The 72089-nt window shown below is 37.9% G+C and overlaps 1 protein-coding gene and 1 pseudogene across 1 annotated transcript; both read right to left on the bottom strand.

Moving 5' to 3' along the window:
- Window positions 1-14909: 14909 nt before the first annotated feature.
- On the bottom strand, window positions 14910-16461 carry LOC131856759 (disease resistance protein TAO1-like; annotated as a pseudogene).
- On the bottom strand, window positions 15854-49989 carry LOC131856758 (disease resistance protein L6-like). Its single transcript, XM_059208680.1, has 4 exons — window positions 49800-49989; window positions 49655-49743; window positions 49487-49539; window positions 15854-17653 (listed from the first exon to the last, which is right to left on the bottom strand). The coding sequence occupies exons 1-4, from the start codon at window positions 49987-49989 to the stop codon at window positions 16465-16467; spliced, it is 1521 nt and encodes a 506-aa protein (XP_059064663.1). The 3' UTR covers window positions 15854-16464.
- Between the last annotated feature and the right edge of the window lie 22100 nt (window positions 49990-72089).

Here is a 72089-nt window from a genome sequence, read left to right as displayed (position 1 = left end):
CTCCATCCTTGAGCTCTTACACATATCCCCCACACATAAAGCTATTCTCGACAAAATTTTGAGACACTGTCATTCCTACTGAATTGAACGTGGACCAGTTTCAAGCCATGGTGGGATACCTTTCCATTCCACACTCTCTTACATTCACAGAAGCTGATGACGCCTCCATAAGTCAACCACATAATGCACCATTACACATTGAAGCCTTCATACACAAACATAGAATCAAATGAGTCTTGATAGATGGAGGAGCAGGTCTAAACATTTGTACATTGAGCACTATTAAACAATTGGGATATTCCGACAAAGCTGTGAATTCTACAAACAAAATTACCATCAAAGCATATGATGATGAAGAGCGTTCATCCAAGGGCACAATCACCTTACCTCTCAAACTTGGGCCAGTTACAAAGGATGTGGTTTGTCAAGTACTAGATCTTGATCTCACATACAACATATTGCTAGGACGTCCTTGGATTCATGAAATGAGGGCGGTCCCATCTACATATCACCAATGTATCAAGTTTCCTCACAATGGAGTTGAAATAACAGTTAATGGAGATCCTAATCCATTCATATATTGCAATAACTTGAGACCAAAAACCGAGACCATCATTCCCAATAATCGCGAAGCTGTCCCTTCTTCTACATACATTGATTCTGAGTCATTAAAACCTTCGACATCAAAACAAGGTGAACTTAAGGGAAAATTCCAGGACAAGGGCATGGGTGAATACACTTTGAATCAGACCATGTACTTACAACAAGTCATGAGTTCACCAAAAGAATATGGAAGACCACATCCTAATAAGCAGGTATCTATCATTATACTCAAATGGGACCCTACTATCTTTCAAAGATGGGGTGAATTGGAAGAGGAAGACTTATACAAAATGCTTTACAAAGACCTTGAACATGATACACAAGATCACATCAGTATACCATGTGAGAAGTATGGAAAAGGGTTCAAGATTCTACAAAAATTTGGGTATGATGGCAAAAGCCCTCTTGGGTTAAGAAAGGAAGGCATCATTGAACCTTTACAACTTGAATTGACATTCAAAAAGGAATGCTCGAAAGGACTTGGCTTCATGACTTCCAAGGTCCACACTCAAAGGACAGAAGAAGCATTACAAATCAAAGCTGCCAAAATTCAAAAAGAGAATCGCTATTCCACAGACTCCAATGAATGGGAATGGGGTTCAGACAAATCCTCTAGTGACTATGAGCTCACCAAGACATTCAGAGAACCAAGTGAACCAACAGAAGAAGAGGAATTTAATAGGAAATTCAAAGTTGGTCAAGAAATAACCCCAGAGGATCCCATACAGTCTTTGTCTCTAGGTCTTGGGTTGAAATCACATAGAATGCAAACACTTGTCCTGGAATGCGCTACTAGTGATGATAATTTGGATTCCTTCATGATCGAGACTGATGAGGAGAGTGCCAACAATGACCTCGATAACTACTTCGACATACCTAAATATAATTGCATCTTCACTCTTAACCCTGCTAACTTCGAAGACATCAAAGGCCTTCCCCTTGTTCACCACCAACTCATTGACTGGGACCATGAAGGACCTGCACAGTTTGACACATTCCAAAATGATGAAGCTTTTATTTACTATCTTGGCATACGAGATGATCTTCTCCCTGGGGACCATAAAGCAGGATACACTATAGAACTCAATAGCGTGGCATATTTCGGTGAGGGTGTCGGGCCTTCTAGTCACAAAAATATAAAAATAAAAACAAACCAAGGGTCTTATGGCGAAAACCACACTGTGGTGCTATCTGACCCCAAAAAAGTAAAAAGAAAGGATGTATCTAAGGGCGAAAACCTCTCTGAGGCACCCAAAGATGGAAGGCTCGACATTCTCCCAGCATCATATGAGGAAAAGTCATCCATGTTGGTAGAGGAGACTATCAAAACAAACATTGGTACAGAAGAAGTTCCACACAACATATTCCTGTCTCAATCTTTAATAGAGTCAGAAAGGTCAAAATTCATAAGTTTCTTCACGAAATGACAAATCAACTTTGCATGGTCATATGATGATATGCCTGGATTGGATCCAGATTTTGTAATGCACCATTTGACAGTTAAACCGGGGGCAAAACCAGTGAAACAGAAATTAAGAAAGATGCATCCACAAGTGGCATTACTAGTCAAAGTAGAACTTGAGAAATTATTGGATGTCGGATTCATACGCCCAATTGATTATCCTGAATGGATCTCCAACTTAGTTCCTGTCAGTAAACTAGATCGTAGCATCAAAATATGTACAGATTTCAGAGACATCAACAAAGCTTGTCCTAAGGATGATTTTCCATTACCAAATATTGACTTGATTGTCGACCTCACAGCAGGTCATGCGATGTTATCTTTGATGGATGGATTCTCTGGTTACAATCAAATAAAAATTGCATCCGAGGATCAGCACAAAATGACATTTACTTGTCCTTGGGGAACCTTCTGTTGGAATGTCATGCCCTTTGGGCTAAAAAATGCAGGCGCTACATATCAAAGAGCCATGACTACTATCTTTCATGATCTCATGCACGTTACTGTGGAAGATTATGTTGACGACCTCTTGGGCAAATCAATAGATAGAAATACACATTTGGACATACTTTCAGTCATCTTTGATCGGTTGGAAAAATATAAAGTAAGATTAAACCCCAAGAAATGTGTCTTTGGAGTAACCTCTGGGAAGCTCCTGGGATTCATTGTGTCAAAAAGAGGAATTGAAGCTAATCTAGCAAAATTCAAAGCCATCTTAGAGATGCAACCACCACGAAACATCAATCAGCTTTGATCTTTGCAAGGGAGACTCCAGTCCATACGAAGATTCATAGCACAACTTGCAGATAAGTGTAATCCTTTTCAACACTTGCTACATAAAAACATCAAATTCAAATGGGATGATAACTGTCAACAGGCTTTCCAAATATTCAAAGATTATCTTCTGAATCCGCCAGTTTTGATGCCACCAGTTCTAGATCAACCTTTATTACTATACATATCAACTAATTCAACAACACTGGGGGCACTCTTAGCACAAGAAGTTGCTGAGGGCAAAGAAAAGGCAGTATACTATATCAGTTGCACATTGGTGGGATATGAGCTAAACTACACATCAATTGAGCGTGTAGGTCTTGCTGTGGTCTTTGCTTCGTAGAAATTACGACATTACATGCTAACTCATAAGACTAAGTTGGTTGCAAGGATCGATCCATTGAAATACCTTCTCAATAAAGAAATGCTTACTGGGTGACTAGCCAAATGGGTAATGATCCTGAGTGAATTTGACATCGAGTATGTGGACAGAAAAGTAATAAAAGGACAAGCTATCGTAGATCAGTTAGTAGATGCCCCCATGATAGATGGCGTTCCTCTAATTTCTGAATTTCCAGATGAATCCATTTTAACAATGTCATATGCAAAACCATGGCAATTATACTTTGACGGCTCATACACATAGCATGGGGTAGGAGCTGGTATCCTCTTCATCACTCCTCAAGGGGATTCTATACCAAAATCATATCAATTATCATTTCCTTGCACTAATAATATAACAGAATATGAGGCATTAACAACTAGATTGTGGATTGCAGTTCGGTGGAAGATCCAGGAACTTCGTGTCTTTGGAGACTCTCAACTTGTAATTCGTCAAGCAACTGATGGTTACCAAACAAAGGATGAGAAATTAATGCCTTACAAAAGAATGGTGGATGACCTGAAACAACATTTCACAAAGATAGACTTTGAGTAGATACCAAGAGAGCAGAATCGAGCCGCAGATGCCATGGCTACAATTGCTTCACTAATCGATCTACCTCCGAATGAGACCCGCTATGAGTTCTTGGTGGATAACATTTTGGTTCCTTCATATGAAATCATTCGTACTGAGATGATATGTGTCATCGGTCCTGAGTCCCAGTTATATGGTTCCATCTTCACATACCTTCGTGATAATACCTTTCCTCCAGACCTATCCAATAACCAACGTCGCACCTTCATTAGCCAATCTTCTCGATACGTCATTTTAGCCGATGTCCTATACCGTCAAGGTCTAGATGGCACTCTTCTTAGATGTTTGGAAAGCAACAAAGCTCAAATTGCGTTATGTGAAGTACATGAAGGAATATGTGGTCCACATTCTAGTGGTCCTACCTTAGCCAAGAAACTCATCAGGACTCGATATTACTGGCCCAATATGGAAAAAGACTCATATCAATTTGTCAGGAAATGTAAGCAATGTCAACTTCATGGAGACCTCATCCATGTGCCAGCACAAGAACTTCAACCAATTGTGACTCCTTGGCCCTTTTGTTAGTGGGGACTCGATCTCATAGGCAAGATTCACCCTCCTTCTTCCAACGGTCATAAATTCATTATCATTGCCACAGAGTATTTCACAAAATGGATCAAAGCCATGCCTCTCATGCAAGTCACTGGAAAACAAATTGCTACATTCATTCTCAACTATATCATTTGTCGATACGGTATTCTTGTTTCCATTATCACTGATAACAGGCGTCCCTTCAAAAATCAGGATGTTCATGAACTCTGTGACCACTTCCATATTTCCCATCATTTCTCCACACCATATTACCCCCAAGGTAACGGTCAAGTTGAGGCGTCTAATAAAACAATCCTTAAAATCTTAAAAAAGACAGTCGACGACACTGGCCGTAATTGGCATATCCAACTTAATCCCGCACTTTGGGCCTACCGTACAAGTGTCCGCACGCCTATAGGAGCTACACCCTATTCACATGTTTACAGAACTGAAGCTATCTTGCCTATTGAGGTCAAGCTACCCTCTTTATGAGTTTCTTTCCAAAACATTATCAGTGATGAAGACTATAGGGTCTCTCGCTTACAAGAACTTGAACTATTGGATGAACGAAGACAAATTGCTTTTAATCATCTCAAGGCTTATCAACAATGAATGAGTCATAGCTACAATCACAAAGTCAAGCCTCGCACATTTGAGGTAGGTGATTTGGTTCTCAGAGAAAACCCCAAAAATCAGCAAGACAGAGAGAAGAAGGGCAAGTTCGAACCAAACTAGCTTGGTCCTTACATCATTGCAGCAACATATGGATCTAGGGCATATCAGTTCTCAACCACAGAGGGTGAACATTTAGAGGATCCTATCAACAACATGCACCTTCGCAGGTTTTACACATAGCTCTTCGGAGTATCCCAATTCAGAAATACAAAAAAATAACAAAATAATCAAAAATACAAAAAAAAAAATCAAAAAAGTAAACAAAAAAGCATTTCGTCCAACAGTGAAAACCACTTTGGTGGTGCTCTAGGCAAGTACCATGGTGAAAATTGGGTCACCGGCACCATGTGTAGAGACATTGCTCCTTCCTCCTTCAGGATTCACTTCCATCCTTTCACTTTGCACACACTCACAACCTCTCCATTCATAATAAACTTACCCATTCCCATCATGGCTTGTTATTGATCTACCCAAGATTGGTTAGCCATTCATAATAAACCTCCCTTTTCACCTTTCTCCATCCATAATAAATCAGCTCCTATCTATGGCTAAGGCAAATCCTACGTCTAGTGATGGGTGTGGAATTGAGAGCGTCACATGTTCTGAGGAGTACAGTTTCTTCCAGTTTTCTTCAGTCTATCCGTGCACAATCTACAATAAAGCAACACTTGCATCGCCAATCCGCCATAAAGTTCCATCTTCTCCGCAATAAAGTATCAGTTTCATGGATTCAGTCAGTTTCAGATGAGGTACAACAACAACAATGGGCTTCAACAAATCAAATCTTTCAACAGACTCAGACAACATTATGGTTCAGTGCTATCTATCCATTTTGTGAAAGTAAACATTGTGACCACAATCAAATAAGACTTATACAAGTGACAAGAGACACTAAACTTGAGGACTATAGTGGATGTTGGTGTCGAGTCTTGGTTTTGTTTTGATTTCATCTTTTTGGTGACATGTCTTTTAGCTTTTCCCAGATGTCTCTAACTAGAGATTCTATCTCCAGGATGTCTTTGACTAGAAAGGCGAGGATGGGGCATCGTCACCTATTTTTCTTTACTGTTTGTGGATTGTCTCTTAGTAATGCTATGACTTGTCCAAGGATATGAGGAAACTGAGAGTCTAGTATGAACTAGGGCATTCCTTGTTTGCAACTATCTTATCTCCATGCAAATGGGTACAATGACTTTTTGGGTCGAACATATGCCTTGATTGTCATAACCTACTTGCCATAATAAAGCTCAATGATGATAATGCACAAGAAGCTCTTTCACTTTCATATTTTCTACCTTCCATCCCCCTTTCTTGATTGACCTCCATCATCCTTTTTGAGTTTGTGTAGCCTGCTATCACACGACTAAGTATAATGACACACCAAAAACATTTACATTTCATGTAGTTGCACCTGCATTACCACATATTAAGCATTTCATACATACACATATAGATATCACAATTGCATCTCATCCTGCACACAACACATGTTAGCACATTTTACATTCTCATCATGTATATAGACATTTGCATTACCATATTCATCCGCATTTCATACATTCACATTTGCATTGGCATAACATATAAAACATAAAAGAACAAAAATATTGCATTTCATTATGTAATATTTGCATCCATATCATAACCATCACATATCAACATACATCATGAAACATCTCATCACATAGGTACACATGCATATAGCTGGTGCAAAGATGAATCATCTCATATGGCTACAAAATCACCCGAAGGTGTCTACATCATAATACAAAATGGTACAACACACTGATACATAGGGAGCCCTCTACGGTTATGATGAACTCCCTCCCTCGGAGCCACCTGGCCTCGACAGAGTCTGAGCCCTAGAAGGACCCACCCCAAGATCATCCCTCCTGTCCCCTCTATCTGGTGGTGGTGGAAGACCCATAACCCCACCGTTGGACGCCTGTCTCCTCTGGCTCCCTCCCATAGTTGTCGTTGTCCGTGATGGTGTGCAGAAGCTCCTCGCTCGCTGCTCTGGTGCCACTGCCCCGTAATATAGGTCTCGCCAGTAACCTATCTCCTCCCCTGCCCATAGAACATAGGCATATCTAGCCCCTGTATCCTCTACCGCCTGCCTCCCAGCCCTCAGTGCTATCTTAGCCTCAGTATAGCGCTGGGTAGCCTGATCCCGCTCATGCTCTATCTCCCTCAATCGCCTCCTGAGCCTAGCTATCTCTCTCTCTCTAGGTCCTGAATCTCATCTGCCTGTCCCTAGCAGATCTCCCTCAGCTCAAGCAGCTCATCCTCCTCCTCCTCCTCAGCCCCCTATGCCTTTGCCTGTGGCTCCCCCTATACTGGTGCCTGTGCATGTATCTATACCTGCCTCTGCCCCTGTCCTTGCACCTGTCTAGAACCCTGTGCTGCTGGGACTTGTAGTAGCAATCCACCGCGACCCCTCACCACTTGAGCCTGTCTCTCCTCCCCACCCTCTCTCTGTGGAGCCACCCTCCTCTCTCCAACTGCACCCCGCCTCCTCCATCGGCCTCTCCCCCCACCATCTCCATCATCATCTCTATCCCCCCCACCATCTCCATCTATCGCCTCCCCTCGGTCAGTCAGTCGTGGAAATGGATGCTCAGCCCAATACGCCATGTACTCTGCATCCATGCCTGCATCCTCAATATCTGACCACATATCCCATGGCATTGGCACCATCTCCACTAGCTGCATCACAGCCTGATCATACGATAATAATGGCCCAAAGTGTGCCTGATCCCTGACTATCCGAGCATACATCCCAGAACCCCATGGCATCCACTGAATACGGCCAAACTGCCTGCATACCTTGTCAATCAGCTATCTCTCCAATACATAGGGTGTCCGCCCAATCAGATATCTACTCTGGAATGTATAAGGTAGATCCATTGCATCCTCCTCCCACTGCTCGCACCCAAGGTACGACCTTCATATCACAGTGTCAATCTCATCCAAGACTCGACACCAATGCTCCAACCTACCAATCCGTGGCTGTGATGTAATCATATCATATAAATATACAAAACTGTATCCATGACCCCTGCCCCTGGAGTGTATCAGTCGGGTAACCGGCAGATGCTCATAGGCCCATACCTGTAGCAATGTAACTCCGCAGCCCAATCCTACAGATCCATGATACACAAACTGATGCAGCTCATAATACAAGTGTGCCAACACACACGGTCCCCAGGCATATCTGGTGTGCTGTGTAACCAGTGTCTCCAAGGTGCTCCCCCAACCCACAGTCAACCCTCATGTCACCCTGTCTGAACACAGGAACCCACTAATCACTCCTCCTAGCACTGCTAGTAGTGTCAGTCCTGTCGCTGTCATAGTGTCCCATGCCACGTGTCCAGCTCTCATCTCTAGGCCGGGATCTTGAAACACTTGTCTCAGGGCCTCCCTATCTCCCTCTCAATCATAAGGAATCAGCTCCCCATTGATCGGTACTTGTAGTATCTTGTAAACATCCTCCAAGGTGACTGTCATCTCACCCATCGACAAATGGAATGTACAAGTCTCTGAGTGCCATCTCTCAACCAGCGCAGTCAGCAACCCCATGTTTGCTCGAAACTCAGGCACATACATAATATATCGCAGGCCCATACCTTCAATGGCAGCTCTGTCCTTGAACGTCAACTCTGGTCGCAACCTCTGAGTCGACGGGAATCTCTCTCGCGACTCCAGCATAGGCAAATACTCCTGCAGTCAAGAAAATCAATTATGTCAGTCATAGTGGCATTCACTGTTCATCACAAAATGCTACTTTTTATCTAAGTGCATATGGTACTCTATCCTAGTAACACTCACTGTTCATCACAAAGTGTTGCTTCTATTCTAGTGACACTCACTGTTCATCACAAAGTGTTGCTGATTATCCTAGTGGTACTCCCTATTCATCACAAAGTACTACGTGTTTTGCACTCCCTGTTCATCACAAAGTGCTGCTCACATTTGGACTCCCTGTTCATCACAAAGTGCTGCTCATATTTTAGTACTCCCTGTTCATCACAAAGTACTATGTCTTGGTACTCATTGTTCATCACAAAGTGCCTTGATCTATCCTATCCTAGGGCCTCTGCTTGAGTGTATCCTCTTGAGTAGTTTCCTAATTGGCAACGTATGTTCTATCACAGAATTGTCAATCCTAGCCCTCTTTGCTACCCTCATCTTCCCTAGAGGACCTGCTTGAGTGTATCCTCTCAGCAGCTTATCCAATTGACAGCGTATGTTCATCACAGAACTGCCGATTTGACCTTGAAGACATAAACGTGCCTTCGTGACATAAACGCGCTTAAAGACTGCATAAACACGCCTACTTTGCACAGACGCGCCTGAAATACACAGACGTGCTTATGCTCTGCACAAATGCGCTTGTCCTGTACAAACATGCCCATATTTCACAAACGCGCCTGAACAACGCAGACGCGTTTGCATTTGGCACATACGCTTTTTCTAGCATAGACGCGCCTGACACAAACATAGACACGCTTGGCACTAGCACAGACGCGCCTCGATGTTTTGACATTTTTTGGACATTATTCTAACATGCATTAAATGCGATACCTAGTATGCATTAATGACAACATTTATTGCAACAAAGTACAAGGAGGTTTTGCGATACTTACCGACTCTCCTACATCTGCTAGTCTCTGAAATTGGTGAACGCGATCGAATCTGTGAACCAATGTCATCGTTGCTAACTATTGTTGCTCTATTTTCGCTCTGCACTCTAATTTCTTGGATGTGTGGATGACAATGAGGATGTCAACGCCTCGTGGTCTATCTTATAGACTACCTTAGCCCTAGCCCTCGTTTCCCGAGTCAGTGTTCTTTATCCTGTGACTCTATCACTCTATCCAGTCAGTTCATTCTAGCCTTTTTTTCTTATCGAGAGTTTGTCTGTGATCTTTCCAGACATTTTTATCTAATCTCTCGAGGGGGCATATCATTCCCATCTTGGGGCAACTTTGTATCAGTTCATATTATCTTCTTTGAAACAACGCAACAAGCTGCATTGTCTCAAAGAGGGGCAAAATGTAGACACCTAAAATTGTCCAGTCTAATTAAATAAATATTTTATTTATTTAATTATCTTAGCCTAATTCTTCTATTAATTAAATAAATCTTTATTTAGTTAATTAATTCATTTATCCTCTTCTAGCCTTATTTCTCATTTAAATAAATACATTTATTTATTTAAATTACTCTTTTCCTAAATTAAATAAATATTTTATTTATTTAATTGATCCCACTTCTTCTATTAATTAAATAAATATTTATTTATTTAATTAATTCATTAACCTTTTCTACTTATGACACATGTCATTCATCTCTTAATGCATGCACTACCTACCCTCTCATTATTTTATTATTTTCTTTACCTACCCTCTAATCATAGCCGACCTCTTTTACACCTCTCAATCTTATCCCTCCATTTCTTATAGTGTCTTCTATATAAGGAGATGCTTCCTTCACTATCAAACCCGAACTGGCTAATCAATTATGCATTTGACTACACTACGCTTTTCATATGAGATCCTACTTGCAACCACATTCCGTTCTTCGTTGAGCCCTTGTGCACATAAAATCTGAGAGCAAATATATCAAACAAGATCAATGGAGATAGGAAGAATGGAGATTCAAACCCTATTGGACATGTGATGGCATAATCTTTGTGATTTCATTTGATTTGCATTGTCTTAGGTAATCTTCATATGTTATGGTGGATCTTTGTTGTTGTCAGGCTAGGGTTTTGAGGTTGAATTCATTTAGTCTTTCAACATTGTTGTATCCATTTTCACCATATACAATAAGTATTGAAGGTTAAAAGCAATTAATTTTACATATCAAACAAAAGTGTACCGGATCCTGAGATGCTTCTCTAGTGCAAGGAGGAGGGTTCACCATTGATGAAATAGATATGGATATTTCTTGTATGAAAAAATTATAAGATTATAATATATCACAAGTTCACATGTACGCGTGCATATAATCATGAAATCAAGAAAATAAAGTAGAGATACATACCTCCGCCCTCTCTTGATCCGTGGGTGAATCAAGTGCATTCAACATATCCACAAAGCTCAATGGTTGTTGTACATGTAAAATAGACAAAAAACACTAATCAGTCTACAAACCCCAACTAATACTTGATTTCAACATTTTCAAACAATTGTACAACTAAAAATGTGTTCAATTACCTTCTTCACACGTTTTGGCGTCTTCGAGGAATTCTTTTTCTTATGACAAGCCCTAGACGCGGAGGGGGTACCCTAAAAACACAAAATTAATATGAGATATTAGTATAGATAATAAATTAAACATAATTTTAAAAATCTAAAATGAAATGACTTGCATATTCCATCAAAAAATACATAAAAAGAGTTGTACAAAATATGATACTGTATAGCCTTGTAGGCCAAAATCAATCGCTGAGAGCATGATGTCATCAATCTGGGACATTTCGTCCCCTGTCAACACCTACAAACCAGAAATTGGACCCAGCATTAAAGATAGTTAGTATATCTTGTATTTTTTTGAATTCAAAGTGTACTATTCTATTTTAACATGTTACAAAATTTATACCTCAGGCATCGAAGTTGCAGGTATGGTAACTGGGGAGGTGTATGGGATACCGCTGCTGCATCCTGAAATGCATATTATTTGTCTCAATTTAAATTGATGTATAAATGAAAATTCATTTATGTAATTACAAATTTAAAGTGTCCGATAAATAAAATGTTATGAATTCAAATCAACACACCTGTGTCTGTGGCTCATGGGCAAACACCATGTCCATCAACTCATCTATCAGCATGGCATCCTCAACCGTGTGAGCCTGACATCTACAACCGCAAATCGTGCACAGATGATATGAGTATCCATCTGCACCGACTGCATCATCTCTCCCCGAGCATATCCCCGAGAACTGACACACATATGTTCGATGGGCTCTCTGTCACCCTCTAACGGTTCATCATCCAATACAATAGGGTGTGCTAATGACGTCCCATGCTGGATGATGGCACCAGTCAATGCTGTGGCCGCCTGAAGAGTCTATAGCTCCATCGACACTTTCAGCTCTAATGGGACAACCTGATGCACCTTGGGTTTGGGTGCTAGGGGGCGGCAACTCTCCGCGGCTAATCGCCTACGGGCTCCAAGTCTATCTTGGGCAGAGTCTCCACCTCTACCATGAAACTCTCTCATGCCAAAATAGTTTGGCCGCACATTGAGCACAAACTCACAATATATTTTTCTCAAAAAATATAATGGCACCTCATAATTATTACAAGGTGGATCATCAAAGACCATCCACCACCTCTACCAAAAAAGATTCTTCATTTGCACATCGGTACACCAATGTATGGGAAACCTCTTTGCATTAAGAGGTAATGACTGACCAGTTTTGGGATCAACAAAAAGGGTACATATCTGTTGTTTAAAAATATTTTTGTTTTTTACTCCATCGTATGATAGCCCATTGGCATAGAATTGACGACACCTATCCCTAAAGCTTCCCCTTTTGGTAATTTATGTGGAAACAGCTATGGCACCACTAGCTAATGTTTCTAGGCTAGTGGCGAGGGATTGATGATGGTCAAATTCAAAAGTTTTGAATTTTACAATCAGTCTATTGATTTTAGACATATTTTGTCCTAACTGATTAATTAATTATTCCCGTGTTTCGGCTATGCGGTCAAAAGGAGGAATTGGGGGTTGTTCTTGTGTGTTTTCAGGAGGTGCATTTGGTTGTTCTTATGGGTTTTCAGGAGGTGCATTTGGTAGTTCTTGTTCTGGATTAGAAGAATCTGGTTTTTGAAACAAAAAAATGAAAAAACCTAATCAAAATTAATGAAATTAAATTCAAAATGTAAAACAAATTGCATAAACCAAAAAGAAAGACAAAAATAAACAAAAACTAACCTTGATCCATAGCCTGGAGGACAAATTTAGCACCCTGTTCGTGATTTAGGTGAGAAAATGGGGAAAAAATGAAGTAAAAAATGTGCTTTATGGGTAAATAAGACCCAGTTTTTTTAAAAAAACTTTTTTTACCAGGCACCGCGTACGCGGTTTTATTTGTATTATTAGTGCATACGCGCTCATTTTCCTATAAGAAGCGCGTACGTGCTAATTTTCCTAGGCGTAGCGCGTACGTGCTCATTTTCCTAAAAGCAATGCGTACGTGCTACCTTTTCTAGTCTCGGGAAGAACAAACCTAAGCGCGTATGCGAGAATTTGAAATTTTAAAACCGCGTATGCTCTGCCTATTTTTCCAAGTTTTTATTGGGTGGTGTCCACTTTTCTGACCACCATCTTTGTGCACACGCCCAAAACTCCCACTCAAACTTGATCAGTACAAAAAAACTTAACAGTCCCCAAAACTGAGATCAAAGGTGATTAGGCTCTGATACCAACTAAAAGGAAACCAAGTAGCGGAATACAACTTCCTATAATGAACTATCAGGAGAGTGAATGCAAAAAATTTTAAACCCTTTAACAATTACATATTTAGATGCACATCTAATTAAGCATTAACAGATATTCAAAACAAAATAAACACATAACGCAATACATACGTGGGAAAACCCTTTCGAGAAAAAACCCACACTCTAGAATCCAGTTATAATACTATGCACAAAGCCAATGCTCTTCAAAAGTCTTCACACTATTACAGGATTCAAGAGTAATTCTGGGAACATAACTATGTCTATCAAAATCTTCAACCTCACTTAAAAAATAAGCCAATACATCACATATTTATAAAGCTCAACACAAAGTAGTAGGCTTCCATGGTTTCCAAAACCAACTTCAAAGTCTTAAGAGGTAAGTCATGTCATAAATAATATAATTACCATTATCATGACATGTTGCACATAGCAACCTTCCAAAGCACTAACACCTATCTCACCCAACATGGACATCTTGGCCAATGTAATGCAAGTTCAACATAGCAACTCCCATAACTAGGAATAGGCAATTTCCTTACCTCACACTTGTCAAAAGTGAAATCCACCATAAATATTAACTGCTCAAATACAACTCCAATCCATATAGAAAACACAAGCCGAGACTCTTTAGTCAACATAGGAAATTGCCAAATCAATTTCCACTCCAAACTAGAAATATATGACAGCACCTTCCCAAAATGTAGAATCTTCCAAGTAGACACCAATTTCATAAAAAAAACAAGATTATGCCATCTCATCATTGCCATGTAGGATGCCACCTCACCAAGAGGACCCACAAAGTGAATGACAACTTAGGAAATTAATAAATTAGAATAAACAATTATTGAATAACCAATGTTAGGACTCCAAGGTTAAGACACCTAATCCCAACACATTTCATATTTAGCAATAATAAAATCCTATAACAAACAGAAGTAGCATAATTGCAGTGAAGGAGAATATGACCCATAGTTTCAAACTTCTATTTATAGAGAGGACAATTGGATCATACTAAATTCTTTTCATCACATTGTACTAGGCTAATGATTTGCATTTGTGAGGAGCTGGATTCCTCCAAATCGCCTTTCTCAGAAAATCTAATATCTTGATGAGATGCAACAAATTTATACTTTGTCACCAAATTTCACATTATATGTTCCAGTCCCAATACAACTTATAGAGTCCTCAGAATCAAAGGCAAGGGGCGAATGCGATTAAGATTTTCAACGAGAGTTTCACCTTGCTATGCTGGAAATAAAACTTCTCAAACAAAATTTGTATGAAAACTAAATAATTAGGAAAACTAAATTCACATGCCGATAAATCGTAATAGAACATTTCATATCATATGCAGATTCATTCTAGAGAGCTTGCAATGCATCCCCTATTCTGTACAGTGGGTGACAGAAAATTTAAGCCGTTTTAGGAAATTATATTTAATAATCCCTCAACACTCAAATTTGGAGAGCAAAAAAAAAATAAAAAATTCTTCCCATTTAAAAATCATTGCAAGATTGGAAACTACTCAACGCTGTAGCTGGCAAAGAGCAATGTTTACTGAGCATACTAGATGACATTTTATGAAGTAAAACTTTATTTTGATTATTATTATTTCAATCAAAGTGCACCCAGTTTTCTGGATAGACACTGGTGTGAGGAAGCATTTCAAAGTCAAAGTACTGCAGCTGTGACAGATTGGCAATGGTACTGGGGAGGTTATTTAAACTTGCACACCCATTCAAGTCCAAGATCTGCAGCTGTGACATGTTGCCAATGGTATGAGGTAGATTATTCAAAGTTCTACACTCCTTCAAATTCAAGTACTAGAGCTCTGACAGGTTGCCAATGGTAGCGGGGAGGCTATTTAATCTATCACATCCTTCCAAGTCCAATTGTTTCAGCTGTGTCAGATTGCCAATGCTATCAGGAAGGGTATTTAACCTATCACATCCTTCCAAGTTCAAGTGCTGTAGTCGTGACAGGTTGCCAATGGTTTCAGGGAGATTATTTAACTTATCACACCATCTCAAATTCAAGTGTTGCAACTGGGACAAATTGCCAATGGTATGAGGGAGGTTGTTTAATCTTTCACACCTTCCCAAGTCCAAAAGTTGTAACTGTGATAAATTGCCAATAGCATCAGGGAGATTCTTTAGCCTATCACACCCTTCCAAATACAAGCATTGCAGCTGTGAGAGATTGTCGATGCTATCAGGAAGGTTATTTAAGCTTTCACATCTCCCCAAATCTAAGAGCTGCAGCTCTAACAAGTTGCCAATGGCATAAGGGAGGTTCTTTAAGCTTTTACAGCCTATCAAATTCAAGTGTTTCAGCTGTGATAAGTTGCCAATGGTGCAAGGAAGATTTAAGCTTTCACACCTTCCCAAATCTAAATGTTGCAGTTGTGATAAATTACCAATAGTACCAGGAAGATAATTTAATCTATCACACCATCTCAAGTTCAAGTGTTGAAGCTGTGACAGGTTACCAATGGTATGAGGGAGATTATTTAACCTATCACACCCTTCCAAGTACAAGCTCTGCAGTTGTGATAGGTTGCCAATGGTGTGAAGAAGGTTATTTAAACCTTCACAATAATACCATTCCAAGTGATGCAGTTGTGACGGGTTGCCAATAGTGTCAGGGAAGTTATTTAAGCCTTCACACCCTTTCAAGTACAAATGCTGTAGCAATTGTATATTAAGAAGTGAAAATATGGAGGAGACAGAAAGGCTGTCGAAGAAATGGCAGTCATTTAGTTGCATAATCTTCAATTGCCTAATATTGCCAACAATTATGCAGTGACGCAGTTTCCTTAGTGCTCTATCTATCTTTCTTATTGCTGTAAGGATCTCCTTCAGTGCTCTATTCTTCCCAACTGCAAAGGTACAATCTTCTAACTTTAACCATATCAAACTCTTAGGAAGCATAGCCAACGTGTCTTCTGTCAGGACATCGATGGGCATATTCTACAAATGAAGATAGCAAAGTCCAGGTCTGCACATCATTTTAAGCCTTTGTAGATTGCCTCCACTGAGCCGAAGGCGAGAGAAATTGATGTTGGATACGGTGCTTGAATGGGCAGCCTTCTCTAGTCGGGTACCCTCTTTCTCCCATAGTCGGGTACCCCTTTTTTCTTTTTCAGCAATCAACCGCCCCATGTCTTGCAAATGGTCATGCATATCAAATATACCTCTGTCGTCAATCTTTATTAGTAATTTCATCGAAAGATTACATACAACACTGTCTACCATCCTGTACAAGGATTTCCAGAGAACAATAGGAAATCTTTTGTTTTCCCCAATAAAGAAGCAGGCAATGTCGACAAACATTTCTTTTTCATCATCACTAAGAGCGCTATAACTGATGTAGAGTCTTTCATGAATCTCTGGGTTGAGAATAATGTTTCGAAGAGCATCGGTCCAACAACCTATGTTATCCTGCTTATCATATAAGTAGGATCCAATGACTTCCAAAGAAAGAGGATGCCCCTTACAGGCTTTCACTATTCTTTTAGTCAGATCTTCATAACTAGGACTTGGAGATGTTCTAAGAAAGGCATGCCAACTAAATAATTGGAGACCTTCATTTATCTCCAATCCATTCATCTCATGGATGCATGAGGATGGAATCCCAGCAACATTGAGAATGTGTTTGTCTCTGGATGTTATAATAATTCTGCTGCCAGGAACTAGCCAATCCCCAACCAAAGAATTGAATTGTACAATAGTATCCACATCATCCAAAATAAGTAGGAGACGTTTTCCTCTCAAACGATCTCTAAACAAAGATATGCCCTTGTCAACATTGTGCACTTTTCCATCATATCTAGTTAGCTCTTCCAGAAGTTGTTTCTGTACATTTGTGAGGCCTATGGAATCTGCAGCATTGGTACAGACATTAAATACGAAGGAGGCAGCTTCAAAATCAGAATAAATTTGATTGTAGACAGCCTTTGCAACTGTTGTCTTGCCAATACCACCAACACCCCATATTCCAATTTTAACCACATCATCCACTGAATTTAGATTTAATTTTTGAATGAACACATTCTTCACATTGTCCAATTCTACTGGATACTTGGCAACTTGTAACGGCACTCTATCCAATGTCCTAATTATGTCATTCACCAGAGTCTTTACTAGCCGAGCTTCATAGCTGCAATGGCAAGGTAGGTCATTAGAAATCACAACCTATAATTATTATCATTCCACTGCTTTACAAAAAGTAGCAAGAAAGCTGGAAAATAAAACTTCAAAAAAACAAACGTGGAAAATCCACTTTCTTTTGTACATAGTTATGAAAGGAAGTGTCCAAAAAAATTTTAGTGTTATCTTTAAGTTTGAAAGTTTATTAGTGTTTTAAAAAATTTTGAGTAAAAAAAAAATGATTTATCATAGATTTTTAATTTAAATTGTGTGTAATTTTTCATCATTATTATTTAAGATCATATTACATGATACATTTCTATATATGGATGACTCCATTCTATATTGCTTTCTATGTTTCATTCTCATACATTATAATCTTTATATTGATTTCTATGCTTCTTAGTGATGATGGATCATGCAGTACATAATTTGAAACTACATATCTCCATGAAATGTGGAAACTAAACCACTTAAAAAAATGATTGATTTGTCTATTTGAAATAAATTAAATATTAAAAGAAATATAGACAAAAAAAAGGTTGAGTAATGACATAAAAGATGTTAACCAGCTTATATATATTCAATAACATATATAGAATAAGCCAAGAGATGTCCTTTTCCAAGACCCTTATTGCAGTTTAATGTGATAAATTGATTAAAAAATAGGCACACCAAAAAGGCTTATTCATATATATATATATATAATTAGTAGTCCTTGTACAAATTGGAAGGTATTAAATAAAATTAATATATGATTGAACCCTAATTGAACCATAACTCAAGAATTACTATAATGGCTATAATTAGGGTTAGGGTTAGTGTTAGTTTTAAGGTTTGGGTTATGGTTAGGATTAGAGTTAGGGATTAGGTTTAGGCTAGGGTTAGAGACAATTATGATTAGACTTAGGATTAGAGTTGAGGTTACAATTAAAGTTGAGGTTGGGATTAGGGTTGGAATTGGGATGGTGGTTATAATTAGAGTTAATATTAAGGTTATAATTGGATCAGATACATAGTTCAATCAATTTTATTAAATATATAAAAGTGATTATTGAACCAATTCTCATGCAACAATTAATTTACATGGCTTTCAGTGATTACAATATTCAACCACCCATTCTTTCACTAACGCATTATCCATAAAAGCCAAACTGGTAGACATGTATGGACACAACAACACTAATAAACATCATGCAAAAAAAAAGAAATTAAAAATAAGGATTTGGAGGCTAACATAGATGGAATAGGGGTACAAAAAACATTACGTTGCAATAAAAAATCCTGGTTTTTACAAAATTGGAGTATTATGAATTCGAATTGTGAAGACTGGAATGTGAAAACAAAAGAATCATTTGAACCCTATCTACGACATGTTTCCAGAATATAGAGCTTCACCGCCCTTCCCAAAACTGGTGTGATCGTGTCAATAAAAAATAGCTAAAAATAAATGTTCAAACCAAAATACAGAAATCTGAACGTAAATAATATTTGGGTCTGTAATGTATGCCTTCCTATAACGCCCTCAACTACACTCCAAAGCAAACTGTAGCAGCAAATACCTCTTGCAGTACTCAAATTTATTGAATAACTCAATTGATTGACTTTACAAACGATTCATGTTTATGAAAATATATGGAAGATGATTGTCGTTTTGGAAATATAATCTCAGCTTAATTAATTAGATATTTTATCAAATAAATAAGAAATAATATCTAGAAATTAAAAATATAAATCATGAGCCATCCTACCAAGAACGGATAAAATATTAAATATCCATGGCTTATAAGAAATTTTGTTAACAATTTAATCAAAAATAGAGAATAAACTTACAAAGTTAAAATATAATCCCTGGATCATCATGAGCGAAAATAGATAAAGGTTAAAAAATAAAAAATTAATTAGTTCATTATTTACCCTTGAGTTATATCCATGGATCATCCTGAGCGAGAGCAGATCTGTAGAATGGCCTTCTTCCACCCATCAATCTCTCCTCTTGGGTATCGATCTGAACGGCCATAATGTTTGAGGAATGATTCCTTATACGGACTGGACTCGTTTTCAGGGTATCTAACATGAGTTGGATCCACATGGTAAAACAGGGGAATAATCAAACCAGGGGTCCTCAACATTGCAGCGGCCTCCTTGAGACACCAAGCCGAGTCCGCATAGCCTTGGGAAAATATAGGAATGCGTATGACACTGGTCTCGATTGCTTTTTCCAAGCTCAACCCAATTATTTCCCCCTTTTCCAGTTTTTCACTGTCTAAGAAGACAACTAATTCTGCTGCGGAGAGAGCTTGATAGAGAGGATCAACCAGAGTCTTTCTGACATCTGGTCCCCTGAAGCTCAAAAACACGTGATAGCTCTTATCACTTTGGAAGACAAGTTTAGTTGTGGGTGGATTGTACATGACAAAGGTAGGCACTGAGGAGGATCCAGCAGAAGTAGAATCAGATGTAGATGGTGCAAATTATTGGAGGAGTGGGTGCGTGCTACTGTTAGAAGTAGATGCCATGATATTTGATTGAAGTGAAGGAAAAGATAAGGAGCAAATGAAAAGAGACTTGTTGTTGTTCAAGGGTTAAAGGGCAAAGTATATAGGAGATGAGAGAGGGGCTGCGTAGATGGCCAGCCTTAAAGAGCACACACTAAGCTCTTTGACTACTTGACTTTTCTAACTCCGTTCCGTCCGTTTCTTTATCTGTTATTAATATATAAACCACATGTTTGAGGTTAACCGTGTCTGCTCTCCACCTGTTCCTGCCCTGCAGTTACATTCAAATTGGGCTGCGGATGCTTTTAATTTTAAAATGTCTTCCTCCCCGCTCAGTTGATGCCAACGTCACAGGCTCTATTTTGTGGCTGCTTTTTGTGGGATGCCTCTATTCTGGCTCCAAACCCATGCCCTCCCATAATGCGATGGACCCACCATCAGGCTGATCTGGAGGTATGTTGTCGTTTTCCGATTGACAGAAAGGCTTAACGAATGCACTCGAAGCGCTGACCGTTTAGAGTGGCTGGTGTGGGCCCCTCTGACCCGTCCGCTTCGCCGTTACCTGTTACCATTTCCGTCATCCGTAATCCTGCTTAAAGTTTGATTTTTCCAAACTCTTTTCTCCCGCTCATAAGCCAAAATGGGAGCTTTCAAACTAAATTAATATTCCCCCCATTATTAGAAAGAAAGTAGTCACTTCGTTTGTGCCACGCACCTCACGAATCAGCGAAAGCGACTAACACGCTATGTTAGTCGAATTCGTTGTTTCGTGAGGAAAAAGAAATGGCGGCCACGCAGTCCGCGAATCAACGAAAGCGACTTAGTCTAATTCACAGGTTTCATAGGGCAAAAGAAAATGGCGGCCACGCAGTCCACGAATCAGCGAAATCTACTAACACGCTATGTTAGTCGAATTCGTTGTTTCGCGGGGCATAAGGAAATGACGGCCACGCAATCCGCGAATCAGTGAAAGTGACTAACACGCTATGTTAGTCGAATCTTCCATCATCACGCTATGTGCCAAAACAATGTTCCATGAATCTTCTCTCTTCTCTCTCTCTCTCTCTCTCTTAAGTCTCTCTCCCTCTCTGCCTCTATCTCTCTATCTCACTCTCCTCCTCTGTCAAGTGTATCTTTTTCCCACTCTCTCCCTACCTCCCCCCCTCCCTTTCTCTTTTTCACTTAAGTCTCTCTCTCTCTCTCTCTCTCTCTCTCTCTCTCTCTCTCTCTCCCATTCTTTATCTCTAAAGTCTCTCCCTCTCATCCTCTCTATCTCACTCTCCCCTTCTCTCAGGTGTATCTCTCTCTTATTCTCTCCCTCTCTCCTCCCCCTCCCTCTCTCCCTTTCTCATTAACTCTCTTTCTCACTCTCTCCCTCTCTTTGCACCAATTAGGGTGACCTCCAATGGTTAAATTGAGACACCAAGATCCAAAATCACCAAGAAGGGGAAGTGCACTAACATATTTAAATTGAGACAACCTATGACCCCTTAGGACTCCATATGACATCTTATGTATTGTTACAAGTCATATGGTGTCCTATGACCCCGTAGGACACATGCGTGGATCCCTAGGATACCATATGAACCCTAAGAATACCATATGTCCCTAGAGAGGGAGAGAAGGGTAGGAGAGCAAGGGAAAGAGAGAGAGACACACCTAATAGAAGAGGAGAGTGAGATAGAGAGATAGATACTAAGAGGGAGTGACAAGAGATAAATGAGAGAAAGAGAGATGGAGAGAGAGAGGAGGGGAGACCGAGATATAGAAAACATAATATTAATGAATTAACACCTTGAGGTCAACATAATTTGTATTCTGATGATGTTTCAAAATCATTGTTGAGTTATTATAGATGTTGATGCTCTGCAAAAAGGGAAGGTTAGTCAATGATAACCAAACGCAAACAAGAAGGAAAGACAAACTATTAGTGTCAGAAATCACATACAAAATACTTTCCTACACAAGCATATCAAAAGAGATATCAAAAGCATGATAAAATATCTAACTAAGAAGGTAAATATGATGAGGCATCTCCAAATGCCTCCTAACATGCTCTTGGTTTCTTCTCCTTTGTTCCTCTCCTCTCCAAGTTCCAAAATAGTGTAGCTCTCAGCAGCTTTTTGCACTATGGATGATTATGGAGGTTTGAGATTGAAGTATTGCTCTAAATGTAAATAAAGAAGCTAATACTAAGCTATTGATACTAAAATGATTTATTTTATCCAAAATGACAATATATGAGTTGATTATGCTAAAATGCTCTCTCAAAATGCCTATAGCTTAAATGCATACAAGTTTTCAGGATGCTTGAGGCTTGAGGATTTGAAAATGAGCAATGTGAGCTCTATTTATAGGTAAAATGGAGCAATGGATGGTTGAGATTGAGTAATCTCAACAAGGGTCAGGATTGAATGATATTCAATCCATGTGATGGCTTTCAATCCAATCCCATGATGACAAGTGTCAATATGAGATAGGTTGAGAGGAGAGGGAATAAGCATTAAATGCTTGACATGACTTGGGAGTCAACTTGGGGGTTAAGGTCAAGGTTGGGTTGAGTGAATAAATTCTTTATTCAAAGAATAAAGCTTTTATCCAATGGATAAACTCTTGTGCAAAGGCAAAAGGGATAACCATGGTCAAAGCAATAAATGCTTGAGGAGACACATGGGTTACATGAGGGTTGAGTTAGGGGTTAACCATAAATGGTCATGTAAGAGCCATAAGTGGTTTGGAAGACTTTGGAGGTTAAATTGTTGAACACACAAAGCAATAAATGCTTTTCAAAGACTTTGAAGTCTTTGAGAAGTGACTCCAAGCTGCTTAGGAATGTGACAATAATTAGGGGATGGATTAGGTTAATTAGGAAGGGCTTAGAAGAATCTAGAAGGGGGTTAGGATTGCAAGTGGGTTTGGTGGGTGAGGGAAAATAGGATTTTTATTAAAATAAAATTCATTTATTTCAATAAATAGGTGCAAGTTGCATTTGTAGGAAAATGCAAGTTGGGGGGGGGGGGGTTAATGATTTAAATAAATGTTAATTTATTTAAAAGAGGAAAAGGGGGATTTTAATTAAATAAATAGAATTTATTCATTTAATTGATTGTGAGTTTGGTATAGTGAATTAATTAAAAAAAATTGAATAATTTATTTAATTAATAGAAGAATGTTTGAAGATGAATTAATTAAATATTTAATTAATTGATGGCTAGTGGATTTTGAATCAAATAAATAGAATTTATTCATTTAATTAAACTGGACAGATTTATGTGACTACATTTGCCCCTCTTTGAGACGATGCAATTTATCGCGTCATTTCAAAAAAAGAAAAATAGGTGTGAAGAAATATGCCCCATAAATGTTAATTTAATGGGTGGTGTGCCCCCTCAAGAGATGGGCCGAATTTTTTTGAAAAATCGGGTGATCTCTCGAAAAAGAATGAAAATTGGCAAGGTGGTAGAAGAGAAGATAATAGAACTAATGGTGAGATAATGGGAGAAAATGGAGTGAATACGAAGAAATGGCAAGCTAGTGAGTACCCTGAGGTCATGTAGGAGATATGATGAAAATATGGTGGTTGTGTTTTCGATTGATGCTATACAATTGATCAAAATTGGTTGAACAATCTGGTGCAATTGGTTAAATTGTCCCGGTCGAGTCAAAGCGTGATAGTTGATGTCAGTTGGTCGCTTGGACAGGATAAAGTCTGAGTAAGTGAATCAAAGTGACCTGATGTGACTTAGGCAATTGATGTAATTGCCCGATGAAGTCAAGGTATATGAAGAAAAATACTCATTGAGACTTAGACAATTGATGTAATTGTTTGTTGTGATTGTGTTGGATTGGTCGATCAATTGATAGTGTGTGTGTGTGATGGACGGTTGTGGTGAATCATGGCAGCCCCGTTGAAACTAGGTCATTATGATAAATGCCTAATGTAGTCTAGGTTTGCCATGATCGATTACCTGTTGAGACCCGAAGAAACTTGATCAGAGTATCTATTGATAGTCCAGGTGTGTGTGAGTTGATGTACCTATGCAGATAGAGTAACTGGCTTGATTTATAGGATGACTTAGGATGGGAAATGCAACCCCTCATGTTAGAGATGGATGGTGATGAATGTGGCTTGATTGGGTTGATGAGAGACGATGTAGGCTATGTGATGTTGATTATCGAGATGGGGAGGGTGAGCGGGGGATTCGATGTTAGATAGAAGAAATGGAGGACCGATGACTCATTCCTATGGAAGAAGAGGAAAAAAGAGTATGCATTGTTATGACTATGTATGAATGATATGCAGCTATTTATGAATGTATGGATGGATGGAATGCAACGGAATGCAATATATACAGATGAGATGGAATGATGATCCATAGTGCTTTATTTTCATCATTGAGCTTTTAAAATGTTGGAAGAGAATACAAGCATCTCGACACAATGATTCAAGATGACCTGAGTATTCCTTACATGGATTTTGATATAGCAAGTTAATACAAGCAACTTGATATAATGGATCAAGTTGACTTGAGTATTGCTTGCGGAACAGACAAGGATTATCTCCTTTCATGCATGATTGGGAACGTCCTCCTTGATCTTTTACCGATCATATCCTGAGACAAGTACATACCGTAATAAGAGATAAATCATTATCGAGCGTGGATGAGGCAGTAGGAACCAAAGATGGAGCATTGTACCTGTAAGCCAACAACATGCATAAAGAATAAAGAATATGGATCCTCGATAATGGTTCATGCTCAGATGGTCGAGGTATATGCTGTAGTCAACAAGCCGTAATGATCTATGTCTGCATTTCGCATAAGATCACGTAACTTAGTGAACTTCCCACATAGAAACCATTAATACATGCCCCAGAACTTCATCAGAATTATTCGCAGAAGATACACAAACAATGTTGTAAGAACCTGATACAAATAAACGAATGAATTATTCACAAATCAACCAAGTATTTGATAGCTTAACACAATTTTCTTGTCAAGGAAAACGTCATTTTGTCTTTGTTTTGGTAAGGAAGGATGCATCCTTGTTGAAGACAGTTTGATTGTTGATGTCGATTGTTTTGGTCAATTTTGAGAAGTGATCATCGTGCGAGGATTTTTCAATGCTTGTTTGATATCTGCGCAGATGAGTATGTACAAGGTGTTGCCATGTTTTTGTTTGATCTTTGATGTTTTCTGATTTTTTTGGATTTTGAATTGTTTTGAATGTTTTTGGTATTTTATGAGATAGTTTTCCAATGTTTTTGGTATTTTTGAATTGTTTTGAATGTTTTTGTTGATTTTGTGAGATAGTTTTCCAATGTTTTTGGGATTTTTGAATTGTTTTGAATGTTTTTGTTGATTTTGTGAGATAGTTTTAAATGAAGAAATCAATGAATCATGAAACAATGTAGAATCCACTTCCATCAAGAGGTTAAGGGCATTGCCCCTAGTTTAGACATGACTATAAGAAAGTGGGATGCAAGATGCATGGAGCACTATCTCGATTGTAGATTAATAACAAGCCATGGTTTGGGCGGATGGATGTGTGTATGAAAGGAATGTGATCACAACAAGTCTAAAAGACAATGGAGCCATAGCCTTTATGAGTGGTGCCTGTTTGCCAGGTTTTCACCATCGTACTTACCCAAGGTGCCACCGGAGTGGTTGTTCACCGTTTGGATGCATGATTTTTCTCTTACTCTTTTGATGTTTTTGTATTTTCTTCGAGACATTTATCTGAATGTTTTTGGTATTTTTGCCAATATATATGGGAGCCTGATGCTTTGTACGGCTTTTTAGGTGTAAAACCGTTTGAGGTGCAAGTTGTTGGTCGGATCTGCTAGCAGTTCTCCTTCTAAAGTAGCCAACTGATATGCCCCAGATCCAAATACAACAGTGACAACATATGGACCTAGCCAATTTGATTCAAACTTTCCTTGATGTTCTCAGTTGGGTTGGTTACGAGGATTTTATCGAAGAACAAGATCACCTACCTCGAATGTACGAGGTCTAACTCGATGATTATAGCTTCTACTCATGCGCTGCTGATAGGCCTTAAGGTGATTGTATGCAGCTTGTCACTTCTCATTAAGTAGCTCTAAGTCTTGAAGACGGGATACTCTGTATGCTTCATCATCTATGAGATTGTGTAAGGAAACCCGTAGTGATGGGATCTCAACCTCAATAGGTAAAATAGCTTCTGCACCATAGACCAGTGAGTAGGGAGTTGCGCCTATAGGGGTTCGAATGCTATTTCGATATGCCCATAGTGCTGGATTCAATTGAACATGCCAATCATGTCTGGCATCATTGACTGTTTTCTTGAGGATTCTCAATATGTTTTTATTTGATGCTTCAGCCTAACCATTGCCTTGTGGGTAATAGGGGGTGGAAAAGCGGTGTTGGATGTGAAATTTCTCACAGAGTTCATGGATATCCTGATTTTTGAAAGGAAGACCGTTATCTGTGATGATGGACATGGGTACACCATACCGGCAGATGATGTAATTGAGAATGAATGAGGCGATCTGCTTGCTGGTAACTTGGGTAAGTGGAACAACTTCGATCCAGTTTGTGAAATATTCGGTGGCAGTAATAATGAATTTATGGCCATTGGATGAAGATGGATGGATTTTACCCACAAGGTCAAGGCCCCATTGACAAAAAGGCCATGGTGTTGTGATTGGTTGCAATTCCTGTGTGGGTGCATGTATCAGGTCGCCATGAACTTGGCATTTCTTGCACTTTCTGACAAAGTAGTATGAGTCTTTTTCCATAGATGGCCAATAGTATCCAGTGCGCATGAGTTTCTTGGCTAGTGACGGACCGCTTGCATGAGTTCCACAAATTCCTTCATGTACCTCTTCCAAGGCCTTTGTTATCTCATCTTGTTCCAGACATCGAAGGATAGTACCATGAAGACTGTGTCGGTATAGGGTTTCGACAATAATGGTATATTGAGCAGTTTGGCGAATGAAGGTTTTACATTGGTTATTCGATTGGTTAGGAGGAAGGATGTGATCGCGGAGATAGGTGTAAAACTCACCGTACCATGGGGATTTGCAACCGACAAGGCGACATATCATCTCAGATTCGGGGATATCATAAGTGGGGATCCAAATTTTTTCTACCAAGAACTCGTAGCGTGTTGAATTTTGCGGAAGATCTAGGAGAGATGCGATAGTAGCCATAGCGTCAGTAGCTCGATTATGATCTCTTGGTATCTGCTCAAAGGTAATTGTAGTAAATGATGTTTTTAGACTGTCCACCATTTGCTTGTATGGCATGAGTTTATCATCCTTGGTCTGATATTCATCAGTTGCTTGTCGAATGACCAGTTGTGAGTCACCATATACTTGTAGTTCTTGTAATTTCCATTGTACGGCTACCCTGAGTCCTATGATCAAGGCCTCATACTCTACTATGTTGTTTGTGCATGGAAATGTGAGCCCGTAAGACTTTGGGATGTTGTCACCTTGAGGTGTGATAAATAGAATGCCTACCCCCGATCCATGCCTAGTATACGAACCATCAAAGTATAGTCTCCATGGTTGTGCTATTGTGATCATATATATCTCTTCATCTAGAAAATTGGAAATGAGAGGATGATCGCCTATGAGGGGTGCATCGGCCAACTAATCTGCAATGACTTGTCCTTTGATAGCCTTACGGTCCACATACTTGATGTCAAATTCACTGAGAATCATCACCCATTTGGCTAAGTGACTTGTTAATGCTACTTTGTTGAGTAAATACTTGAGTGGATCAATCTTTGCAATGAGCTGTACCTTGTGTGTTAACAGATAGTGCCTTAGTTTAGTGGCTGCCAAGATTACCGCTAGGCAAGCTCGCTCAATAGGTGTGTAATTGAGTTCATAGCCAACCAGTGTGCGAGAGATGTAGTAAACAACACATTCTTTCCCTTCTGCATTATGTTGTGCCAATAGTACACCCAATGCTGTACTTGTTGCAGAGATATAGAGTAATAACGGTCTACTTGGATTTGGTGGGATTAACGATGGCATATTCATGAGATAATCTTTTAGCATCTGGAATGCTTGCTGGCATCTTGCATCCCATTGAAAGCGGATGTTTTTGTGTAGCAAGTGTGTGAATGGGTGACATTTATTAGCCAATTGTGCAATGAATCTTCAGATGGATTGAAGGCATCCTTGTAATGTCCTTAGCTGACTGATATTCTTTGGTGGTGGCATGTCCATGATTGCTTTGACGTTTGTTGGGTCAACCTTAATACCTTTACTTGAGACAATGTATCCTAGAAGCTTCCCGGAGGTTACTCCAAAGACACATTTCTTTGGGTTGAGTCGAACATGGTATTGTTCCAGTCTATCAAAGATTTTATCTAATATGTCAATATGACCTTCTCTGGTGAGTGATTTTTCTAGTAAGTCATCAACATAATCTTCCATCATAGTATGCATCATGTCATGGAAGATAGTAGTCATTGCTCGTTGATAGGTCACTCCTGCATTTTTTAGACTGAAAGGCATTACATTCCAGCAATATGTGCCCCATGGAGATGTGAACTCACAATACTGGTTCCCACTTTTTGGTACATCCTGATTTTTGCTGAAATCATACATTTTTTAGAAAATATAATGATTTAAGATTTAAGAGGTCCCATTTGAAGTAATGAACTGAAGAAAGTTAGATCAAAGGCTCTTAGATCAAATTTTTTTGGATAGAACATCTTTACTTCTAAATCATACTTGCAATAGAGTCTCCTTTGCATCTATCAAATGTTGATAAAAAACCAATTTTACATTAGTTTTTGGGGGATCACATGAACTCATCTAGAATTTTTTTTTTTAAAAGTATTTAGTCCTTGTTATAAGCTTTCCAAATAGTATAATTTTCAATATCTTTAATTTCATTAATATATATTTTTTTTATTTCTTATGATTGTAGGTTTTTCATCGAACATAAACTTATTTGTTCAATGCATTGGAAAAAATAGTAAACTAATCCAAAAAAATTCTGAAAAATATCTATGCACTAGGTATTGATGTCTTATTTCTAACAAAACAAAAAAAATGAAATTTGATATATATAGAACAAGTTATGTGTTCAAACGTACACCTATATCTAAATTATAATTAGTCAGATTTCAAAATTTAATAAAATGAAAAATATTCAACATAACACTATCAAACCAATTGCATGCCCTGGGTATTAATGTTACAAACCAAAATTCAAAAGAATTAAGTTTTTATCATTTGTAGAAAAAAAATTATGCGTTTCGGGATCCACATCACTCTTAAAAAAATGTTGTTTGCTGTAAAAAAAATACTTTTTGAGGGAGATGGAAAAATCAATAGAATTTTATTCAAAAAAAATTGAAAAAAATATATTTAGAATCTACAAACAAGATGTTGCAAATCACTAGTTTACATCATCTTCAAATTCTTAATGGTTTAAAAGTTATAGGTGTCGGAAAGTGAAGGTTTTTTTCAAAATGTTCATCTAAGTGTCAAAGTTGGTCAAAAAGTGGGAACCAGTATTGTGAGTTCACCCATTGTTCCAGTCTATCAAAGATTTTATCTAATATGTCAAGATGACCTTCTCTGGTGAGTGATTTTTCTAGTAAGTCATCAACATAATCTTCCATCATAGTATGCATCATGTCATGGAAGATAGTAGTCATTGCTCGTTGATAGGTCACTCCTGCATTTTTTAGACCGACAGGCATTACATTCCAGCAATATGTGCCCCATGGACATGTGAAGGCTGTCTTATGTTGATCCTTTGGTGCGATTTTTATCTGATTGTATCCTGAAAAGCCATCCATGACTGAAAGCATGGCATGTCCTACCATCAGATCTACTATGATGTCATTGTTTGGTAGGGGGAAGTCATCCTTAGGACATGCCTTATTCAGATCTCTGAAGTCAGTGCAAATGTGGATGCCCCCTTTTGGTTTGCCGACAGGAACAATGTTGGATATCCAGTCTGCATAATCAATTGGTCTAATGAAACCAACATCTAGGAGTTTCTTGAGTTCTGTTTTGACTAGTACTACAATCTAAGGATGCATCTTGCAAAGCTTCTACTTGGCAGGTTTGGCTCCTTCTACTACGGTGAGGTGATGCATGACTAAATCAAGATCAAGCCTAGGCATGTCTGCATATGACCATGCAAAGTTGATCTGACACTTTTGAAATAACTCTACAAACTTGGGTTGTTCCTCTAGAGTTAAAAGAGACGCCAGATGTATGAGGTGAGGAGTTTTAGGAGTCCCCACATTGTATTCTTTGGTTGCCTCGATGAGAATCGTTGATAATTCCTGTTATGTTCTAGCAGGGAGAATGTCAAACCCTTCATCTTCAGGCGCCTCAGAGAGGTTTTCACCATAGGATACGCTCTTTCTTTTTACTTTTGTTGGATCAAATAGTGCCACGGTGTGGTTTTCACTGGAAGATCCATGTTTTATTGTTATATTTTTGCAGCTGAAAGGTTTGGCATCCACCCCGAAGTATGCTGCGCTATTAAGTTCTATGGCGAATCCAGTTTTGTGATCCCCGCTTGGTAGGTTATCCCTTAATTCCAAAAAGTCAATGATGGCCTCGTCGTTTTGGAAGAGGTCAAGACATGGGGGATTTGGTTGGTTCCATTCGATGAGTTCAGGATGGATAATGGGCATTACTTCATCGATTAGGTTAAGTTCGTTAGACGTATTAGTGAGGGTTAAGACATTATGGTGAAGGTCGTTGATGGTACTCTCCCTGTCAGAATCAAGCATTGGATGAGACGTAGGGTCTGTGGAAGATGTTTCTAGCTTAGGAACCCAAGAAGTCTTTATCTGTGCTTCTTCGTAAATAGGGATGTCTTTGCGAGGTGGAGGTATCAATGTGTCTTCCTCATCTGAAGTGTTAAGCTGTATGTAATCAAATTCCCATTCATGTGAGTCAGTCTCTGAATCACTTTCCAGCATCCGATTACTAGACCATACTAGGATGTCCTTTGTGTTAAATACTGTAGGTGTGATTGGTACTGCAGGAAGGATGATGGGGATCAAAGAATTTGATACAGGTAGTATCGGGAGTGTTGACTCAGTTGCTTCTGTTGGAACTACTGGTGTTGTGGATGCTGCTGCGGGTTCTGATATAGTTGCTGCTGCTAATGGTGCTTTTGATGTTATTGCCACTGTTGATGGGATTACTGGTTTGTTTGGTGGGATGATTGGCATTGTAGATGGTTGTGTTGGGATTTCAAACCTTGGTGGGGCAGTTGCGATGGTGTTTGATGCTTCTTTGATAACAAAATGTGTCTTTTTTGCAATAGGCTAATATAGCGGTTTGCTAGGTTTTCCTTTGAATCTGAGCTTAGGAAAGATTGCCTTTTTGAAGCCTAGGCCTATATTATCTTTGGGCTTTAATTCTGGTAGCAATGGTTCATGTCTTCCTTGTTTGCAAGATCCCAAAGTGCTCTGACCATCATACCTCATTCTTTGCATAATGAGAAGGCCTTTGCCATATTGATCCATGGGAAGCGTAGCTTGCAGTATATTAGTGGTGATGGGATCTTTATAGATCCATTCCGCTAACTCCTCATCTTGGGTTTCTTCTTATTGACTCTTTCCAAGGAAGAAAGACATTAAAGCACATGCGGGCATGATCAGTGGTTGCTGGAGTAACTGCTGCAGTTTGCCATGTGTTTTAGGAGAAGTGGGCATTTGTCCCACACAAAAGAGTTGACTTAAGTTGTATTCCCCAGGACCTTCCTCTGCTATTTTCATTTTAAGCTTTCCTTGCTTGGGTATAGGGGTATTTGAACTGGCAAGAGAGGCTGGACTTATATATGATGTGGAGGAGATGGCTTCTCTATTATTAGGAACGGTAATCTCTGGTTGATGGCTGATCTTATGACAATATGCAAAGGGATTTGCATCGCCCAGGATTGTGATCTCTACACCGTTATGTGGGAACTTGATACATTGATGGTAGGTAGATGGAATGGCTTGCATGGCATGTATCCAAGGTCTTCCTAACAATAGATTGTATGGTAGAGGAAGGTCCAAAACCTGACAGATGATGTGTTTCACAACAGGGCCTACTCGGATTGGTAGTACCACCGCTCCTTTGGAGGAACGCTCTGCATCATCATAGGCCTTGACTGTGATCTTCTTACGGGGATCCACTGATTCTATGGCATATCCCAATGTTGTGACCAACTGCAATGTACAAATATTCAGGCCTGCTCCATTGTCGATCAAGACTCGCTTGATCCTATGCTGGTTGATAAATCCTTCAATGTGTAGTGAGGCGTTATGAGGTTGCTGGAAGGAGGAGTTGTCACTTTCAGAAAAATTGAGACAAGGGGATGACTTTAGACTTCCAACCATAGCTTGAAATTGGTCTGTATTCAGGTTTGTAGGGGTTGACGCCTCTTGGAGAGCTTGATCCAAGATTGTTTTATGAGATGGGGATAGGTGCAAGAGCTCTAAAATGGATATAAGCGCAGGTGTTTTGTCTAATTAATCCACAAGATTGTACTGCTTTGGTATGGAGGTGGTGCCTTGTGGAGTTGCCTTTATGGTAACCTTGTCGCGACGTGTAACAACATTGCAATTTGAGCTGGGATTTTGGATGGTTATAGTTGCAACTTGTTCACTGGCATCATACAGGTGATTTACTGTATAATTATATGCAGCCTGCATATAATCAGTGGTATCAGTGCCTCTCCTAGAAGTGGAAGGACCCCTTTGATCTTGTGATGGAAGTGGATTTTTGAACATCAGATGATCATTGTTTGTTGTTTTTGGGTCATGCCCTTCGATTTCAATTTCACCTCAGTCAATAAGATCTTGAATAAGATCTTTCAATCTGTGACAATTACTTGTCTTATGTCCCTTGGTGGAAATCACAATGTTCAGTATCTCTCCACCATGCAGGTTTGACCTGAGGCTCATAGCTTGATGTTTTAGGTAGAGTGACCAAATTTTGAGAAATTAGTTGTCGCAATACTATTTTGATGGGTTCCCCTAAGGGAGTGTATGTTCATTTTTGTTTTTGCTGATGAGGTCTAGGTTTATCGTGAGATGTGATGCAACCTTTATTTGAAGGAACATTTGTGTTAGTCTAAGGTAGAGGATTATGTCCTGCAAATTGAACCATAGGTTGTGCACTTTTGATAGTTCTGGCATCCACAACCCCATCGTTGACGATATTCTTGTTTTTGTTCCAGAAGCTTGGTTTGTCATTATTGAAGTGTGGGCGAGGACTATCCCTTGGTTCATTGTAGATTTTGATAAGTCCTTTCTTGATGAGGGCCCGCTCACATTTTAAGCCCTTGGTGATCATGTCATTAAAGGAGTCTGTGTCTTTGACATCCAGGTGAAACTCCATTTCTTTGTTTAAGTTGGAAATAAATATTTCCACTAGTTCTCGTTCAGGTAACTGAAGAGAATGTCTGCTAGACATTTGGCGCCATCGTTGCAAGAATATTGAGAATAGTTCACCTGGTTTTTGTTTAGTGTTGCACAGATCAGCCATGGTGATGTCACGTTCATTGTTATGAGAGTAATGTGCCAAGAACTTCTGAATTAGCTCTTCAAAGGTCCTAATGCCACCTAGTAGTCGGGAAAACCATGATGTGGTTGTTCCTCCCAAGCTTTGGGGAAAAAGTTGCATTAGGTATGTGTCCTCATATGCCACTTCGAGGCAAGCTGAATAAAATTCTCTGACATGATCGCGAGGATCCCCCTTTCCTCTATATTTTTTGAATTTGGGTGTTCCGAATCCTCGTGGCAAGGGTGGCATATAAAGATTTCTATCAAAGGGATAGGGACAAATGTCATTGAGTGAGAATTGGTTAGTCTTTACACCACTATGGAGTTGTTGGGCGAGATTTTCAACTTGTTGCCGCAACATCTCCATTTCATTTGGAGGAGGAGGTGGTGGGTTACCTCGAGGAATGTTATATCTAATGGGATCTCTACCTCTTTCCTCTTCATGGCGACTTTTTCGTTCTGATGCTTGTCTTTGGGCAAGATCAAAGTCAAAGGGAAGTTTGGCTCCTTCTTGAACGATCTTTAAAAAGTGAGCATCTGCATTGCTCCTGAGTATTTCGTCAAAAAGTCTGTTAAAAAGAGGGTTATGCTAGGCCCTTTCTATTGTTGCAGGAGTAGGAGTACTTGGGTTGTCATCATTCGCATTTCCTCCAAGTGCTTCTTGAAATTAATTGATATTTTCCTCCTCTTCTTCAATTTCTACTTCTCGTTGCCTTGATTGTGATCAGGTGTGAGCCATTTTGTTTACAAGTTTTTGTTGAAGTTGAGCGAAAATGATGATGAGTTGTTGATGAAATGAAAGATTGATGTTTCGTGAATGGTTTTGCATGCAGATCTCTAGCACTTTAAAAGGTAGATGTGTTACAGATTTAACTACCTAGTAGTGAGAGGATTCACTCATGAACTAGTTTTAACTTGCGTAGATGTGTCTCTTAGGATGAGCTTATCCTAGATGTAGAAACAATCTAAAAAGTGATGTGATGTGTTTGATTCAAGCAATATCCAAAAGAGAACTTAGGACAAGAACCTCTTGATGTTTTGAGAGTTGGAACAGATTGATGATGATGTGTGATGATGTATGAATGGGGTGATGGATGAAATGTTTTAACTTCAATAAAAGCTTTGTGTCACAAATGGAACAAATTCTACCTCTTCCCTTTCGGGTGTTGGTGCCATTTCTCAAGTTATGTTGTATGTGATACAAACGTTTGGGAAGAAGTTGGGATTAATCTTGCCTCCTTGGTTTTTGTGATAACTCAAAGCTCTATATTGCATAAAAGCTCTGCAGTTTAATGATTCTGAATCAAATTCGTTTGTTTTGCCTTGAAGGTAGAGACACATGTGACGTAGAAAAACTCTATGAGAGACAAAGATTTGTCTATTTAGATAGAAGAATTTCCTCCTTTTGATCAAAGCCTTTGAGCTCAATGGTCTTCTTTTCAAGTTGATATTTTGATGAAGATTCTTCTTTCTCAAGATGTGAAGAATGGTCATAAAATTTGATTCTTTTCTTTGTTTTTGATCTTTTTGGTTGTTTTGAAAGATGTTTGGTTGGATGAATACTTGTTTTGGAATTGATTTTTGATTCTTCTTTGACAAGAAAACAAAGCAAGCACACAAACACAATAATGTTGCCTTAAAAGACACAAATGAGTATGGGTCTAGATCAACCCAATCCTTGGACTTTTTATGACCTTTTCCTTTAAGTATATTTTAGGTGTTTTCTTTCCAAAGCCTGAAGTCGGCTCAATTTGTACTTGGTCTTGACTAAAATGAAGACACTTCAAACACTTTGTATCCCTAAGGTCAAATGGCCAGTTGTGATAAATTCAGCCCACATCTTGATATTTCTTCGACTTTGGTACCACATACCTTATGAATCCCGCCGTGGTAGGTAAGGATGTGATAAACTAAGTCTTGTGCAAGTATAACAAATAGATGATCCCTATGATGGGGGAGTCACCACTTTTATCAAGCCACAAGTGACTTTTCAAAAAGCTATGTTTCTACTCAAGGAAATATGTATGGTGAGTATCCTGGGAGAAAAACCATCTATGCTCTTGCACTGAATTATATCTCAAATATTCTCAATCAATAGAATGGGTGGGCTACTACTTAAAGGTGTTTAGTCATTTTCGATGTCTTTGGACATAAGTTCATTCTTTAGTGACTCACTTAAGAGCCTTGTAACTTGTTGTGGGGCTCATTTGTCCTTTCGGCAAGTTACACTGTAGGAACAACTATACCCAAGGCTACAACTTTTGCTCTCAACTGATTTCTGTAGCGGCTCGAAGGATTTACCATGCGAGGTCGTTCTTAAGAGTGATGTGTCTCTTGGCAGGCCTCTCTTAAAAAGATAAAATTTTTGAGTGTTACTAACACTTTTCTCTTGCACCTAGGACCATGAAAGCCAAGGGAGAGGATAGTGTGTGTTAGAAGTAGGACCACTTGACCAACTTTTTGCACAAGTGTGCCAGGCACGAAAAACACTTGTTCTTTTTAACTTCCCATCGCAATGTGTTCTAACTATTTGGAGATGTTGCTCCAACAATCATGGTGTTCTATTTAACCTCAAATGCAAAATTTCAAGTAAACTAGAACTTTGAAAATCCTGGTCAACTTAATTTGAAGCACGGATAAAGGAAAAATCGCTTTGCAAAAGTTTGAAACAAGTGGATTGTAAGTTTTAATTGCACCAAAAATTGAAGTGTGGATTGTAAATTTTTGCTTAAGTTTTTGATGCTAGAAATGGATTTGTTTTGATTTTAAGCACCAAATGAAAAGTTAAGCCTAAACTTTGCAATAAATAAAAGTTGTTTTGTTCAATTTTAGAGCACCAAACACAAATTTTGATCTTAAGCTTGCAAGAAAGCAAATTTTGTGTTGTTCAATTTTTAAAACACCAAAAAGAAGTTTTTGATTTTTAAAGAGGTTGGTTTTTAGACCTGCACAAGAGACAAATAGTTAGTAAAAACCGAACCTATGGTGGGCTTCCACAAGCCTAAGAATTTTTCTTCTTTTGGTTACAGGGTCGTTTTTACAACGTTCTGTTACAATAGCACTACTCTGTGTTTAAACAGAAGTGCTATTTAACACAAACACGCTAAAAGAAGAAGAATGGCAGGGAAGGCAAAAGCGCTCAAACATGTTCAATAGCGCCCAAACAAGGTCAAAAGTGCTCAAACAATGTCAATAGCGCTAAACATGGTACAATAACGCTATTGTAAGAACAATAGCACTAGAACAACAAGTTGCAATAGCGCTACAACGTGATCAATAGCGCTAAAGCGCAACCTGTGTGTCAAGTTCAACATTCAAACATGTTAGTTGTCAAAAAAATTTATTTTTTTAGGTGTTTAGATTCATGTCGGGTTCACCAAATGATGCTCTGCAAAAAGGGAAGGTTAGTCAATGATAACCAAACACAAACAAGAAGGAAAGACAAATTGTTAGTGTCAGAAATCACATACAAAATAATTTCCTACACAAGCATATCAAAAGAGATATCAAAAGCATGATAAAATATCTAACTAAGAAGGTAAATATGATGAGGCATCTCCAAATGCCTCCTAACATGCTCTTGGTTTCTTCTCCTTTCTTCCTCTTCTTTCCAAGTTCCAAAATAGTGTAGCTCTCAGCAGCTTTTTGCACTATGGATGCTTATGGAGGTTTGAGATTGAAGTATTGCTCTAAATGTAAATAAAGAAGCTAATACTAAGCTATTGATACTAAAATGATTTATTTTATCCAAAATGACAATATATGAGTTGATTATGCTAAAATGCTCTCTCAAAATGCCTATAGCTTAAATGCATACAAGTTTTCAGGATGCTTGAGGCTTGAGGATTTGAAAATGAGGAATGTGAGCTCTATTTATAGGTAAAATGGAGCAATGGATGGTTGAGATTGAGTAATCTCAACAAGGGTTAGGATTGAATGATATTCAATCCATGTGATGGTTTTCAATCCAATCCCACAATGAAAAGTGTCAATATGAGATAGGTTGAGAGGAGAGGGAATAAGCATTAAATGCTTGACATGACCTGGGAGTCAACTTGGGGGTTAAGGTCAAGGTTGGGTTGAGTGAATAAATTCTTTATTCAAAGAATAAAGCTTTTATCCAATGGATAAACTCTTGTGCAAAGGCAAAAGGGATAACCATGGTCAAAGCAATAAATGCTTGAGGAGACACATGGGTTACATGAGGGTTGAGTTAGGGGTTAACCATAAATGGTCATGTAAGAGCCATAAGTGGTTTGGAAGACTTTGGAGGTTAAATTGTTGAACACACAAAGCAATAAATGCTTTTCAAAGACTTTGAAGTCTTTGAGAAGTGACTCCAAGTTGCTTAGGAATGTGACAATAATTAGGGGATGGATTAGGTTAATTAGGAAGGGCTTAGAAGAATCTAGAAGGGGGTTAGGATTGCAAGTGGGTTTGGTGGGTGAGGGAAAATAGAATTTTTATTAAAACAAAATTCATTTATTTCAATAAATAGGTGCAAGTTGCATTTGTAGGAAAATGCAAGTGGGGGGGGGGGGGGGGGTTTAATGATTTAAATAAATGTTAATTTATTTAAAAGAGGAAAAGGGGGATTTTTATTAAATAAATAGAATTTATTCATTTAATTGATTGTGAGTTTGGTATAGTGAACTAATTAAAATAAATTCAATAATTTATTTAATTAATAGAAGAATGTTTGAAGATGAATTAATTAAATATTAATTTAATTAACTAATGGCTAGTGGATTTTTAATCAAATAAATAGAATTTATTCATTTAATTAAACTAGATAGATTTATGTGACTACAGATGTATCTTCTTCTTCATCAATAACATACAAAGGTAGCTCATTAAACAAACACAAGCATTATCTCATCATATTGCTCAATATAACTAGGTAACTCATTAAACAAAACAATCAAAAACTTGTTATCAACACTTTTTCCTTGCTCTTTAACCTATTGTTCTATTTCATCATACATATCATTTTATTGCAATAAATTTAATTTTCTATTTCTACATCATTTGCAGGTGTATTGACAAATGATAACTTTGTTTCTACCTCAAAAAAGTCTCTCTTTTGTTCAACAAAATAGCTCTTTAGATATATAATAGGACCTCTTGGACAAAGGAAAATGATGCTAGGGCATGAAAATTGATTTTCAAAAGGACTTTGATAAGATTTGGGTGTTCCTTGAGGTGGAGACATCTCTTTAAAGGGTTTCTCTTGGGGAATGATGACCTAATTTTCTACGTACATTTAACATCTTGCATGTGTTGAAAGCTTCTAAATCTTGGAATTTCAGCTTTAGAAGAATCACTTGAAGGTTGAATAGGCTTCGCTTGAAGGTTGAATCTCTAGTCTCTTCTTCTCTTTCCATCAACCTCTCTCTCTCTCTCTAAACCCTTCCCTTCCTCCACCCCTCTCTCTCACCTGGGATCTTTCTCTAGTCTCATACTCATTTTCCATCCCTTACTCCCTCTCATTTAGTATCTATCTCTCTCTCTTAGGTCTCTCTCTCTTAGGTTAGGCTTGGGAGGGAGAGAGGGAGAGAGAAGAGAGGATGGAAGGAGAGAGGGAAAGAGAGGGTGAGAAGGAGAGATACTTGAGAGAGAAAGAGAAAGGGAATGGGAGAGAAAGAAAGAGTGTTAGAGGGAAAGAGAGAGACTTGAGAGAGAAAGGGAGAGAGGGAGAGAGGGAAATAATGTGAGAGGGAGACACTTGAGAGAGGGGGAGGGAAATAATGGGAAGGAGAGAGGGCGAGGGAAGAGAGAGGATGGGGGAGGGAGAGAGGGAAAGATGAACATAATAGGAAAGAGAGACACCTAAGAGAGAGGGGGGAGAGAGAGAGAGAGAGAGAGAGAGAGAGAGAGAGAGAGAGAGAGAGAGAGAGAGAGAGAGAGAGGATGGGGTAGGGAGAGAGGGAAAGAGAGAAAAAAAGGGAGAGAGAGAGAGAGGAAATAATGGGAGAGAGAGACCTAAGAGAGAGGGAGAAAGGGGAGAGAGAGATGGATGGGGAGGGAGGGAGAGAGGGAAAGAATGGGAGAGAGACACCTACGAGAGAGGGAGAGAGAGATAGAGAAAGGGAAAGGGAGGGATAGGGAGAGATGGAGAGAGAGAGAGAGGGAGATAATGAGAGAAAGAGAGAGATACCTAAGGGAGGGGGAGTGAGAGAGATAGAGATAGAGGGTTAGAGGGAGAAGGGGGTTGGGAGGGAGATAGGTAAAAAGAGTTAGAGGGAAAGAGATAGAGACCATATGGTATCGTAAGGGGTCATATGGTGTTCTACAATCCCTCAAGACACCATATGACTCCGTAGGACACCATATGGTGTCGTTATTGGTCGTATTGTGTCCTAAGGGGTCATATGGTGTTCTATGATCCCTTAGTACACCATATAACCGCTTAGGTGTTGCTAGGGGTCATATTGTGTCCTAAGGGGTCAGATAGTGTCTTATGACCCCTTAGGACACAAATGGTGTTGTTATGTGTCATATGGTGTCCTAAGGGTCATATGGGGTCCTATGACCCCTTAGGACACCATATGACCCCTTAGGACACCATGTGGTGTCGTTAGGGGTCGTATGGTGTCCTAAAGGGTCATATGGTGTCCTATGACCCCTCAAGACACCATATGACCCCTCAGGACTCCATATGGTATCATTATGGGTCGTATGGTGTCCTAAGAGGTCATATAGTGTTCTACGACCCCTTAGGACACCATAGAACCCCTTAGGACACCATTTGGTGTCATTATATGGTGTCCTAAGGGGTCATATGGTGTTCTACGACCTCTTAGGAGACCATATGACCCCTTAGGACACCACATGGTGTTGTTATGGTTCATATGGTGTCTTAAGGGTTCATATGGTGTCTTAAGGGGTCATAAGACACTATCTGACCCCTTAGGACACAATATGACCCCTAACAACACCTAAGGGGTTATATGGTGTAATAAGGGATAATAGAACACCATATGACCCCTTAGGACACAATACAACCAATAACAACACCATATGGTGTCCTAAGGAGTCATATGGTGTTCTGAGGGGTCGTAAAACACCATATGACCCCTCAGGATACCATATGGCCTCTATCTCTTTCCCTCTAAGTCTTTTTAGCTCTCTCCCTCCCAACCCTCTTCTCCCTCTCACCCTCTATCTCTATCTCTCTCACTCCCCCTCCCTTAGGTGTCTCTCTCTTTCTCTCATTATCTCCCTCTCTCTCTCTCTCCATCTCTCCCTATCTCTCCCTTTCCCTTTCTCTATTTTTTCTCTCCCTCTCTTGTAGGTGTCTCTCTCCCATTCTTTCCATTCTCTCCATTCTTTACCTCTCTCCCTCCCTCCCCCATCCTCTCTCTTCCCTCTCCCTCTCTCCTTCCCATTATTTCCCTCCCCCTCTCTCAAGTGTCTCTCTCTCACATTCTTGCCCTCTCTCCCTCTCTCCCTTTCTCTCTCAAGTCTCTCTCTTTCCCTCTAACACTCTTTCTTTCTCTCCCATTCCCTTTCTCTTTCTCTCTCAAGTATCTCTCCTTCTCACCCTCTCTTTCCCTCTCTCCCTCCATCCTCTCTTCTCTCTCCCTCTCTCCCTCCCAAGCCTAACCTAAGAGAGAGAGACCTAAGAGAGAGAGATAGATACTAAGTGAGAGGGAGGAAGGGATAGAAAATGAGTATGAGACTAGAGAAAGATCCCAGGTGAGAGAGAGGGGTGGAGGAAGGGAAGGGTTTAGAGAGAGAGAGGTTGATGGAAAGAGAAGAAGAGACTAGAGATTCAACCTTCAAGTGATTCTTCTAAAGTTGAAATCCCAAGATTTATAATCTTTCAATGCATGCAAGATTTTAAATGTATGTAGAAAACTAGGTCATCATTCCCCAAGAGAAACCCTTTAAAGAGATGTCTCCACCTCAAGGAACCCCCAAATCTTATCAAAGTCCTTTTGCAAATCAACTTTCATGCCCTAGCATCATTTTCCTTTGTCCAAGAGGTCCTATTATATATCTAAAGAGCTATTTTGTTGAACAAAAGAGAGACTTTTTTGAGGTAGAAACAAAGTTATCTTTTGTCAATACACCTGCAAATGATGTAGAAATAGAAAAATTAAATTTATTGGAATAAAATGATATGTATGATGATATAGAACAATAGGTTAAAGAGAAAGTAAAAAGTGTTGATAACAAGTTTTTGATTGTTTTGTTTAATGAGTCACCTAGTTATATTGAGCAATATGATGAGATAATGCTTGTTTTGTTTAATGAGCTACCTTTGTATGTTATTGATGAAGAAGAAGATACATCTATAATAACTTGATAATGATTTTGAAACATCATCAGAATTCAAATTATGTTGACCTCAAGGTGTTGATTCATCAATATTATGTTTTCTCTATCTTGGTCTCCCCTCCTCTCTCTCTCTCTCTCTCTCTCATTTATCTCTTCTCTCTCCCTCTCAGTATCTATCTCTCTATCTCACTCTCCTCCTCTCTTAGGTGTGTCTCTCTCCCATTCCCTTGCTCTCCTACCCCTCTCTCCCTCTCTAGGATCATATGGTATTCTTAGCGTTCATATGGTATCCTAGGGATCCATGCATGTGTCCTACGGGGTCATAGGACACCATATGAGTCCTTAGGACACCATATGACTTGTAACGATGCATAAGATTTTATATGGAGTCCTAAGGGGTCAAAGGTTGTCCTAAGGGGTCATAGGACACTATATGATCCCTTAGCACACAATAGGACCTATAACAACACCAAATAGTGTCCTAAGGGGTATAGATAATGAGATAGAGGTAGAGAGATATAAATAGAATAAAGAGGAACAAAGAGATAGAGAGATGTGGAAAGGAGATTTATAGAGAGATAGAAATAAGGAGTGTGTGTATGAGTGAGAGAGATAGTGAAGTGTTGTAACTTGTAACCTAGCACAATTTACACAACTTTATGTGCCCCTACTTTCATGTGTCCCATCTTAGCTCTCACCCGAGTCCATTTCAAGCCTTTTTACCTCAAAACTAATGTCATATTTCTGTACGGTAATCTAAACCCTAACATTGAGTTGTTTTCTCTTCATTTCTCATTTATTTGCCCTATTTTTGATGAACAGGTGCACTCGAGGCACCCTTTTCTATATAGGGGTGCCCAGGGCTTCCTTGCCTTCCTTAAAAAAGACATAATTAAATATGTTAGTGCATTTCCCCTTCTTGGTGATCTTGGATCTTGGTGTCTCAATTTAACCATTGGAGGTCACCCTAATTGGTGCAAAGAGGGGAGAGAGGGAGAGAGTGAGAAAGAGAGGTAATGAGAAAGGGAGAGAGGGAGGGGGAGTAGAGAGGGAGAGAATAAGAGAGAGATACACCTAAGAGAAGCGAAGAGTGAGATAGAGAGGATGCGAGGGAGAGACTTTAGAGATAAAGAATGAGAGAGAGAGAGAGGGAGAGAGAGAGAGAGAGAGAGAGAGAGAGAGAGAGAGAGAGAGAGAGAGAGAGAGAGAGAGAGAGAGAGAGAGAGAGAGAGAGAGATGAAAAAGAGAAAGGGAGGGGGGGAGGTAGGGAGAGAGTGGGAAAGAGATACACTTGACAAAGGAGGAGAGTGAGATAGAGAGATAGAGGCAGAGAGGGAGAGAGACTTAAGATAGAAAGAATGGGAAAGAGAGGGAAAGAGAGAGAGAGAAGATTCATGGAACATTGTTTAGGCACATAGCGTGTTGATGGAAGATTCAACTAACATAGCGTGTTAGTCGCTTTCGCTGATTCGCGGACTGCGTGGCCGCCATTTCCTTTTGCCCCACGAAACAACGAATTCAACTAACATGGCGTGTTAGTAGCTTTCGCTGATTCATGGGCTGTGTGCCTGCCATTTTCTTTTGCCCTATGAAACCTGTGAATTCGACTAACATGGCATGTTAGTCACTTTCACTGATTCATGGGCTGCGTGGCCGCCATTTATCTTTCCTTGCAAAATAGTGAATTCAACTAACATGGCGTGTTAGTCACTTTCATTGATTCACGGACTGTGTGGCCACCATTTCCTTTTGCCTCGTGAAACATCCTAGTCTAATCTGTTAGGCCCACCATCCTTTTGCTGCTTTGTGAAAGATAAACTCCACGCTATTTCGCCCACCGAAATAATGCAGACCATCAGATCTTTTCAAGATGCACCTTCTTTACTTTCCACTTCATCCTACATCGGGGAAGCCTAGGTCGATAAGATCGAAACAACCCGAAAGTGACTAACACGCTATGTTAATCAAATTCGTTGTTTTTTGGTCCAAAAGGAAATGGTGGCCACGTAGTCTGTGAATTAGCAAAAGTGACTAACACGCTATGTTAGTCGAATTTGTTGTTTCGTGAGGCAAAAGGAAATGGTGGCCACATAGGTCGCGAATCAGCGAAAGCGACTAACACGCCATGTTAGTCGAATTCACTGTTTTGTGGGGCAAAAGGAAATGGCGGCCACGCAGCCTGCGAATCAGCAAAAGCCCTTTATTGTCATTGGCATAACATACACTATCGACAATGAGGAAAAAATGTCATCCCAATACCCGATGGGGCTATCGGTGGAGCTCTTGTCGATAACCGATGGAGTCATGTCTTCATGGTAGTGACATCGGGTTATCGGGAGGTCCCAATTTATGTTACCCCCGATACTCGATGCACTAAATGGAGAAGGGGACTCTATTAGAGAGACTCTCTCCGATAAAGTGATACCAAGCAAGAAGGGGAGTCAGACTCATCGGAATAACATACATTATCAGGGAGATGCGTTTTGAGTTATCCCGATGCCCGATGAGGAAGATAAGGTCAGTACAAATGAAGCGACTACATTGGAGAAGCCTACGCCGATAAGACCAAAACAACCCAAAAGCGACTAACACACCATGTTAGTCAAATTCGCTATTTCGCAAGGAAAAATAAATGGCGGCCATGCGGACCGCGAATTAGCCAAAGCGACTAACATGCCATGTTAGTCGAATTCACAGGTTTTGCAAGGAAAAAGAAAATGGCAGCCACACAGCCTATGAATCAGCGAAAGCTACTAACACGCTATGTTAGTCAAATTCGTTGTTTCGCGGGGCAAAAGGAAATGACAACCACTTAGTTCGCGAATTAGCGAAAGCGACTAACACACTATGTTAGTCGAATCTTCCATCAACATGATATGTGCCTAAACAATGTTCCCTGAATCTTCTCTCTTTCATTCTTTCTCTCTTAACTCTCTCTCCCTCTCTCTGCCTCTATCTCTCTATCTCACTCTCCTCCTCTATCAAGCATATCTCTCTCCCATTCTTTATCTCTGAAGTCTCTCCCTCTCATCCTCTCTCTATCTCACTCTCCCCTTCTTTTAGGTGTATCTCTCTCTTATTCTCTCCCTTTCTCCTCCCCCTCCCTCTCTCCCTTTCTCATTACCTCTCTTTCTCACTCTCTCCCTCTCTCCGCACCTCTCTCTCTCTAGTCTCATGTACTCTCCTTCCATCCCTTCTTCCCTCTCACTCAGACTCTGTCTATCTCTCACCCTCTCTCTCTCTCTCTCTCTCTCTCTCTCTCTCTCTCTCTCTCTCACCTTCCCTCCCTCCATCTCTTCAGTCTCTCTTTCTCTCCCAATCCCTCTATCCACCTCTTAGATCTTTCTATATCTCCCCCATTCCCTCTCTCTCTCTCTCTCTCCATATCTCTTTCTCTCATTTATCTCTTGTCTCTCCCTCTCAGTCTCTATCTCTCTATCTCACTCTCCTCCTCTCTTAGGTGTGTCTCTCCCCCATTCCCTCCCTCTCTAGGGTCATATGGTATTCTTAGGGCTCATATGGTATCCTAGGGATCCATGCATCTGTCGTACGGGGTCATAGGATACCATATGACCCGTAACGACACATAAGATGTCATATGGAGTCCTAAGGGGTCATAGGACACCATACGACCCATAATGACACCAAATAGTGTCCTAAGGGGTCATAGAACACTATATGACCTCTTAGGACACCATACGACCCATAATGACACCATATGGAGTCCTAAGGGGTCAAATGGTGTTGTAAGGGGTCGTAGGAGACCATATGACCCCTTAGGACACCATACGACCCCTAACAACACCATATGGTGTCCTAAGGAGTCATAGGACAACATAAGACACATAATGACACCATATGGTGTCCTAAGGGGTCATAGGACACCATGTGACCCTTAGGACACAATATGATCCCTAACGACATCTAAGGGGTCACAGGGTGTCCTAAGGGGTCATAAGACACTATATGATCCCTTAGCACACCATAGGACTTATAACGACACCAAATGGTGTCGTTATGGGTCGTATGGTGTCTTGAGGGGTCATATGGCATCCTATGACCCCTTTTGGCATCCTGTACTCTCCTTCCATCCATTCCTCCCTCTCACTCAGACTCTCTCTATCTCTCATCCTCTCTTGCTATCTCTCTCTCAGCTTCCCTCCCTCCATCTCTTCAGTCTCTCTTTCTCTCCCAATCCCTCTATCCACCTCATAGATCTCTCTCTCTCTCTGTCTCTGTCTCTGTCTGTCTCTCTCTCTCTGAGTCCCCTTCTCTATGTCGCTATCTATCTCTATCTCTCCCTCTATTTCATTCTATTTCCCTCTCTCTCTCTCTCCCTCTCTCTCTCCCCCCTCCCTTTCCCTTTCTCTATCTTTGTCTCCCCTCCTCTCTCTCTCTCCATCTCTTTCTCTCATTTATCTCTTGTCTCTCCCTCTCAGTCTCTATCTCTCTATCTCACTCTCCTCCTCTCTTAGGTGTGTCTCTCCCCCATTCCCTCCCTCTCCTCCCTATCTCTCCCTCTCTAGGGTCATATCGTATTCTTAGGGCTCATATAGTATCCTAGGAATCCATGCATGTGTCTTACGGGGTCATAGGACACCATATGACTCGTAACGACACATAAGATGTCATATGGAGTCCTAAGGGGTCATAGGACACCATATGACCCCTTAGCACACTATACGACCCATAATGACACCAAATGGTGTCCTAAGGGGTCAATAGAGTGAAATAGAGAGAGAGAGAGAGAGAGAGAGAGAGAGAGAGAGAGAGAGAGAGAGAGGAGAGAGAGAGAGAGAGAGAGAGAGAGAGTCTGAGTGAGAGGGAGGAAGGGATGGAAGGAGAGTACAAGAGACTAGAGAGAGAGAGGTGTGAAGCAGGGGAGAGAGTGAGAAAGAGAGGTAATGAGAAAGGGAGAGAGAGAGGGGGAGAAGAGAGGGAGAGAATAAGAGAGAGATACACCTGAGAGAAGGTGAGAGTGAGATAGAGAGAGGATGAGAGGGAGAGACTTAAGAGAGAAAGAATGGGAGAGAGATATGCTTGATAGAGGAGGAGAGTGAGATAGAGAGATAGAGGCAGAGAGAGGGAGAGAGAGTTAAGAGAGAAAGAATGAAAGAGAGAAGATTCATGGAACATTGTTTAGGCACATATCCTGTTGATGGAAGATTCAACTAACATAGCGTGTTAGTCGCTTTCGTTGATTCGCAGACTAAGTGGTCCTCATTTCCTTTTGCCCCGCGAAACAGCAAATTCCACTAACATAGCGTGTTGGTAGCTTTTGCTGATTCATGGGTTGTGTGGCCGCCATTTTCTTTTGCCTTGCGAAACTTGTGAATTCGACTAACATGGCGTGTTAATTGCTTTCGCTGATTCGTGGGCTACATGGCCGCCATTTATTTTTCCTCGCGAAATAGCGAATTTGACTAATATGGTGTGTGTTAGTCACTTTCGAGTTGTTTTGGTCTTATCAGCGTAGGCTTCCCCGATGTAGTCACTTCATTTGTGTCAAGCTCATCTTCCTCATCGGGCATCAGGATAACTCAAAACGCATCTCCCCGACAATGTATGTTATCCTGATGAGTCTGACTCCCCTTCTTGCTTGGTATCACTTTATCGGAGAGAGTCTCTCTGATAGAGTCCCCTTCTCCATTTAGTGCATCGGGTATTAGGGTAACATAAATTGGGACCTCCCGATAACCCGATGTCACTGCTATGAAGACATGACTCCATCGGTTATCGGCAAGAGCTCCACCGATAGCCCCATCGGGTATCAGGATGACATTTTTTCCTCATTGCCGATAGTGTATGTTATCCCGATGACAATAAAGGGCTTTCGCCGATTCGTGGGTTGCGTGGCCACCATTTCCTTTTGCCCCGCGAAACAGCGAATTTGACTAACATGGCGTGTTAGTCACTTTCGCTCATTCGCGGACTGTGTGGCCACCATTTCCTTTTGCCTCATGAAACAACAAATTCAACTAACATAGCGTGTTAGTCACTTTCGCTGATTCACAGACTACATGGCCGCCATTTCCTTTTGGACCGCGAAACAACAAATTCGACTAACATAGTGTGTTAGTCACTTTCGGGTTGTTTCGGTCTTATCGACGTAGGCTTCCCTGATGTAGGATGATGTGGAAAGTAAAGAAGGTGCATCTTGAAAAGATCCGACGGTCTGCGTTATTTCGGTGGGCGAAATAGCGTGGAGTTTATCTTTCACGAAGTAGCAAAAGGATGGTGGGCCCAACAGATTAGAATAGGATGTTTCGCGAGGCAAAAGGAAATGGTGGCCACACAGTCCGTGAATCAACGAAAGCGACTAACACGCCATGTTAGTCGAATTCACTATTTTGCAAGGAAAAATAAATGGCGGCCATGTAGCCCGCGAATCAGCGAAAGCGACTAACATGCCATGTTAGTCGAATTCATAGGTTTCACAGGGCAAAAGAAAATGGCGGCCACACAGCCCATGAATCAGCGAAAGCTACTAACACACTATGTTAGTCGAATTTGTTGTTTCGTGGGGCAAAAGGAAATGGCGGCCACACAATCCGCAAACCAATAATAATAAATTATAATTATTAATAATTTTTCGCTTCAGAAAACTAAACTATAATTTTGGGGGCTTCAAAGCCATACTGATAAGGCTGTAGGTAAAAATTGAGCATATGTTACATATGCCTAATCCATTATCTACACTAACCATTATGACTATAAAAATTATAAAGCAATACGAAGAAAAAAAAATGAAAAAAAATTGAAGACAAATTTTTTTCGTAGTCTACAATAATAATAATAGACTGAAATATCTCTGAAATGTAAAGGGGAAAAAATGTTATCTATTTTCTTCATGCACTGGTAGATTATGAAGTGCGATTCATTCACAGATTATGAAGTGCGATTCATTCACACATTTTTTAAAATACAATCACTTCACATTCATAGCACCCAAGAGTCACATTAAAATATAGACAAAAATTTTCTTATTCAAAGAATGTGACATTGATTAACATGAAATGTCTCTAGGTATGAGAGTACAAACTCTATGATGGAAAAAACCTCACAAAATAAACTCTATATCTACAACAACATTGATTTCAATATTTCAGATTCAAAAACACCACTGGAGAAGCATGACAAAGACTACGAAAGAACCAAGGGAAATTATTCTTCTGTAACTCTAGACATCGTTTTAATCATACCCAACTACAGCAAAAAAACAAGACAAAATTTTTCTTTACACTATGTCGTTCGTACTTAAGAAAAGATAAAATATCAAGCATTTACAGCCCTAGTAATCCATGCATTATGTGCTTATATAATGTTATGATAATCAGACGCTCAAAAATAACATTCACACACTACTTTCTGTCCATACATCCTTCAAATATTAAAATGCAAACTTTGAACAATAAAACCAATTTTATGTTTATCATGGAAACGAAGCAACTAGATGGGTGGTAGGATCATGATAATCGGATTGATGAATCCAAATTTTTGCTCTCCCTTCTTTAATACTTTTGGTTTTGTACCCATACCCTTCTGGAAAAAATCTGATTTCTTTCTTTCTTTTGGCTTCTCCAAGCTGTTACAGATAAAGAAACAACAATTCATGCTTGTGCATCATAGATAAAAGAAATAAAACACTGAATATGCAGTCAGAGCAAAAAATATGTTATGGGTATTTTAAGTATCAATACCTTATCTCCTAAGATTGGTCTGCCGTTGAAATCTTTCCCATGCAAACTGATTTGACCATGGGCAACAAAAATATTTGTAGAAATCATCACTGTTATTAACAACTACAATATAGACTAATAGATTTCATTAATATGTAACTCAAACCTATGTCATTCAATGTCTCAGCTGAAGTTGCCAAAATGCATATCAACATGAAAGAATAATGCCAGAAATCTCCCAGAAAAGTCTTTGCTCCATCCACACTAGGAAAATAAGGCAGCTCCTTATAGATCTGAGACAAAACGTCAGGAGCACCACTTCTATAAGACGAACCCTTCATCTCCATGCTTCTCATGACGATAACGACTAGCACCAACAAGAAAAACCTCTTAACCCCAGTCCGACTGCAACATCAAACCTAGCATCAAAAAATGGAAATGAAATTGCAGCATCAGAAAATGAAAATGGAATTCAATAGCGGTAGAATTCAAAACAAATATGTTTGAAATTATGTTTGGGTGGGAGCGGGAGAGGATTTTTAAAATTGAAATTCAAATTTTTGGACACACGTGGCTACAAACTGTAGCTGTGCCTGTGAGGCGTGATCGGGAGAGTGGCCGACAAATATTAGCCGCGTGCAAATGCTTTCCGTCAACCGCAAACAGCAACATGCCTCCACATCAGAAGCCCAATGGTGGGTCCCGGAACATGTTGTATGGGGCTGTATGGCATGAAAGGGCATGCGATTTTGGGGAGCCGCATCATGGCATGGCATGCCATTTTGGAGCCAGAATAGCTACAACCCTTTTTGTGCAAGGGCAAGTTGTATGGATTGCAATGAATGGAATTGGAGGATATGCACATAATGCATTTGTTGAAACATTCACGTAAATGCAACTGGCAGGTGTTTTCTACAGGCTCACACAGGGAAAATTATCCAAATATTTAGGTGTTTAGTTAGGAATTTAATTCACTTTTTTAATATTTTAAAAATTAAAATTTTTAATTAATTAATTATTTTTTAGATTTTTATTAATTTTTTATTTGATTGAGTCACGTTTTCTGTCACATTCTTTTTATTGTGGAAGTTTAATAAATATTTTCCTTGCCACTTGTTCTAGGGGTGACATTTGGAAGATGTCCATGCCATATTTAGGGTTATGTAGGGTTCTTTAAGAGGGAACTATGTCATATTTAGGGTTATGTAGGGTTCTTTGAGTATTTTCTCTTAATTTTCTTTGATGAAGTAAATGGAAATTTTAAAAGTTGTATGCAACAATAAATAAAATTGAAATTGTGTTACAAGAATATAATAAATTACGCATAAGAAAAAAAGTTGTGGATCAACTATTAAGAAAAGGATGAGTTTGACCTTGAATTCTAATTCATGACTTCTCTTTTTCTTTTTTATTCTTGGTTATAGATATTTTTTTGTTTCTATATGATGGACCTAAGACCCTTTTTTTGTATAATTTGTTTTGAGAAAAAAAAAATACATAGGAGAATACAAAATAGAAATTTTATTGATGAAACTATCCTAAATTAATAAAGTGAATGCTCTATCTAGAGGTTACCTCCTCAAAGTGGTTGTATGAAAATAATAACAACATTTTATTTCTCTTGTTTTTGTAATATTTTTTATTTTGAATATATTTTATCTTGTAGGATCATTACAAGTGGCATACAAGCTCTTTTTAGGGCAAGGCCTATGTGTAGTTTTATTAATTTAGAGGCATCTAAGATATCCATCATATGCTTTCACCTATCATTAGAGAGACCTTTATGGTTAGAAACCAATTATAGCTATAGTTGAACTAATCTATTGCCCACAGTTTTACTAGAAAAATCCCCTTGCATGTACAATATTTATTCTTTTTGGGTTAGAAACCCAATGATGAGTGTTTTCAAATATCCTTATAAAAGTTTTGCTTCTTGGCTAAGATAGATTTGCCATTAACGTATAATGAAGTGAGGATTATTTTAGCTCTCTAAAGGCTCACTACTAGAACTCTACCACCAAATGAACTAACTACTATCAAGTGTAAAAAAAAAAGGTTCCACTACTATAAGAAGTTCTAAGTACCTTGATTATGGTGATCCTCCTTCTACCCTTAAATTAGGGTTTCTTTTAAATTTGGTATGCATCTAACTAGCTTGTTGAGCAAGGTTGGTCGATATTTTACAGTTATCAATTCCTTAGGATCAAAGTCTCTCTGTTGTAATTTTGTCCTTGAAGAAACAAACCTTTTAATGGTTTCAATGGTTGAACAAGAATTTACAATATCTCACTTAGTTTGAATTTGATAAGGAAGCCTTATTTCACTTTGGTCCTAATTCAAGTGATGACTTTGTTAGTCCCCTTACTAAACTATGTCAAACACATTTTGTCTAGAAATATCAAAGTGAGTTTGAGAAATTGGAAAACTATATTGTTGGCTTGGGATAACCATTTTTTGTAGTCAAGAAATATTAAAGCGAGTTTAACAAACCAATTTATTTAAAAGAACTCCTTTAATTGGTCTAAATCGGTAGAGGTCTCCCTTACCACATTAAAAAATTTCATGAGTTTCACTTTACTTTTGGTCCCATTATATTTTTAGAAACTCTTAACTTTGGAGTATGATATGTTTGGCATCGAACTAGGTGCAATTGAATAAATGGTGCATGTCTAAGTAGTAAAGAGGAAACTCTCATATCTATAATATTGTTGTAGCTACTTCCGATCCTCAATTAGGCTTGGATTGGTACTTTTTATTGATTTTACTGTAGGTTTGCAGCCTTAAGTGCTAAAAAGGTCATCTTGGTGGTAATGTATTACTTGACCAAATATGTGTATTTTTATGCCAAACACTAGTACAACCTTACAATGTTGCTATTGTTTCTTAACGTTTATTTGGATTTAATCTTCAAAATCCATGGGGATTTTTAATTTTATTAGTATAAATCATGATGGATCATTTGTTAGCAGATTTTGGAAAGAGTTGCTTAAGTTGTAAGAAATTTCCTTGACCTTGATTCGTTAAACTTATCATATTCAAATGGATGGTCAAATAGAAATTGTCAACAAGTGCCTTGAGACTTATTTATGTTGATTTATGTCTAGGAAAAATATGTATTGGGATAAGAGGCTACCCCTAGCTAATTGGTGGTATACTACTACTTATTATATTGCTTCCAAAATAACCCATTATCAAGCCCTTTATGGTACTATCCTACCCCCATAGTGAACTTATATTTTAGGTTCTTCTTAAGTTATGCTGGCTTTGATAGTTTTTCTTTTAAGTGTAGAAATATTCCTTTTTAACCCTATCCTAACTTTGAGATCCCTCATTTTGCATGGTATAACCTTGGTTATATCCTTGATTTCAAATTTGTGATTCATTCTTTTCTTTGATATTGTACAAGTTGTTTGGATGTTGTCATTATCAATTTTGCACTAGTCCTCTAAATAATGTACCACCCTACATGAGTTGGTGTCATGAGTAGCAGAACAATAAACCTCACAAATAAAAGTCAACATTTTACAAGCTATGCATTTTCTATAATAGAGTACAAGATTGTGTAGAATGCTTGTCATGACAAATATTAGATTCAAGAATATGTGAAAGTTAAGGAAATTTTGTAACACTTATTGTATACACCTAAAAATGGTCTGAAGATAGTTAATTAAATACACAGTTATTTGATTAATTTATGTATTCATCTACTAGTAAATAAATCTAAATGATTTATTTATATAGTTCATCTCTATTCCCCCTTTGATTAATGAGTTCTAAATTAATTAATGTCTCCCCATATTAATCAATTCTTATAATCCATAATTAAGATTAACAAACTCAAGTTTGTTGAGATTAATTACCATTTTCCAATTATTTGAATTTCTAAATTCAAATGAGCACATGGCTCCTAACTTTAACCACCCAACCTAACCATCCCCTAACTTAACCCATTCAATCTAATCTTGGGTCTAACTAACCCTATCCTATCTTTCACATCCTAACCTCCTTATCCTAACCTCCCATGGTGTGGATATTCTCATCTTGAGACACATAGCACTTTTGCTACATGTCTCCTCCCTTGGACACTTTCCCTCTCATGAGCAAGGCTCCTTGACACTTGTCACCACAGAGATGACAAGTGTCCCTTCCTCCAACCTCTTCTCCAGCTTCCTCAATCTTGGCCCTTGATATCTTCAGATCAAATCTGGACCGTCGATTCCTGCCACCTCAGCTTTGGCCTTGGAATTCCTATAAATACCCCTCATTTTGGAGCAAGATGGATCCTATCTCATATCAATTTAGGCATCATTACTATAGGCAATTTGCATTTCAATTATCTAGCATTTAGCTTTTAGATTTATCATAGCATGGTAATCTAGTTTCTTAAATCATGCATTTCATATCATCTCCATAGTTAATCATAATCAAATAGCTACTCAACTCTTGAGTTGTCACTTTGGAGGTCATTGCTCTACTGAGAGCCCATCAATCCAACACATTCAAGGTCCTCAAGAATAGAGGAAAATGGGACATTTCAAGGAAGGCTTATGGTTTGCATCTTTGATTTAGTTTTCAATTAAGCTTTTCAATTATATTATATTGTCTCATTATATGTGTATGCCTCTTATACTAACAACATTTCTAGCATCACACTTATTGCTTGAGCTCTCACCACCAAACAATTGATTGCAATATGACCCTCACTTGTGTACTACAATTGTAGTTCTTATTTGTTATCGACTTATTCCATCCAACAAGTATTAGTTCATGACAGTTGGCCAAGAATTTCCAAGAATAATGTAGCATCTAGTGCTTCTTTTTGTGTAGGAAGAGTGTGTTGGATGAGTTCTCCTTGAATCTATATAGTTAAACCTCTAATGAACTATTCTATCTATATGAAATCATGAATTTTTAGGATAATTTTGAACACAAATCTTTATACCATTGATTGTACTTCTACAAAATATCACTTAAGAGTTCCCCATCATCTTTAAAAAAAATTATGATTCATTTCTAGATACTCAAATTCTATGATATTTTTCCTAATATTTGCTAGGTTTGTCTCAAGTTCCATCTTTATTCAAGTTAGAATACTCACCTTGAACTCTTCCTATAAGGGTGATTGCAAATAATCGAATCTTTTCAACATTATTATTGAAATCCTTCACCTTCTAAGTGTGGCCTAAGTTTTCCACCTCATTTTTAAAATTTTCACTTTCTACATTTAAATTGATCCAATAAATATTTAGAAGCCTTGACATTGCAAGTAACCTACTTTTGTTGCTAAAATTCCATGTAAGAACTAAACATTTATTAATTCACATGCTTAGTCAAACCTTGCATATGATTTCATAACCATTGACATACTCTGATGGGGTTTTCACAACCCACTCGGAGCTCAACAAAGCTTTTCCTTCGCCTAAATCTTCACCCTTGAAATTTTTAAATCCTAATAGATCTTTTCTTTTAGTTTTGAAAGCATTGTCAGCATTTGAAGAAGTTTTCACAATCCTTCTTGGAGCCCAACAAGTCTTATTATTCCAAAAAAAAATTTAAAGACATCACTCTTTTCAGTGAAAACCAAGCATGTTTCAATTATAAGTTTTTTAGAGGTCAACAAAGTTTTCACAACCCGACATCTCTTTGAAAGCCTTACTCAAGAGAGAGAAAACTCTTGAGTAGGGCCTTCAATGAAGACAATTTTAGCATATTGGCAAGGATCGGTTTTGCATTGTGCTGGTACGCGAATCATGCAACGACTTATGCTTCAAGGTGAAGTTATTCGATTTAATAGGGCCTATGGAGATTTAGAAAATATAATGTCCGCATTCCCAATGAACAAGGGATTTCAATAGTATTAGTGTTACTACTTACTAAGTTGTCATTAGTTTTATGTCCAAAGTCATTCTATATACTCTATTCGGTTACTACTACCGAAATATTTAGTCGGTAAGCACAGAGCAGTTGGTTATAGAAGAAAGTAGTCACAGAGCCTAGTATACACTGAGTTGTCTACCGAGTATCACTCTATGTCTACCGAGCAACAATAATGATACACCGAGTGAAATTTGTTACCAAATTCATTGAACCTAGACACACATGGGAAACGTGTTACAAGATCGAGGAACAAAGAACCGTTATCACATTGGAAATTGCACTTAAAGATTTTGTATGATTTTGAGGTCATCTATCCAATAAAATATTTTGTATGGTTATTCATTCGATAAATCATGTTTGTAAGATTGAAGCAATGACCCAGATCACCGACATAAGAGATCTTCTTATACAACATGAATTAAGGATCAAAGGAGGAGGTGTATGAAGCAAGACATGTGTAATAGATAAGGAAGCACTGAGTATTGTGACTGTTAGAGACACAAAGGTCACCGAGAAGGATTTCAGAGAACAGTCAAGGAATAGAGTAAACAGAAGGGTTTATCGAGTTACTTAATGGGTTACCGAGGTATGCTATAAGCAAGGTAATCTCATTTTGAGCATATAGAATCTGCTATAACATTTCAGATGTAAAGTTGCAGATATTTGTAAAGATTTTATTGTAATATTTTGAGTTGTAAGAGAAACCTTTAACAGGGTAAAAGACTCTAACAAAGTCTATAAATTGTAAAGCCTTCAACCAGGTGCAACATTTAGAATAAGTGTTGTAAAATCCTTTAGCAAGGTAGATCTAACGATCTTGATACTCCTAATAGGGTAAGCTATCAAAAATAGATAAACATGTAGCTCTAACCGAGCAACCTTTATTATTGCAGTAGTGAAGTTGTGGGTGCCATCCCCACAGCAGTTTTTCTCTCTAACCAAGAGTTTCTGCGTAACCAAAATATATGTGTTATGGAGTGAATCATGTATGATTGTTATTTATTTGTTTTAGCTTTATGTTATGTTACAACAGTTTTTGGTTTATGCTTAATAGTAAAGTTATTGTTGAAGAAAGGATTTGAAGTACTCATTCACCCCTCCCCTCTCAGTACATTAGCTTTCCATATTGGGCCTAACAATTGGTATTAGAGCTTGAATCTTAGAAAAGGGTTTAACAAAATAAAGAAAAAGATCTTATCAATGGAAGGATATAAACAATCTCGGAGAATTGTGTATCTGCAAGAAGAGTTGGATCATGCTAATGAAGTGATTACAGACATGCAAAGACAAATGCAAAAATCATTGAAAGTTAGAAGAAGATTATCTGATGATTTACAAGACTCTCAAGAGTTAGTGGAACAAATTGAAACATCATCTGAGAACAATATATTTGAAGAGACTAAAGAGATTATTGGAGAACTAAAAGAAAAGAACAAAGCACTGACTGATCAGCTAATAGCAATGAAAAGAGGACATGAACATTTCATTACACAGATGACTGAAAATCTTGATGCATTGAGGACAACTGAGGATAAAGTAAGAGATCTAGAAAGAGAAAAACAACAGCTTGAAGCATTAGTATTTGAAAAGAATGATGAAATCACAAGGTTGACTGGGATTCAACAAAATCTGTCAGATCAATTGGGTTATGCACATCATGAAGCAAATTTGAAAGATGATGAGAATCAAGCATTAAAACTTGAACTATCAAGGTTGACCGATGAACTTGAAACAGAGAAGAAATCCAAAGAAACATTGAAAAAGAGTTATGAAGCATCAAAGATGTTGGATGAGCAATTGAATACAAGAAGACCCAACAAAGATGTAGGACTCGGTTACAAAGGAAAAGACTCTACCGAGAAGGGAATCCACACTACCGAGAGAGGAGAATCATCGAAGCAAGCTGGAAACAAGAAGAACATCAAAGGAAAGAAGCCTATTTGCAACTACTATGGAAAACAAGGACATACTACTAATATGTGCCAAATCAGAAAAGGTAAGCAACCGAATGTCACTAGGTCTAATGGTTATTGTTACAATTGCAATAAATATGGTCATACATCTAACCAATGTAGGACGAAGTCTGTTAGCAATTATCAGAAGGCAAAATTCAAAGGATTTTGTAAAAACTGCAATAGATATGGACATAGTACCGAGAAGTGTTGGTTTAAGCAAAAGAACTATATGTGGTCTGCACACCGAGCAAATACTAGAGGCTACCGAACTCACACAGATCCTAACTGACAATATTCTGCAGTACCATGGGATTACAATACATGGATATGGTGTGAATGTTGTGGAAGATATGGACATATAAGTGCCAACTACTTTATAAGGTTTGGAATGAACAACCGAAGATCATGGAGAAATCCTGGTATGGCATGTTTTCATTGTCACAAAGTTGGACACTTGGCTAGAGATTGCAGAGATCAACCTAGAGGAGACACTGAGGTAATAAAAGGCAAATTATAGATGATTTGGAGAAAGAAGGAAATTATGTCAAATGAAGAAAGCACCTTACCTACCGAGTTAGGTGCACCTATTCCAAATTAATCCGTAAAGGTATGAAGGGGCTGCATTCTCTCAAAGGTTAAATCTTAACAGTTCCTATTTTATCATGTACTTAATTCAAAATCTGCATAGCTAAGATGCATTAGCGAGTTTGAAATTTTATCAAGTCTTTTGGAGCACTAGTCAAGTCGGTAAATATAGGAAGCCTATCTAGTCGGTAAATACAGGAAGTCTAGCTACTCGGTAAAAGCATAAAGGTAAGTGGAACCGAGTGCATTTAATGTTTCTAACCTAACTGCACTGAGCTTGATAAGGTATACTGTGTACTTAAAGCTTTTTGCGCGGTTATTTTACACTTACCAAGTTTTTAAGAGAGCAGAGCAAAGCGATTCAAAGGCGATCAAACCTCCTCCAAAGCAAAATTCAAGGTATTTACACATCGATCTCAAGCATTTCTAAAAGCTAGCTACCGGGAAATATCAGTGTGATTATCTGTTTTATATTTGCTAAGTGGAAAGCGTTTGCTGTTTAAAAGTATTCAAACCCTAAGGATCTTTTGTTAAGTGATTATCCAAAATTTGCGATGGCACCTAAGATCCAGAAGCCCGTTGTTGTTGAGAACATTGAAAAGCCCTCACTGAAATACTCTCTAACTCCCAAAGTAGCATCTGAACTGGATGATAAAATTGCATTTTCACTCATTCCAGATAGAGTTTTACTAGTTGAGGATGTCAGATTCTTCACTAAGTGTCGTGTTGAGGAACTAGGTCATGTTGAAATCAAGGACACATATGATGAATTATGTACTGATGGGAAATTGGATAGCAAGTATGAACACATTAAAATCAAGGGATTGACCGAAGCCCTAACCTATCCCCATGTCTTCAAACCCCAATGAGTCAAGTTTGTTCTAAGCAGAGTTCATGATGATTTCATGTGGTTAGCGGAACAACCATTCAAAATCACCAAGGAAATCATTCATTTGATCACCGGTTACCCTATTTTTGATCATGCCTGAGCTCAGAAAATGATATCACAAAAGGAATTGATCACTCTAACTAGAGTTGAATCTGATTGCAGAGGTCTAAAATTGAACAATGTGACAAATGCAGAGCTGAAGTTTGCCATTAGAGTAATAGGTTATTGTTTCTTCCAATCGGCAAGGGAAAACAGTGTACCCTGTGCAGCAGTCGATTTAGCATATAAAATTGTGAAGAAAGGAATGAAAATAGATCTTTGTGAAGTATTGTTGAAAAACTTGTTTAAGAATCTAAACACCATAAGGAAGCCAAAGAAGAACAACTCGGCTAACACACTGAAGTTTGGATCACTTTTGGTATGCATGTTTTTCTATTTTGAGAAATTCTTTCCATCAGTCGGTAATGTAGTTTGGGGGCTACACCGACCAATCACCCATCAAATCAATGACTTCATCAAACGACTAGATGATAACTTTAATGATATTAGGGATGATTACTTTAGCAAATTTCAGGAAAAGATGCATAACAGGTATAGAATTCCACCCCAGTTAGTGGAGAAATACAAGGATGACATATGCTTTGAAGTAGACATGGACTATTGCTATGTTAATGTTGTGGAACCAAGAACTCAATCTTTTCCACCTATGGGTTATGAGATTGATTTTGACATCACACAACAGCAGATAGATGCTTTTCTTATATTACCAAGGCATGCTACCGAGCTGAGATATGGTACATATGAAGAAGTTAAAGAGAAAGTAAAGATGAGTATTGTAGTACCCAAGGCTACAAGGAAAGTAACAAAAATGATCAAGGCACTAACGGAGAAATTTGGAGAAGGTTCTTCCTCCACACCTGTCAAAGGCATTCCAGTAATCACCGAGGAGGAAACTGAAGCCCAAGAGGTAGCTATTACATTAAGCACCGAGTTGCCTAAAGGAAAAGTTTTGAAAAGAAAGAAACAGGATACACCAAAGGTATCACTGACTCCTTCAGTAAAGAGCTCAAACACAAGATCATCTGCAGCGTCACCGAGTAAGAAACCAAAGAATGTTGTTGTTCCAAAGGTAACAAAAACTTACAAGAAATCTACTCGGAGACTCATTTTGACAAAAGAGTCGAGTGACACCGAATCTAAAGACAAAAACAAATTTCAGATTGTCAAGAGCAAAAAGGTAGATGTACATAGTGTTGATAATTTTTGTACCAATCTGAAGCAATATGGTGGATTTGGAGCATTCAGATATGTTAAGTATGAATCCAGATTTGATGATGAAAAGAGACAAATTGAAGAAGCCGTAATCTGCACACTTCTGAAATTCCGATTGGTCCCATTGGAAGTATCTAAATCTCTTCCAAATGAATTATATTTGCATATTGATAACAGGTGGAAGTATGCCATGGACTCAGAGAAATAGATGAGAGAAAGAATTCTGGTACATCTCTTTCCAGACATGTCGGTAGATGAGATCAAAGAACATCTGAAAAATTGCCACACAAACTTCCTAGTCAAGCAAAGAGCCTTGAAATTGATGAATGGCCTTTATCTGGATGTAGAGAATGAGACCAAAGAAAAGTGGCAGGAAATCTTTTGAATCAAGAATGTTGGTGAACAAGTTGAAGTTGAAATAGTTGATGTCATCGAGCAAGATCCTGATATCATCGAGCAAGACCTTGCTGACACTATACAAGTTGATGAGGATATCATGGACATCGAGGCACAAGAACAGGAAATGATAGAAGGGAATGCATATGCCAAACTGGTATCAAGAGAGTCAGTTTTGGAGCAAGTTCAGCCCTGTCCTCCAGTCACCCAGCTTGTTTCAACCGAGGCCCCTCAGGATACTGAACAAGGAACAGAGGGTCACAAGTCTACAAAAGGAGAAGCTATTTCTCAGGCCACCGGGGAACAGACTTCTCAAGCACCTGCAGGCACAGAAACTGTTGCCACCGAGACCCCAAGCACAGAAGCACCGAAAAACACAACAGAGGCTACAGGAACCGACAAAAGTGTTGTCTCTACCGAGCAACCTACCGAGGGTCAACAAGCCTCCCAAGCCATTATGTTAGTTCAATCAGTGAAAGGTAAAGAAAAGAAGATGAAAAAGCATAGTTTCAAATTAGATTTGTCAAAACCAATAGTGTTAACGAATGTAGACATATCCAAATTAAAAGGGCAAGCACTCATTGAATTCGGTGAACTATGAAAAGCCAAAGCAGAACAAGAGAAGCAAATGGCTATTCAAAAGAAAAACAAAGTACTTCAGAAGGTGAAAGAACTATTAATAGATATGCTACCTGAAACTACAGTGACAAAAGATGCAGCCATCCATATTTAACTGGATGAACTCCTAACTAAAATAGAGACATCTGGAGTAGACGCATCTGAATATTTGAGCAAATTGAAGGACAAAGAGCTCACTAATAAAATGATTGAAGAGGTACAAAAAGCTATTGCTATTGGCAAAGTAAAACTTATCAAATTTATTGCTGAGTTGTCCCCTCAACTCAAGCACATTCTTTATTTATTTCATAAACTCTGTACATTTTCTTTATTAATTAAGGATATCAAAAATAAAACAGAAGTGATTGAGAAAGAGATCACCGATCTCTCAAATAAGTTGACCACTGAGCCCAATTCTATTCAGCATTTCTATACAAAGTTACAAAAGCTCATGGCTCAATAATTGGAACTTAAGAATGAAGAGCACAAGATCAGGATGGATATAATGACTCTTCAGACATTATTCATTCCTCATCTTTCATCCGTCCAAGAGTAGATCAACAAAGCTACCTCCCTATCCACTCAGCAAGAGGGAAGCACCTTAGATGGACTAATTTCACTGTTAGCTGACATTATAGCTCAGAATTCACTCATGGATAGTGTCAGGGATGCCCTCTCTGCCGCTCTCACCGATGCAAGGACAAAGTACAAATCCAGTTTTGATCAGTTGCCTCCACTGAATGGTAACTAAGTTCTAATGTTTGTCAAAAAGGGGGAATGAGTATAGTATCAAAGTATCAAAGGGGGAGTGTTGTATACAGGGGGAGTATACAGAGCAGAACAGAGTATCCAGTGATCACATCACCGAGTAGTGACAACCAAGTAGTTAATACAGAATATTGATCACCGAGCATGCAAAATCAGAGTTTTGTATAGTATATTGATAAGGGGAGTATATCTGAATATACTATTTTATTGACTAATGTATATACTGTTAGTTTAGTCAAATTTTGTAAGTATATAGATTTTTGAGTTATGACTTTGAAAGAAGTTTTGTCAAACATCTCAACTAATGTCAAAAGGGGAGATTGTTACTACTTACTAAGTTGTCATTAGTTTTATGTCCAAAGTCATTCTATATACTTTAGTTGGTTTCTACTACCGAAATATTCAGTCGGTAAGCACAGAGCAGTCGGTTATAGAAGAAAATAGTCACAGAGCCTAGTATACACTAAGTTGTCTACCGAGTATCACTCTATGTCTACTGAGTAGCAATAATGATACACTGAGTTGATATACACTGAGTGAAACGTGTTACCAGATTCATTGAACCTAGACACACATGGGAAACGTGTTGCAAGATCGAGGAACAAAGAATCATTATCACATTGGAAATTGCACTTAAAGATTTTTTATGATTTTGAGGTCATCTATCCAATGAAATATTTTGTATGGTTATTCATTCGATAAATCATGTTTGTAAGATCGAAGCAATGAACCAGATCACCGACATAAGAGATCTTCTTATACAACATGAATTAGGGATCAAAGGAGGAGGTGTATGAAGCAAGACATGTGTAATAGATAAGGAAGCACTGAGTATTGTGACTGTTAGAGACACAAAGGTCACCGAGAAGGATTTCAGAGAACAGTCAAGGAACAAAGTAAACAGAAGGGTTTACCGAGTTACTTTATGAGTTACTGAGGTATGCTATAAGCAAGGTAATCTCATTTTGAGCATATAGAATCTACTATAACATTTCAAATGTAAAGTTGCAGATATTTGTAAAGATTTTATTGTAATATTTTGAGTTGTAAGAGAAACCTTTAACAGGGTGAAAGACTCTAACAAAGTCTATAAATTGTAAAGCCTTCAACCAGGTGCAACATTTAGAATAAGTGTTGTAAAATCCTTTAGCAAGGTAGATCTAACGATCTTGATACTCCTAACAGGGTAAGCTATCAGAAATAGCTAAACATGTAGCTCTAACCAAGCAACCTTTATTATTGCAGTAGTGAAGTTGTGGGTGCCATCCCCACCGCAATTTTTCTCTCTAACCAAGAGTTTCTGCGTAACCAAAATATGTGTTATGGAGTGAATCATGTATGATTGTTATTTATTTGTTTTAGTTTTATGTTATGTTACAACAGTTTTTGGTTTATGCTTAACAGTAAAGTTATTGTTGAAGAAAGGATTTGAGGTAATGATTCACCCCTCCCCTCTCAGGACATTAGCTTTCCATATTAGGCCTAACAATTAGAGGTGCTATAAAACTACAAGGCTTGAGCGGTATCTCAGCAAGACGATGCCAACATGGACCAATCACGAGCGCCACCACATTCATAGTGTTTTCTTTTCTATTTGCAAAGTTCAAATATTTTATGATCTCAATGTATTTATTTAAATGATGCTTTAAAAAGAAGGAATTTCAATAATGTTGGGTAGTTACATATTTGGACAATATAAATATATGGTTAACGAACTATCAAAGGTCCAAATTTTTAATCCTCATTGCATTGTGATGTAAGAGAGAGAATCGATCAAATTGGAAGATCAAAGAAAATTTTGTTGTGCTCCTAAGATTTTTCTTGTCTCTGTGCATTGAAATTAAAAATGTGTTCATAGTCTTCTTTGAGTCTGTGAACTTAAGAATTTGATATCTTTTCCTTTGAGAATATTGGTATTCACATAATAGCTTTTACTATCTTAGAAATCCAACAAAGTTTTGACATCAATTTTTTTATATTTCTACATTGATATCTCAATCTTTATGTTAGTATCAATGGTAGTTTATTTCTTAGAAATTTAAGTGGTATGTGAACCGTAAAGTTGACATATTAGATTTAGTATTTCATTTTGGTTTCTTTGTTTGCACTTGTTGCATGGTGATGCGCAAGTGTCAGTTACCTTTCCCACTTTCTAGTTAAAAGTATACCCATTTTTAATATTCATAATAAAATGAAAACATTCAATCTTATGAAGGGAATTTTACCTTTGCATAAAAAAGCAAAAAAAAAGAAAAAATCGAAGGGGAACTAATTCATAGTTTACCCAACTATTTTTAAAATTTCTCTCCATTTTTGGGTAAACATGAGTTAATCTCTCTATTTTTTCTAAAGGGACAAATCTATTAACCAACACTAAGCAACCACTCAAGCTTTCTAATGTCTGGATGCATTTGCATTCCTTGTACAAGGCTTCACCAAATATATTTCTTACTTGTAAATGATAATAACATCTTATAACATATTAGAACCAATGATATTTAGTACTCAAGTAGCTTTGTTCTACACTCGCAAATTCATTTGAGAAAAAAATTTAAAATTAGATATGATATTTTTAAGGACAATATCACCACCTTTGTCACCTAAAATTTTTGTTCCTTCTTTAGATTATTACTTCGGGTATACACTATAAATTTCATACAATTTCATAATGATTGTAAACGATTTTCTCATATTGTTTGAATCTACAAATAAAAAATCCTAGAGATAGCTTGGATCATCAAAATTTGAGCATATATATTCAATCTCAATAGTGGTAAAAATGGTACATACATAATGTTCCATTCATTATATTGATTTTCTTATACAATTGTTCAAACCTTCCACATCTAAATGAAACATCCATGTGATCTTTTTATGAGTGAGCTCTCACATTTGCACCACCTCATTTGTGCTTGTTATGTCTTCTTGAACTTCTCTGATGTCCACACAATTTTATTGACATATTATGCCTTGTACATTGTTATTACCTATCACCTCTCACAAATACCTCAACCTCACACATCCATTTTTAAACCAAACACTTCAATTAAGTGATTTATTCATAGGTTACTAGTTATGATTTTGTTTATATCCTTTCTTATTTTTTTGGTTCGGTTTCAAATCTGTTTCAAACCTACTTAACAAGGGCAGTGGACATAGCTATTTGATTAAGGCAATTATTATCTAGAGACTAAAATGGTATATATGTGCTGGAATCTAGCCGCATACAACTCAATGTATGCAAATCTGGCCAGGGAGTGATTATTGGGTACATGTCTAGGTTCACATATGGTGGGATTCTCATGTGTGGAACTGTTTGCAGACACAGTCAACACAATTGTTTCAATTTAGGCCTCTGGATAATCACGTCCGTTAAATCCAGTGCTAATTTATTATAAAATTGTCATTTACTTTTCTTGAGCAAATTGACCTAGAGCATTGATATTGGAATTCAAATTTGTTGGGCAAAATCATCTCAACCACCCTCACATCCTTGTTTGGTGATCTTAACTTCAATTTGGACAGTTGTGTAAGAGGTTTGGGTAGTGCCATTGTTTGGGCAAACTGATATGTAGTATATGCAACACTGCGTCCGTAATAGTAATTTTAATAGTGATTTTTTTATGTATTACAAATTACTTTTACTTTAGTTTTCTATCAAATTTTCTGAATTTCTCTTAGTTTCTCTGGTTACTCCTCCTAAGTAAGGTTTTGGCAAGGCTTTTTCACAATGCAAACACTATTCAATTGATTTTTGTGTTAAAAAATTTTGATTTTTTTTCTTATTCTGCTGTACGCAATTGGAGCCAAAAAGCAGCGGTAGGGTTCTGCAATCATGTTCAAAGCATCATTGGCAGCCTTGTCCCATTACATACTATCATTAATGTAATACTGTTTTTATTGGTATACCACTGCAAAAATTCTAAATAAAAATTCGACACCTAACATAGCTAATGATTTGTATCTTTGCGGTATGAAATTTACAGCAGTTTTTTATTTTTAATTTTTTTTTTATTATATCCCAATTAATTGATAAATTAACTTTCAGTTTCTCATGTCAAGGAAAAGAGTTATGCTACTATTTACCATCCACAATCAAAATTCTGTCAAGATACAAAGAAATATTATCTTTTAAACCAAAATGGTATGTGGTCTAAATGACAATCTGTTTACTTGGGGATCTCTTATTTTGATGTAAGTTAAACATTGTGTAATTTAAAATAAACTCTCCATAGCATCTTAATTTAAGATTCCATGGACAAGATTCTCGCGTGAACGCATGAGCATTATAACGAAATTAAATTGGATCGAATTAAAGACCTGAATACTGTTATTGTATCCAATCTAGTATTGATCAACAATTTTGAGTCATCCCACACATCATGGCTATGAGGAACCAAATGCACATTGATTTTGGCTTCCACTGACCCTGCAGTCGTATTATATTGAATGTAGGCACCATTGTTGCTATAGTCTATAGCTGCAGACAATGCTATGAAGAACAAAACCAAAACATAGGCCATTTCAGTTCCATATCAAAGACTACACAACCACGTATACATGATAGTAAGTCAAACACAAACGAAACCTAGACAACGTCTAACCTCTTATCTTTATTTTCTTCGGTGGGGTTTATCATCACATAACTACAAAGTCGGCTGCCATGAAATTTTGAGTTTACCTCCCAAACCATGGCTAATGATCCCATTACAAGTGGAGCGGGTATGTGATCAAGGTGCTGTATGCAAATACATGATTGTCTCAAACTCAACTTTTCTTAAATAATTGATAAATTTGAACAAAAATCCTCTACCCTGAAAGCATACCAACGTTCAATAGTTAAGAGCTATCTAAAAGAAGGCGAGAAAAAAATATACACTTCATGAAACAAACTTCTGGTTGAGCTATAGTGCTCCATGAAATAGATGATAAAAATCCAAGGCCACAGTCTCGAAAGCCTATGAGAAATTTATCCATTTCACTAAAAACATCTGACATCCTCTAACAGAAACATACAATCTAAGATATACAAAGAGCATTATGCCATACTTGCCCTGCTAGCATTTGGCAGCTGGCAGGAACTACGCTGCAGTGCAGCTCTTGTTGAAAAGATAGGTAATCCCACTTTGAAATAGTGTACATCTAATTAAAATCTTGATGTAATTTACTCACGTGAACTTGAACATTTGTACATCATCAAGATGTGAATTTATAATAGCTCGATGTAAAAGACATGTGATGCCAACATCTTGCGACTACACATGCAATTTTATGAATTTGATCTAGCGAGCAATTTAACATTCAAGAGTGATTAAAAATTATTGCAAATAAGATGAACTACCTTAAAAATGAGTTATCAAGAAAGAAGGTGTCAACATTTGGTGACACTAAGAAATTTTAAAATCATGAAATTTTTTGAAATTTGTCAAGTTAAAAATATGCAAAACAATAATACATTGAGTATGGATGATTTTGGAGGCTAAGTTTCTCCTTCTTGAGGGTTTTTGTAGGGTACATTTTGTCTAATCTTGTGGTATGAATTCAATATTTTTTATTATGATTATTTTGTATGCTTGTATTAATGCCTCTTTCTCATGGGGTTATGTAGGAAATATTTTGATCAACCTATACAATTTTGTAATAAGTGATATTAAAGCCATGGCTGTGGCTGAGGGAGAATAGAGATCCTTATTTTAGTTTTACCTTTGTATGAGTAGATTTGATGCAAGGTTGAAGTCATGACAATGCTGAAGAGATTTTAAATATTTCAAGGTACTAGATATGTTGTCTAGGTTGTTATATTCATATTTGGGGTTATTCTTATAAACACTAGGTTTGAAAACAAGTTACTAATATGTGCATAAATGAGATCGTAAGACTATGGATGGAAACTAAGATGTCAAATCTCCATATCATAGCATTGAACAAATTAGGTTTAGCTATTGTCTTATAGGAGAGCTAAACACTTGGAATTATGTTCCTTTGTTTTAATGGATTTGAGCTTATGAAGTGTGTGTGAATGAAATAGGCCAAATGATAGAAAATGATAACTTTCAGCAGTAATAGTGAAGTTTAGAACTGAAAATCAAAACAGTAGCATAAATATGGAAAGTTGATGTAGAAAAGAACCTATGATAGAAATTTGAGTTTGAAAATGTCAGACAAGGTTGGAGGGTGGCCCAGTCCTAAGGTTCTTATGCCAATAGAAAGTTCCAAGTTTGTAATCAAGAGGTCTTATAGATTTCTCTCTTTGAAATTAGGGCAAAAAGTGTTGGAAGTGGTTGGAGGGCACCCTAGTCCAAGTGATTTTCCTATCCAAATTTTGGGATTTTTTGTTACTTTTTCTCTACACACTTGTATTCTTATTTGTTGTCGGATCTGAACTTGCACAAACCAAAATGGGGGAAAAGTGTGCCTAAGTCATACCCTTTGTTGGTGCTCCCACCTTCACAATAGCTATGATTGATAAAAAAATAGAGGTTATGCTTAGTAAGACAAAGGCTAAATGATAATGTAAATGTTGAAATAACAAGATTCTAGCTTAGGAATGGAAATTATAGTGATGCAATTCTCTTTAGACAAGTCCTCCATGTGTTAAAAAAATAACATGATAACAAAACATAATCAACATAAAATCATACTTGAATGTAGGTTGTTATAGCTTGTTGCTCGATGTGCTAAATGTTGAGATCTAAAGTGCTTTCTCACTTGAATGATAAATTAGAGTTTATGAACGATAGAAGATTTCTTTATATAGGATTTTTTTAACACACCCCAAGACTGAGTGGGGGAAGGGGGTGAACCATTTCTTGAATATAACTTAAACTTTTAGCATAATTCAAATTTCAAAATCTTAATCTTATCACCGGCAAAAAAAAGTTAAAGCAATGAACACCAATGCACAAGAGAACACTAGAATTACATGAAAAACCCAAGAAAGGAAAAACCACGATGAGAGCTATCTAACAATATATGTAAAAATATTACACATTTGTTTTAAGGCTAATTGCCTAAGGAAGCTCACTGCTCCCAAGATAGTCTTGTTGCTAAGGATCACTTACTTAGGGAAAGATACAAAGAGGACTTGCAGGTTGAGGCTCACTACCTTAGGACAAGATACAAAGTATAATTTGAATTACGATGAATAGGTCTACAACATCACTACATCCAAAAATATCTCTCAAATGTAGCTTCCTTGACAGACTGCAACCAATTGATAATTTAGCTCCAATACTTTCACCACACACTCTTACTGCTTCATATTCTCATTTTTGACAATCCACACAACTCCACCTCCTTTCAATTGATTAGATCTTTTATATATACCATCCATATCATCTCGAAACTCCAATTAGGTCATCCAAAATAGGGGATAGGCTATAACCCCAACAAGTTGGCCCAAAGACATAATTGTGGTGAAAGCGGTCCAATTCATGAGATTTAGAGGAGCTAAAACATCTTAATACTTCATTCAATGCAACACCGAGCATTAACCACACTAACACATATCCTCCAAAGTTAGCAATAGGGTAACTTGTAGCACCTAATCAGTGGGCCCAAAAACATAACTTCCCAATGAATTTACTCAATTAGATTAAGTGTTCATGAAATAAATCACATGTTAGTACTTTGTCATTGGTAAGTCCATCTTGATAACCATTCCAACAAATGTTTTGGTTATTTAACAGAAAAATTATTCACATTAGTAGCTACCAAATTCAATTCTTGGCACTTAATAATATCTAAGTGTCTTCAATAAACTTTTCTAATTTTTTGCAAAAACCATTATATACTTCATTATGCATTATCTTACTTAACATTTAATTATTTCATGTATTTTATGATTAGCTCCTCATTCTAGCTTCTACACACTAGCTTCACTATCCAAGTCTCACCCAAAGCATGAGAAATGCTCATTATCTTCCTTAGAGAATTGTACAAATCGCAAAATAGAACTGTAACAAATCACTATTCAAGATAACACATTATATTCACACAAAGGGAAAACAAACATTCATAATAATAATTATTTATATATTAGATCCAAACTTATCATATATGATGTGGGGTTATACATAAACAAGCTTTCCCCTATTCTCACAGATATCTACATTCAAATTATACAAAATAATTACGTGCACAAATATGTATGATGATCAAATATGTTTTACAAAATTTAGCAAGCTGCACAAAATGAAACCAACAAGATGTCTCAAAGAAGTGTGGTCTCATCAACTGAAATGACTGCAAAATATTGAAAAAATGGATTTAATGTAAAGGTCTTAAGTTTTGTAAATATGTGTAAGGTCTAACTATGCATCCCTTACCAATATCCTCCCAACATGTGCCAAAATACGAGGTTTAAAATATGATACCATCATCTATCAGAACACAATTAAAAGTAGATTTTTGTGAGACATTATAGTTATTTTTGCTTTGATAAACACAAATGCAAAATGTGAAACCAATTGTAACAGCAAAATTTAATACTTAAACCACTTAATATTTAATATAAATCAAAATTTACTACTGAAATGATCAGTTGGACATTCAACAGAAAATCAGTGTCCATTAATTAATTATGCACTGTCTGTTACATCAGAACACACCAAAGGATCGATCATTTATATATAATGGTGCAAATGAAATTAACAGACCAAAAGAACTAAAAAATAATAAATGGTAGAAAAACTTCCAAATTTTACATACATGTCTACCAGGACAGTTCCAACTGATTTGATAAAAATGCCCCTTTATGCTTTAATTTTTTATGGATATCCATACCTGTTCCAAAGCTCCCATTTTGGCACAGGCATGGAGGGCATGGGCAAGGTTCTCGAGTTTGGATGTCCATGCCTTGTTCCAAAGATCTCATTTTAATGAAGCAACCAACTCAAAATAATTTAAGTCTTCTCTATGTCATTGGCCGACATTTGGATAAGTTGCCCTGTGTGAGCTTGTAGCCAGTTGCATATACGTGAATGTTTCAACAAGTGCATTCTGTGCATATTCTCCATTCATTGCAATCCATATAGCTTGCCCTTGCACAAAAAGCAGCTACAAAACAGAGCCTGTGACGTTGGCATCAACTGAGCGGGAAGAGGCAGACATTTAAAAACGAAAAGTATCCGCAATTTGAATGTATTATGTAACTGTGGGCGGGAACAGGCGGAGAGAAAACACGGTTAACTTCAAACATGCGGTTTATGTATTAATAATAGAAAAAGAAACGAAAGTAAATTCAAGGAGTGCTTAACATGCTTAGGGTGTGCTCTTTAAGCCCATGCCTTCGGTTGCGTAGGAACGCGCGTGGAAGAAACGAAGAAGCGACACTGACCGTGCCGTAATTAAATATTAAAATAATTTGAGTGGTATAGATGTTAGAGGTGGAGCCCACTGTGTAAGAGAAAACATGGCCTGAAGAACGACAGCTTTATCGTTACTGTTCAAATTTAAAAATCAAGTTCTTCCCCGTGAAGGAAGAAAGAAAACGCGTTTGGTACATTTTTCATTTTAATATAAAATAACTCACATAAATAATAAATATTTTTTATTTTTAAAAAAATTTAATGTTTATATTTACCATTTTATACAAGTGGTTAAAAAGTATAAATGTATTCCAATTACATTTACATATGCACAGCTATTAACCCTGAATATTCAAAAATAAAATAAAATTATTTGATTAATTTGGGATAAGGTTGGAATTGATCGATTATTTATTTACAATAAATAAAAAATTAACCAATAAATCAAGCAAAAGCTCAAAATTTTTATAAATGCATTAAATTAAATAATAAACTTGATTAAATTAAATATAATAGTATTATCATTTTGTTAAAAGTGTTAAAATAAATCCGTGTGAGTTATATTTTTTTGTAGAATTTTCTTTCAACATTAAATTTCAATATGTTTCTCTGTAAGAATTTACATTTGTGAATACATTTCTTTTTAGAAATTTCTTCCAACTTTAAATTTGTGAACGTGTTGCTATAGAAATTTCTTCCAACAAAAAATTAATAATTTTTTAAAAAAAAAATTCTAACATTCAAATAATAATAATAAAAATACTAATGATATCTTGTTAAATAATATT

The sequence above is a fragment of the Cryptomeria japonica genome, chromosome 7 (assembly GCF_030272615.1).
Source record: "Cryptomeria japonica chromosome 7, Sugi_1.0, whole genome shotgun sequence".
Taxonomy (NCBI): Eukaryota; Viridiplantae; Streptophyta; class Pinopsida; order Cupressales; family Cupressaceae; genus Cryptomeria; species Cryptomeria japonica.
This window is presented reverse-complemented; position numbering and strand designations above follow the sequence as displayed.

What these genes read in the sequence shown, in the direction of transcription:
- LOC131856758 (XM_059208680.1), bottom strand. Translation starts at nt 49,989, where the DNA reads ATGAGAAGCATGGAGATGAAGGGTTCGTCTTATAGAAGTGGTGCTCCT. An exon ending in GACCAATCTTAGGAGATAAG is followed by an intron (nt 49,540 to 49,654) that starts GTATTGATACTT and finishes TATCTGTAACAG; the next exon opens with CTTGGAGAAGCCAAAAGAAA. An exon ending in TTTTTTCCAGAAGGGTATGG is followed by an intron (nt 17,654 to 49,486) that starts GTACAAAACCAA and finishes TTGCCATTGCAG; the next exon opens with CTATGAAGCTCGGCTAGTAA.